The 67463-nt window shown below is 34.0% G+C and overlaps 3 protein-coding genes across 4 annotated transcripts; 2 read left to right on the plus strand and 1 right to left on the minus strand.

Moving 5' to 3' along the window:
• Nucleotides 1-2901: 2901 nt before the first annotated feature.
• On the minus strand, nucleotides 2902-37986 carry LOC129953854 (nucleosome-remodeling factor subunit NURF301). Of its 2 annotated transcripts, XM_056067360.1 has the most exons (15): nucleotides 37252-37981; nucleotides 36758-37143; nucleotides 25712-29638; nucleotides 22642-23016; nucleotides 22239-22571; nucleotides 21987-22171; nucleotides 20390-21812; nucleotides 20126-20271; nucleotides 10028-10250; nucleotides 9389-9825; nucleotides 4642-4808; nucleotides 4437-4568; nucleotides 3996-4359; nucleotides 3827-3911; nucleotides 2902-3760 (listed from the first exon to the last, which is right to left on the minus strand). In XM_056067360.1, exons 2-15 carry the CDS (start codon nucleotides 37035-37037, stop codon nucleotides 3546-3548), a joined length of 8292 nt encoding a protein of 2763 aa, XP_055923335.1. In that variant the 5' UTR covers nucleotides 37038-37143; nucleotides 37252-37981; the 3' UTR covers nucleotides 2902-3545. The 2 variants fall into 2 exon arrangements, with proteins under 2 accessions (XP_055923335.1, XP_055923336.1); XM_056067361.1 differs by lacking the exons at nucleotides 2902-3760; nucleotides 3827-3911; nucleotides 3996-4359; ... (1 more) ...; nucleotides 4642-4808; nucleotides 9389-9825 and adding an exon at nucleotides 16655-16693 and having other exon boundaries at nucleotides 37252-37986.
• A 4227-nt stretch (nucleotides 37987-42213) lies between these two features.
• On the plus strand, nucleotides 42214-44648 carry LOC129940693 (dnaJ homolog subfamily C member 2). The gene is made up of 4 exons (XM_056049113.1): nucleotides 42214-42371; nucleotides 42432-42706; nucleotides 42830-42975; nucleotides 43044-44648. The coding sequence occupies exons 2-4, from the start codon at nucleotides 42462-42464 to the stop codon at nucleotides 44594-44596; spliced, it is 1944 nt and encodes a 647-aa protein (XP_055905088.1). The 5' UTR covers nucleotides 42214-42371; nucleotides 42432-42461; the 3' UTR covers nucleotides 44597-44648.
• A 7886-nt stretch (nucleotides 44649-52534) lies between these two features.
• On the plus strand, nucleotides 52535-64137 carry LOC129940046 (probable cytochrome P450 305a1). Its single transcript, XM_056048269.1, has 2 exons — nucleotides 52535-52813; nucleotides 62469-64137. The coding sequence occupies exons 1-2, from the start codon at nucleotides 52717-52719 to the stop codon at nucleotides 63884-63886; spliced, it is 1515 nt and encodes a 504-aa protein (XP_055904244.1). The 5' UTR covers nucleotides 52535-52716; the 3' UTR covers nucleotides 63887-64137.
• Nucleotides 64138-67463: the final 3326 nt, after the last annotated feature.

Here is a 67463-nt window from a genome sequence, read left to right on the forward strand (position 1 = left end):
CAACGAGCACCTAGCGAAAATTCGGTCCATGTAACATGACATACGCATCAATGCTAAATTCGGCAACATTAGCCCGATATGCGCGCACGCCCCCACAGAAGAGAAAGACGACAACACCAAAGATATGTTCTTCGAGCACCTAGACTAAACATATAAGCAGTGTCCTACCTACGATATTAAAATAGTCCTGGGCGATTTTAATGCCAAGCTAGGAAGGGAAGAAATCTTTGGTGGAATAATCGGGAAGAACAGCCTGCACGACAACACTTCCGACAACGGATTCAGGCTCATAGATTTTGATGCGGGGCGAAACGTCATGGTAGCCAGTACGCGTTTTCCACACCTCAACATCCACAAAGGAACTTGGACTTCTCCAGATCAATCTACCGTCAACCAGATTGACCACATTGCGATCGACTCCAGACACACTTCCAGCATCATGGATGTACGAACTCTCCGAGGAGCTTACATCGACTCGGACCACTACCTCGTTGTAGCAAAGGTAGCACTTCGGATTTCCAGACCCAAGGCAAAACAGGGAGGTGCTGGGAGAAGATACAACGTCGAACGGCTACAATCGCCAGAGATCGCCAAATCCTTTTCCGACCGAGTTACAAGTAACATCTCTCGAAGTTCTTTGCCGCCAACACAATGTATCGAAAACCAGTGGCAACATTGCCAAGATGCAATCAGAGAAGCCGCCTCTGGTGTGCTGGGTTTCAAACAGCCACCAACAAGGAACCCCTGGTTTGATGAGGAATGTCGGCAGGCAAATGCAGCCAAACAATAGGCACGCAAAGCGGCGCTGCATAAAAGGAGAGAGCATAAGAGGCGAGAGGAACGCCGACTTCTCAAAAGGAAAAAGAGAAGCGTGCGGTCGAAGATGTTGAGAGGTTTAAAAGCAGGAATGAAGTTCGAAGGTTTTATGAATAGGTGAAACGAAATTCATTGTTAGTAGTTACATAAACCTAGAACCGAAGGCTGCAAAGACGAAAGTGGAAACATCATAGTGGAACCGCAGTCAATGCTGAGGATATGGAAGGACCACTTCTGCAGACTGTATAACGGCGACGACGAACTGAATTCCGCTGTCAGGTAGGATGATCCATTCAACATAGACGACGAAAGCCAACAATCCCGTCCTCCCGACTTAGACGAAGTAAAGATTGCCATATCTATGTTGAAGTCTAATAAAGCCGCTGGAGCAGATGGCTTGAATGCCGAGCTCTTTAAAGCAGCTGGGGATAAGCCGGTTAGGAGCATGCACCAACTTATCTGTAAGATATGGTCGGAAGAAAGCATGCCCGATGAATGGAACCTCAGTATTGTTTGCCCGATCCTGAAAAAGGAGACCCTGTAAATAGCACCAACTATAGAGGAATCAGTCTACTTAACATCGCCTACAAAATCTTCTCTGCCGTAATATGTGAACGTCTAAAGCCCATCGTCAACAACCTGATAGGTCCTTATCAATGTGGTTTTAGACCAGTTGATCAAATATTCACATTACGACAGATCCTGGAAAAAACCCAAGAACACCAAATCGACACCCACCATCTTTTCATCGATTTCAAGGCCGCATATACAGGGACGAGCTGTATAAAGCCATGTCTAGTTTTGACATCCCTGCCAAACTCGTCCGTTTGTGCAGGATGACCATGGAGAATTCACGCTGCTCCATAAAGGTTGGAAACAACTTAACAGAACCTTTCGATGTCAAAAAAGGTTTTAGACAAGGTGCTACGCTGTCATATGATTTTTTTTAAAATCGTGCTTGAAAGAATAGTGCAGAGCTCAAACGTCAACACTAGAGGCACTTTCAAAAGTCTGTCTAATTACTAGCATATGCTGAAGACATTGACATAATCGGAAGAACTCAGCGTGATGTATATGGGGCATTTGTGAGTATTGAGGCCGAGGCGGCAAAAATGGGTTTAACGGTTAATGAGGGCAAGACAAAGTAAATGCTGTCGTCAAGAAAGGACATACAACACCGACGTCTTTGTCAAAACGTCACCATCGACAGACGTAACTTTGAGGTAGTCAAGGACTTCGTCTACCTAGGCTCCGCTGTAAACGCAGAAAACAACACCAGCGCTGAGATCAAACGCAGAATAACTCTTGCTAACCGCTGGTTCTTTGGACTAAGAAAGCAATTGAGTGGTAAAGTCCTCTCTCGAGGGACCAAAGTGTTGCTATATAAGACCCTTATCATCCCCGTCCTGCTATACGGTGCAGAAGCATGGACCGTGACAAAAGCGAATAAAAGCACCTTGGGTCGCTTCGAGAGAAAAGTTCTTCGTGTGATCTACGGTCCCGTATGCATCGAAGGCGAGTGGAGGAGAAGATGGAACGACGAGCCGTACGGGCTGTACAGCGACGTAGACTTAGCCAGAAGGGTAAAAGTCCAACGACTAAGATGGCTGGGTCACGTAGAGCGCATGGAAACCAATGCTCCGGCCCGGAAAGTCTTCGATTCCAAACCCACAGGACAGCGCAGTAGAGAAAGACTGCTGATCAGGTGGCGCGCACAAGTGGAAAGTGACCTCACCCAACTTGAAGCGCGAAACTGGAGACATCTAGCTAGAGACCGAGCTAGATGGAGACGTTTGTTGGGTGAGGCCCTAGTTCACACAGGACTGTAGCGCCACCTTAAGTAAGTAAGTAACATGACATGGCCTTGGTTACTGTTTTAATCAAAATGGTTTGAGGAAGGTACCATTAGAACACAGTTAAATATTTTTGCCTGCACACGATCCACATTACACAATGGATTAGAAGGACAGTTCTTAGAACTCCTTAAAATTCCCACCATGCAACTATCTCTGAAACCTAAACCTTCGTACTTTTACAAGGTGACTGCTTTGCCATAACTATTATAATAAGAATTAAAATAAAACGTTTAATTTTTTTAAGGATAATAAGCATACCTTTTATGTATTTAATTTATTGTTATAATATTTTGTTAAATTTTTTACATTTTTTTATACTTCTAAATTGCGTTATTAATGATAAACAATTAATATCTCTGTACAGTGTACAACCGTGAAAACCGAAACACTAAATGTTTTGTTTTATTTTTGTTTTAATTATTATAAATTATTTAAAAACCATAAATTTATAATGTATTTATCAAATTTCAATAAATTCAAGATCATTAGTAAAAAACAAACATTATTTTATATAATTATGCTTTTTATATCATAATTTTGTTTTAAATATTACTTTTTATTATTTCAAATATTTACAAACGTTTATTATTAAAGTTAAATTTCTTATTTTTGTACGTTTATTTTTAATAATAATTCTGTTTTTTATTTTTGTTTTCTTTTTTTCTCTGTCTAAACGTATATTCATAAAAATATACTAAGCTTAAAACTTATTTTTTTTCTTTACTACACATTTCACTTATATAATTAAAAATACTTAAAAATGATTAGCAAAATTTACACGTTAACGAATTTATCATCGATTATTTTTCTTTATATACTATATATATATAAGTTTATAAATACAAATATATTATAATAATAATAATATTAAAATTATTTCACATTGCATGAAGCACTTGCCACGGTTTCTCGAAAGTTTTTTATTTTTTGAACAAAATATCCTTCAACGCTTTCCGCACATTTATAAAATGCAGATTCTTTAGGATTATAATAGCGGCAGTTATCAAATATTTTTGTCATATCTCCAATAAACTCGGACAATTTTGTGTATATCTGAGCATTTATTTTCTTTTCAATCTTTTTTAAATCTGCAAATAAAATAATTTGTATAAACAAAACGACTTCAAAGGGAGATAGTTATATGAAAATATTACCCATTGGCTCTTTTATAACTTTATAATAGTCCGGTGCTTCTTCCGGATCAACCGGTTCCATAAAAGGCCACGCATTTTTGTGATTCTATAACAAAAATAGAAAACCAAACATTTTCAAAATTAAGAGATGCTTTAAAGACTAACAATTAAGTGTTTCGTAAATTCATACCTGCATTTGTTTCATAAGTTTTTTTAATTCCTCAAATTCATTACTGGTAAGGCTTTTCATGTTTGCCATATTGATGTCATTGTTACGTTGACAATCGGGGCATATATACTCATCGATAAATTCAGCTTCGCTTTGGACAATTCCAACACAACGGCCATGGAACCAGTCCTGGCATTTATCGCAGCATATATAAAACTGCGATTCGTCGTACGGCTGTTTACATGAACAATATAATTCTTGAGTATCTCTAGCACGACGACACTCTTCACAAATAAATTCAGACAACTTTTTCGAAGCCTCTTCGGTAATATCAACGCATTCACCATGAAACCAATTGCTACATAAATCACAACCAACGTAAAATCTAGTAATTAAAAAAAATATATATATTTTAGAACAAAACAATCAAAATAGATGGCGTTGAGTGTGATTGATACTTACTTAGTATCATCATAAGGAGTTTTGCATATACAATACAACTTTTCACGTTTTTTCGACAACCCGGGGAATTTTGAGCCTTTCTTCGGTTTGGTTGATGTTTGAATTTCTTGATGGGTGTTGCGAGGCGATTGTCTATAAAATAAAAACAAAATCAATTTCAATTTCAATAGAGATGAAAACGTTTTGAAAAATAAAAATGACATACTCATCTGATTCGGATTTGACATTATTAAAGCTTCTATGTTCATATTCTTGAAGGTCTGGCATCGCAGCTGCAATTTCTTTCTGAATTTCAATGTGTAATACTCTCTCTAGAATTGCCCTCTTCTTTAATATATCTTTTTTCAATAATTCTTTATGTCGATTCAATCGCTGAAAATAAAATAACATAGTTTATTTATATAATAAGTTTTTTATTTAATACGTTTTTTATTTATACACTGAGTTACAAAAAAAGTGGCGCAGTGATACTTTTTGATGTGTTGTTATTATTTTGATAATATACCGCTATGTTTTTGAAGAGATTATTTTTTTTGTTTAACTGTATATTTGTGTGTATGTTTGCATATTGTTTTTCAATTTCCCTCATCACATTAATGCATTAAGTGCATTATATTAAGGAAAGCCGCAACTTTATCCTTTTTTATAATAGACGCGAGTTATAAATTTTAGTTTCCGTGATTCCGTAAATCTTGTAATTTATGGGTTTATTAACCGTTTTTGAGTCATTTTTGTGAAAAAATGCAAATAACGGCAGAAGAAGTGTCCAGGGCGCTGGCTTTGGTGGTTATGATCGGAAAACCGGAGACGACGGTAAGAAGAGCCATTCAAAGGTACAGGGAAACCAACTCCTGCAACCGGTGGAAAGGCTCAGGTCCCCCAGAGCAAAATATGCAAAGGATGATCGATATTTGGTGCTTCAAACCATTCGAGATCGTCACCAAATAGCGGTTGAGCTCTCTCACAGACTTCGATCCGTTAGAGTAGAGGTGTGAGTGCTCAAACTGTGAGGAGGCGATTAGTGGAGAGTGGCCTAAGAGCAAGAAGACCTGCTCGTGAACCAAGACTCACGTTACAGCACAAGCGACGTCGGTTGAAATTTGCTCAACTTCACCGAGATTGGTCCGAGGCCGACTGGAGTAGCATTCTTTTCACTGATGAGTCCAGGAAGGTTCTATCATAGTGTGGGTGGAAATTTCCATCAACGGAAAAACCGAGCTGTGCATCGTGGAAGGATTGGTAAACTCCAGTTACTACATCAACAACATTCTGGAAGAATCTGTGGTTCCTTCGCACCATTTATTGGAGACAATTTCTTGCTAATGCAGGATAATGCTAGACCACAGGTTGCTAGGTGCGTTACCGACTACTTACAAGAAGTGGAAATCGATGTAATGGCTTGGCCTGCGACGAGCCCAGATATGAATCCCATCGAAAACGTTTGGGATCTACTGGGAAAAATGATAAGGAGGCGACCCGCTTTTCCAGAAACACTCAATGGGCTGAGATCTGCCCTAGTGGAGGAATAGGAACATTTGAATGATACAATCGTAACAAACCTTATCCAAGGGATGCCCAGGCGAATAAAAGCTTTATTAGATGTTCGTAGAGGCAATACGCACTATTGAAAATGTGAAGTTATGAAGTGTTTACGTATTTTCCTTAATTTATGGTTTATTTCTAAGTTCTTACTATTTTTTCGTTTTTTTTTTACATGAATGACTTACTTTTATGATAATAAACAAAACTTTACCAGAAAAACATTAATTTGTTTAAGTTACTTCAAAATGTTGCAAAATTTCAAGGTGCGCCACTTTTTTTGTAACTCAGTGTACATTAACTTGGCCCGAACGCCTAAGAGAGGGTAAGTAAGTATAAATAGAAATCTTTCGTAAAAGAAGAACGAGTCTATGGTCATTAGTGACTGTTGAAAGCTTTGGCGGAGAATGAATATCAGCAACTTAATTGCGTAAGTGCAAATCAAAGAAAAATTTGGTGGTAGCACACACAAGTTGTTGTTGTTTCATTCTAAATTTTCAAGCAGCTGCCTTAAACTGCGAGTATAAAATTTCATACAAAAACTTCCTTAGAATTGTAAAAATTAAAAAATCTTGACCCGTGTCAACTCTTTCGCCTCATCTCCCTCCTCATACGAATCCAATCGAAATCGTTGGCTTATGAAAAAGAGAGGAGATAATAAGAGGAACGTGAATAAAACAACAACAATTACTTGTGTGTGCTTAGAAAAATGCTAATCGGTTCAGTATAGTTCGATAGAACGAAAAAACCTGTAATTGGCTTACAACTTTCATGTGGGTGCGGTGGCGTAGTGCACTAGCTCCTCACACGCTAGATCGCTTGTTCAAGCCCAGTTCAGGCAAAAGTTCTTCAAAAATTAAATTCAACATAAAAAGCGATTAAGCACCACTAAAAGGAGTCTGATGATCGGGTTGGTCCCCGTGAAATAGCTATAACTCCAGCCTATGAACTTGGTGGTAGCACACACAAGTTGTTGTTGTTTCATTCTAAATTTTCAATCGAAAAATGTATTGTATAGCTTCAATTCCTAAAAAGTAAGATTTATGATGGTAAGAACAGTAAGTTTTTAGCAACCAAAAATATGAATCGTTCAATTTTGACAACGAAAGCCAAAAATCCCTTCGCCGACTTTGATGAAGTAAAGATTGCTATACCTATGATTAAGTCTTAAGTCAGTCTCCGTAACCTCGCATACAAAATCTTCTCCGCCGTTATATGTGAACATCTTAAATAGATTGTCAACAACCTGAGAGGTCCTGTAAGGACTGTACAGCGACGTAAACTTAGCCAGAAAGATAAACCTCTAACGCCTGAGATGACTGGGCGCATTGAAACCAATGCTCCCGCCCGGAAATTCTTCGAATCCACGCCCTGAGAAAATCGCAGCAGAGGAAGGTAGCGGAACAGTTGGTGTGCACCAGTGGAAAGTTACCTCACCGAACTTGGAGTGCGCAACTGGAGTCACCTAGCTAAGGACCAAGCTAGATGGAAGATTTTTTGGGTCAGGCTCTAGTTTACACAGGATGAGTTGGCCTTGTTAATAAAATAATCAAAATGAACTCGAAAACTTAACTGCGTTTCGAAAATAATCTAGGGCACGATTAAAAGGCAACGTCTTGGAGAGGAGACTATGAATTCAAAAGGTAAGATTTAATAGCTAGGCAACATTGAGTTCTAAGAAATGTTTGAGACACCTTAAATGAAATAATTATTTTTGAGTAAGATAGAATAGGTTTGACCTTTATTATTTGTATGTCATCACCGTAGATAGAATATAGATTAATCATTTATGACATAAATAACGTCATTGATGGTTAAGAGAAAAAACATCAATCAAAGCTAAAGTTAAGATCAGGAATTGAAAACCTAAAGACAATTCTGTATTGGCGGTTTCTAGGTATGATCTGAGTCATGAAATAAAATAGTGTGGAAGATCAAGAGCGTTAAGTTAAAGACAAATAACTTGGTTTCTAGTTTTTTATCAAAAAATTATCCGGACCAGTCGAGAAATCATCTTTTAGTAGGCTTAACTTGTATATCATCCTTTATTTCGATTAAGGTGATGGAGGTACATTAAGTAATCGAACAAATCATGTTCAGGTTCTTTAAGATGTTTACTATACAATTGACTGAAGAATGACACAACAGGTTTTTAATAACTTGATAATCCAGCGCATGTTATACTCAATAGTAAAGAAATTTGTGACCTTGTTAAGGTTGGAAGAGAACGTCTTAGGTTTTTTTTGGTCCCGTCTGTACAGATGGAGGCTTGACAAGAAGATATAACCACGAATATTGTACGAGCTGTATAGCGACAGTGATCTTGTGAAAGGAGTTAAAGTCCAATGAATTAGATGGTTGGGTCATGTAAGTCTTCGAATGAATCCAACTAGAGACTTAGCTGACTGGAGACGAATGTTGATTGAGGTCAAGAACCGGCCCGTACTTTAGCGCCGCCATCTGGGACTGGAAATCGAGTTGATTTTCAAAAGTTGGAAAACTTGATCCCCTATGGAAGTTGGGATGGCCTTTACAATACCTCCACGTGGTGACCCCAGATTGATACGTTAATGGACTGCTGTATCTAAGAACCTGGTTATTGTCTCCATACGACAGATAATTGTATCTGAATAAAGCTGATGGTTTATGTAGTTAGTTTGTTAAGTATATTTGAGGTAACTCCTGAGCTTTGATGGTCACAAGGACTCTCGTACATTGTACATAGCAATCCAGTTAATTAAAATCCTTTCGCAACAAATGAATGTAATTGCTAACTGGCAATGTTAAAGTGATAATATTAAAAAGATTATATCGAAAATGTAGAATAAAGATTAAAAGGGTGTATATGGGTGCAGTTAGGCCCAGATACTTCATCGATATCTCTTCTTTAGAGTTTTCGTCGCTTAATTAATGCACAATTTAAAGACACTTCTCAAATACTATATTTCGATATCACGGGATGTGTTTCACCCGGTAAGTTGACAAGGAAGTAGGCCCAGAGTCTTCTTACGACACGCATTGGAATGTCCCTTCGGGAGCATGCCAAGTAATGAAAGTAGCAAATCAGTATATAGATACAAAAAACCCTCTACCAATGGGTCTGGTAGTGCATGGCCAACGAAGTAGGTAGCGAGATGGAAGTATATAACAACTTTATTTATTCAAAAATAAGAACCGGCTTTCTCCTATCATTATGAATAAGTTGTAATAATATGGAAACCTTGCGAACCAGCTCGTTCAGAGTGGTGGGTTTTCCGCCGTCGAATTTAACCCAAATCAAGTTGGTGTCGACGTTAATACTTGCCTATTCTGTTAGCATCATCTTAAGTAAGTTAGCTAACAAATTGATAGAAATGTCTGCGATCCGATATACATACATTTAAATACAAAAATTCATAAAAAGTTAAACTTACATTAAGCTGTGCAGCAGTTCTCTTTTTCTCATTGTCATGTTTGGCTTTGTTTTCATTCGAAGCACCAACTAAAGATGTATTATTATTGCCATTTTCAGATTTTCCGGCAGCAAATGCACCAAAAGACAAACATAAATTCTTCGATTTTGATGGTGTTGTTTCATCGTCGTCCTTTATTTTGCTACTGTTTCTTTTTCTACTACTAGGTGCATGGACCACTTGTTGCGTCGGCGTCGTCGTCGTCGTTGGAGTAAAAATATTTACATTTGAAATAATATTTGCAGGGGTTGATGCATTTGTTGTTGTCGTTGTTGCTGTGGTTGTGTTATTTGACGGTTGATCTGATTTCATTTGGCGTTCCTGGTATCGTTGCAAGTTTATTAGTTTTTCTTCTATTTCTGGATTGAGATTTTCTTGTTTGAGAGCATTTTTTATTGCTTAAATGATAAATATACAAACAAAAATATATTTATTATTAAAATGGACGTGTCAAATAACCAAAAAAAAAAGAAACAAAATTGATAATTGTATGTTGCAAAAATGCATGATAATAATTGATTTTGCGAGTGTCAAAGTTAAATTTAAAGTAAGAATCACATTTTAAAAATAAAGAAACGTTTTCGAAATATGAAAACTCACTTTGTTGTATATAATCGGGAGTTATAACAAAAGATTGATTATTATCCAGGTTTAAGGTTGACACAATTTTCGCAACATCTTTTTGTATTTTTCCTGGAGTATTATGTTTGTTTTGTTTTGACTCGATTTGATTTGGATATATTTCGGGTTTGATTTCATTACTCTGCTTTTTAATTTGAACCAAGCCTTCACTTGAATTCCTTTCAATGGAATCAATACGGTCCTAAAAACAAAAATTACAAACGTATTGAGTTTTTTTTTTGATGAGTTACTTTTTGTTTCAAAAATTTTAATTAAAAATACAAAAAAAAAATAATTATCATAATTTTATGTTTACCTAAACAACTTTTCTCATCATAAGATGCCGATAATACCAAAATCAGAAATATTTTATTATAACTATGGTTAGATACACAAGTTTGAACTTTAGTAAGAGGAATTAGGTTTTCAACACAAACAATTATGCATAAATACATTGATACTTGTGGACATATTGTTCTTATTTTTATTACAAAATCAGTTAATATAAAATTATTTCAAAGAAGCTTTTCTACATTTTCTATTAATTAAGGTTACTCTTTATCTAAGATACACATTTTACTCACCTTAAAGTTTTGTTTTAACTTTTCACGCTGTTCACGAGAATGTTATGTATGTTTTTATTGTATGATCTTAATGTTATTTAATAATCTGTGAAACTTAAATTAAAAGATATAATTTTTGTACAATGCTTAGAACGAACTTTGCAAATATTTTTATACAGCGTTCACAATCATAACCTAAAAACGTGTCAATTTAATGCAAACATTTCATTTTTTAAGAGCACAGTTTCGAATACATTTTATTTCGTTATCGATTTTTTTTTGCGAAAATGTAATGTTACTTGTCCAAAAGTTATTGTTAATATTTTAAATGATAAAATGAAAAGGATGAGAATTTATTGTACATTTAACTTATTTTATCATTGGTATTAAACAAGCGTTATTCTATACAAATAATATGCATAGGGCCAGATGCGATTTAGAAGAAAATTATTATGACCGTAATTAAGGTGCCATTTATAGTTTTAAAAGATGTCATATATTATTCACTTATATTATATTTAAATTATTGTTAAATAGCCCGAGTTGTGTTATTTGAAAGTAGTGTGACACAAGGCGGAAATAGTTTCTATTGGGACAAAATATTTAAGTTACAAATCTCAGAACATGGTTTTAATCCTTTTAACAATTTTGTCAGGTTACTTTAGTAAAAATTAATAAAATGTCGTCTCTGACTTTTAGTATTTTACTAGTTATCAATGGTCTTAAATAATTTAATAGCTTGTTAATTTTTAAAAAAATTTAAAGAATTGCTAACTAGTAAGATGCTAAGCCGTTAAAAATACTTTTTTTTTAAATTTTACACCTATTCCCTATCCCAGTTATTATCATATCTAAGTTTACATTAATACATATTGATTTGGATATATTTATATAGACTTATTCCCACTTTTTCATACAAAAATCAATGCGATGACTTAAGGGGGTCATTTTTGTTTCATAAATTGCTAGTTTAATATGTCTAGAATTCGGTAGTAAAGGGATTTTTCAAAATTCGAAATCCATGGAAAAATATGGGGTAAAGTATCTTACATACATCGGCATACATGTATGAAATTACGAGCTATTTATCAGTAATCATCTTAAATGAAGGTTTTGAAGGTAATTTCAAATTTATATTGGTTATGGGATGCCCTATAGGCCGCTAAGCCAATACTTATGTTGAGAAACGTGATGAAAAGCGAATATCACGTTCTGAGCGAGTAAGTGAGGCCGTTAAACAAGCCAGAATTGATTCAAGAGCTGAACAATCTACTTTAAAAGAGTTTCAAGAAGATGAGGAAGGAATACTCTATAGACGAGGCATCGCCCATTGAAAAGTAAGTTGAAATTTTCATAGTTAGGACTTGAAACTTTAAACGAGTTTTTCTCAAAACTGTGTTTTTCAAACATACCTCCATCTTATCTCAAAAACGGATTGACCGAATGACTGGAAACTTGATGGGTTGGATTCATCACATGTAAACGCATGGAAGGAACTATCGACAAGCAAAAATTCCAAAAAAATTTCTTTTTTTATGGCAAAAAACAAAAAACGCAAAATTTGGTATATTTATTTGATGGTAGTTCATTCCATGCATTTAGGCTCACAGATAAAAACGCCGTTTACTTTTTTTGTTTTAGATAAGCCAATCAGCCGGAATCGTTGAGGAAGCGCGAGCCCATTGTTTCGAGGTGAAGTTGTTCACACCGGTGTTAACTCATGTTCTTTACAATATTTTTAATTCAAATTTTATATTTATACTGTCGAACTATGTTAATAAATGAAAATAAACTTAATAAAGTTGTATCTATTTACTGGTCGTAAAAAAAAATCCTAAAAATTCCTTGAAATACAGGCCGTCACATGGGATGACCCCCTTAAAAGTCCGATCATAAAATGCTGCATGTATCTCCTTAATGTGTACAATACGATGATTGAAAATAATCAGCCCTATCATGAATGAAATTGTAATCGAAAATTTTTACGATTCCCGAAAAACTGTATCATGAAATCCGTTCGTAATGCAAAATTGTATGAGATTTTCCACTACGAACGGATTTCATGATACAGTTTTTCGGGATTACGATGGAATTCATGATAGGGCTGAATATGAAAAAGTACATTTTCTTTAATAGCTTTCCATAGTGATACTGTAGTGCTTCGTCAAGGACGAATCCGTTTGTATGCCTTATTCTACATATTTTGTTTTACTGATTGTTAAAGCGAAGAAAATGTTCCGCTCTAACATTGGAACGTAAACAATGCTTCACTTTTTGTTTCAAAAGTCACTGGTGCCGGAAAATAAACTTGGATTTTTTTTTAACGAGGAATAATAACTTCGATGTATATTCTCGATACAATCAAATTTTTGAAGGCTTTTTGCCACAAACTGTATAATGAACTAAACTTTAAGAATTTCATACAACTTTATAATACCCTTTGACAATATGCTATTTCAATTAATATACAAGGAGTTTTCGAATAGAGCACCATAACAGCTAACGTCTACTATCAATTGGGACGCGATTTTTATACATAAACATTATTTCAAAGCAAACAATGAAAGTTAAACCAGGGGTTTCACTTCGTAAGACGATTATCGCCAGTCGATTGCGTTTTGACAATAGTAAGAAGAAAATCATCAAAGTGATATTTTCAAAACGATAGCGTTTTTGTGATAGCTTAATAGGTATCGTCTGTCATTAATTTCCAAATGTTAACTAAGCAAATTGAAGTAAATTGCTTTAATTTCAATTTGTTACAAATTGAAAATGAAAACTAAAAAAAGGACAATTAATACGGCTACAAAAAAAATTAAGAAATGCATCAGATCCTTAATCTCTTTCAACCAATATGCAAGCATTTTTTGTATATATTATTCATAATATGTGCATTAGTAATCTTTCTCACTTATTTTTTTAAAATAATGTCAACAATTTTACATTTGTTTAACGTTTTTGAGTTTTACAAGAAGCCTTTTTAATGATAATGGAAACAATAAACACACTAGACGGTTATCGTCCTGTATATACATACATACATAAACCTCCAATATTATGATCTGCAGTAACTATTGGGACTTTGGGTGGCGAAGAGTTTTGCACAAAGCAAATTATCTCAAATACGGTCCCTGGCCATATTATTAGACTAACTGTAGAATTTGTATAATTATTAGATTATACGCAATATTTTTAGAGTACAAGAATGGATGTATGGTTACATTTTTATGCAAGATAGAGCTACATGCCACACAGCCCGGTCCATACAAACTTATTTGAGGGAAGAAAACATCCCTCTGTTGGGCCCTGATATGAATCCAATTGAAAACGTGTGGGAGCTGATGAGGAGGGAAGTAGCTAAAGACTAAATAATTTGAGTGCATTACAATATTCGAAAACCTGATTAAAATACCTGGAAATTAAGATTTAACATAAAATCTGAAGTGCGTCTAATAATATGGCCAGGGACTGTAATTTCGGAAACAAAAAAATTGAAAGCGAAGTTATATCCCTTTTGGATAAAATGGAGTCTTTCTAGGGAAAGCCTGAAATAAAGCAATTGGCTTATCAAAAATATTCAACACGAGAAGGTAAATAGAACGAATATTAAGAAAAATCGTACATTAAAAATAGTTATTTTTGTCCATGGATGGAATTGGATTTATACCCATTGGCCAAGAAAGGATGCTCATCCATAAATTTTATATAAACTTGCAACTTATTATGTGTTATTGACCTATGTTCTTATATTTGTCGACAGCTGCAAAAAGTAAAGACACAAAATAGTTGGTATGTTTGATGACAAGAAATTTTTTGCAAATATTCACAATTTCCAATAGAAAAAATAACAAGTTTGGGAAACTTGGTTACATTTTCATGTTATCGAACAAGCATTATCTTTCATTTTGGCTTTCAGTTACTGTATTAGAGTAGTGAACAATCTTGTACTGAAAACGATTGCCGAGACGATATTGATAAAGTTATTTGAAGCAAATTATAGACCGATAACGTTGATGATAATCGTTTTGACGATAATCCTTTTAAAAATTACGGAATGTCACCCCAGGTGTTTTTCCAGACGTGTGGTTTTCAATAAGGCAATACTTTTTTCGAAATTGCTCTTTTTGACAGGTGTCACTTGAGTTATGCTCGTTTAAGTATAGCCAATTCAAATTGAAAAGCCAACGTTTGCATATCATGTAATATTTTTGTGAGCGATGCGTTGTGTGATATAATACCGCTGGACAGGAAGTCGCTTATCTCGCTGACGATTAACACCATGGAAAAGAATATATCAGGCGTTATTGCTACAAAAATTAGCCGAAAATTGGACCGTGGTGGCACTTGGCCGAAATCATTTTTTAACCATAATGGAAACATTAAATTATATGCGTTTTATTTCTTTTTCAAAATCACACGTCTGAAAAAACACACAAGGAAATATTTAAGTTTGATTTTAAGTCTATTTTAAATAAAAAGGAAAGACTTTTTTGTATTTACGATGTTTCTAACGAATAAACACAAACACAGTATCGGACAAAGCATTTATAACTATTTAGAAACGAAAGTACCTAAGCATATTCTTGAAAAAATTAAAATTTTATTCAGAAACAATCGTCATACATTATTATTATTATTAGGACAAGCAGAAATGGATCCGAATCCTTTTCAGTGATGATTTAAAATTTAATACAATGGGAAGTGATGTAATATATATTATTACGTAAGAAGGCTACGTGGACCAGTGGTCACGATGTTAATGTAATTGTGTGGGTTTGCTTTCTGCTGCTGGTTTAGGCCCATTGCATCGCATAAATAAAATGTGCCAACATATATTTTAGAGGACGTTATGTTGCAATATGAAGAACAGGAAATGCCATTTCGTTGGGCCTACCAGCAGGACAACCACGCAAAGCACACTTCGATACTAGTTAAAACTTTATGATTAGCCACCACAGTCACCAGACTTTAACTCAATTGAGAATCTTAGGAAATTAATAGAAATTTATACGATTTTTTCAAAAGTGTACAAACGTCTTGATACAAAATTTCATTAATTATCATTCAAAATTTAGTAGAACCCAGGACAAGAAGTTGCAAGGCAGTTGTCAAATAAAACAAAGGATTTGCTACTAAACATTGATTATTTTACAAGTTTAAAAAATAATATTTTAATTTAAAGTTCCAATTGTTTTGTCGACTTGATACAATTAAACGTAAGGTTAAGATTATTTAATTTATATGAACTCTGAATAAAAAGCTTTAATAATAAATGACGATTATTGTTTCTGAATAAAATTTTAATTTTTTTAAGAAAGTGCTAACTCTCATTTCTTGACGCAAAAGTTTTGTCCGATGAAGCAAATAAAATCAGTAGGATGGAATTACTCAAAACATCACTTTAATAATATGTCTCGAACTCATCAGAAACTCTATTTTATAGCATTTGTCAATATTCTTTAAGTTTACATTTTCAAAGTGGTTTACCGGTTTTAGGGCATTAGATCTATTTAAAAACAATTTAATATTGTTTTATTTATAGGTTCATTTATTGGTTTAGTTTAAAAAAAAATGAAGAAAGGTTTCACCCAGGCGTTTTCACTTCACCTTTTCATTAAATTAATAACGCAAAAAGAAAAACATCAGCAAAATATCGAATGCCATTTAAATAAAAAATCAATTGTTTTTGTTTTTTTAGTTCAGTACTTTCTAGTTTTATTTTTTATTTTATATTATTTTATTTGTTTTATTTTTACAAAAATCTCAAAGGAAATGTGGTTGTCCGAAATAAAAACAATTAAATCATTTATTTGTCCCCTCTTAAAAAATATTCCCACAATTTAAAACTTTATATCTTGAATTAATTATTTTTTTTTTTAAATCTATAGTTATTATAAAATAAACGGACCATATTTTATTTTGTTTTGTTTTTTTTACTTAAAATTAGTTTTTACACCCCGAAAAAATAATAATGGATTAAAAAAAGAAAACAAAGTAATAAATATGAAACTAATATTAAATGATGTTCTTAAACACAACGTACCTTTGTATAATATCAGTGGTTGAAATTATTCCAGGAAACCTTTGAAGAAATTTTATGAAGAGATAAGATTTATTAAAATTTCTCAAGCAGTTTATAGAAAAAAAAATAATAGCTAAAAAAATTATTCAACAAAGTTAAAAGTTCAAATAAATTTTCTTTTTTTTTTACTTTTTGATAATTAGATGATGATTAGGATGGAAAAGCCTTTGTGTTACAGTAATGTATTTTTATAATTTATATTTTATTTTTTTTATTGGTTTGTTTAAAATAAAATTAATTATGTGAGATTCATTGAATAATTTTTTTTAGTTATCAACAACAAATTTACGTATACTGCTCTCATTGAAATCTCTGTAAATGGAATCTCTTCACAAAACAACATTCAAAAAGGTTTCCTTTGGCTAAAATGTCTTATTTTAATTTTTCGGTCGGTTTGTAAGTTCAAATTGTGGGTATATATATTTGCAACAGGCAAAGAGTTAGTTAATTTTTGAGCGCTTTTTGTCAACACAAAGGCCAATTGCAAATAATCATCAAACTAATATACAATTAATAAAGTTTTTAACTTCTTTTCTTTTTAATTTTTATTTAAGAATTAAAATAATAAAAACAAAAATGAAAAAAAAATAAGAATTTGGCCAGAAGCACTTATTCAATTATAAATTATATATATTTTAAATACGTATACAATATTATAATTGTTTTTATTTTTATTTTAACCTACGTATAACTAAAATCTCATAGAAGTGAATTTCTATTGGGGTTTTAAAAATACTTAAGGTAGTTTGTAGTCTCAAATTGAAAAATCGCTCAAGAAAACGCCGAGGAATGTTGAGGAATCCGGCTTTTGCACTATTCACCACTTTAACTTTATGGGGAGAGGAAAAAAAACTACAACTGAACAAAAATAAACACCGTAAGTGTGTTGAGTCTGACCAAAATATCTAAAAGATTGGGGCTAAAGAAAACGATAGGTCGAAGGATTCAACATACTGCCTATCCAATTTTCCAAGTTGTTTCGTTTTATTTTAGATTGGCATTGCCTCAAAGAAAAATGCTAATGGTAAGTTACAGAACCTGCATTTTAAATCCACCGTTTAACACATTTGCGCACTTTAGAAATAAATGAACTACATCAAATTTACAAAGAAAAAAACTTTTGAATGAGCTAAAATTTTGGCTGGATTTTTCCCTAAAACCATCATTGTACCTATATTCTTCATTTTGTCTGTCTATTAATGTGTGAAAAACATCTAGAGGTTAAAATTTTCCAAAAGATGATGAGCCTTGCCACACCTCAAATTGTATAGACGTGTGTCGTCAAATGACCGATCACATAGACCTCCAGATGCAACTACTTTTTATGGGATTATTTAAAAAGATTGCGCAGACAACTTCGAAATTTGAATGATAGCGCTTTGCATGTCATTATTTACTGCTGACCGCAAAAATCCCTTCCCTATTGAACCAGTGCTGAAGACAGTAAACGACATCAAAAAAAGGTCAAAGAAAGTTAAGCTACCACGGGCTTAAATGTTTTGTAAAAGGCATTTTATTTTATTCTTTATTATAAGTTTCCAGTATTCTTTTTTTATGAAGTGGAGAAGAAAGGATATCTTCTTTTTTTAACGTCATCTCAAAAACATTCAACACACTTAAATGAAAACGTTGAGGGAGTTTTAATTCAAAATGGAACCATTTTTAAAGATGATTTGCATCTGCTTTTGTATAAAGTGCAATTAACTCAAAGAATAGCGCCCATATTCGCGCGAATGGTTCGATACATAATCTGTTTTTTGGAAGCAAATTTCAATGGCTAACGGCTCATTCTACTATCTCTGCCGGCATTAAAAAGTACAATTGAATGAGGATAACTGTTTTGTCTGGCTTTTGACTTGATATCATTATCGGCTCACTGTCGATTTAAATCTGGAAGTTAACTGGTTGCAAGTTTATTTAAGGAACGAAGTTGTAAAAAAGCATTGACCGATCGCTCTACTTTCAACTTAATCCGACTTCTACTTGCGGAAATACATTCTTGGGTCAAACAGGTTTGTCGAGAAAAGAACACCACAACACAATTTTGAAAGTGCCCTAGTTTATAGTTTATTACCCTGCTGAGCCCAGGATCAAGGAGGAAGGGGTTTTGTATCACTCATTCTGCTTTACACACTTATGTAGTCAAAATCATTGAGGCAAGCATTCGTGCTGAAATCATGGCCAGAATGTTTGAAAAACAGCTTTGATTAAAAGATTGATTTTGTCTTAATTAAACACATTAAAACATTTAAACCTATGTATACCGGTTGATTACATTTTAATAGTTTGAATTTTATGCAAACATATATTTATGTTTTTGTCTAATTTTGCCCATACGCTTCAGGTAAGAACACAAGACTAGGAAAACAATTCTACATCAGTTTCTGCACTGCGAATCTTGTGTATACCATGGAAACGTGAAACCATTTTGCTTAAACTTTTGTAAACTTCTTCTGCATCTCGTTATTTTTAAATTGACGAGAAATGAAAGAATTTGAAATTTCACAGTTGAAAGCTCAAAAATTCTGACCATGGCCGTTATTGCGTATTGGGAAACAAGTTGCAAGAAACATCAATTGTGTTATTTTTTAAGAGAGATTCACTAAAATGGAAACATTTGTAGGAAGAACATCAATAGCAAACAAAAAGATAAAACGAAACAAGATATGGTTTATCACAACTGAATTGTAAAAATAAAGTCTTCCTTCTTAAAGCCCTACACCTTGACGGAACAATAACAAGTCGAGTAAGTTGCGTTTTCTGGTAATATATTATATTCATTATATTAAATTAATTATTAAGTTTAATTTCTCAAATGTTAATATGTTATTAAAATTGTTCATCAAAGTTTCTTACATTATAAAGAAAAATTAGTAAATCTTGAAATTGTAAAAATAAAGTTTGTTAATGGAAAAAATGGGTTACTGACAAGAAATGAAGTTTAGTTTTTAGTAATGAGTAAGTTAATGATCGAATTAAAGTGAAATATGTAGTTTTGTTGAATATGAATAAAAGCTAGAATTATCTTCTTTCATTTTTTTAAGGGATAGTTAATTTTCACAAGAGACTCAAGGACAAAAAAGAACATAAACAGGACACACATTATTTTAATATTTGATCATTAATGGAATAAAAAGACACAATCAAATCAACACTGTTGGATATGGATAAGAATTCAGCATAATCGTCGACTCTTTTCAAGTTTTTCTTAAGAGCTAAAAATGATACCTCAATTCATATTTCAGACATTTTCTTTTGAGCGAGAAGGGCACATAAAATAATAGGAAAAAAAAACATATACGATTATTTTTTTTTGTTTAAACCTAAATTTTCTTTGTACATACAGAAAAAAAAAATATATTTACTAAAATGTTTAAAACTTTTTAAGCTTAAAAATGTTAATATGGTTGTTTTTGATCAATTAATACTTACATGCTGGACTTGTTGGTTTTGTTGCACAGATACTAATGGCGAGGGCTGGGAATGTGAATTTTGTTGAATTACACTACTGGATGGTTGAACAGCTAAATAGATTTTCGTTGGCCCTAATACACCCTGTTTACCACTGGATTCTTGAGCTGTAAATTAATTTATTCATTGATACATATGTGTACATTTTTCTAGTAATAATTTTAATGTGAATTCTTCTTTTATTATGTACATATATGAGCAAAAATACTTTACGCAAAAACTTACCTTTTAATAACTGTTGTTTAACTTGCTGTTGAACCAAGGCAAGTTGTTGTTGCGTAAAATCATTTCCAACTAATCCCTGCAAAACTATTCTAGGTCCATGTTCGGTTTGTATAACTTGGGCCGTGACACATTTAATTACAGTTCCGGGCGGTTGTCCTTGCAGAAGGCTCTGCTCGATTGTTGTTGAAGTGGGTTGCTGCTGTTGTTGTTGTTGTGGTTCTTCTTGCGGCGAATACATATTATTATGCCCTTGATCACTTGTTGCCATTTTATTATCTTTGGTTATGTGATCGCTCATTGTTGTAGGAGATTTAATTTGCTGAACAACAGTGGTGTTGGATTTAATTGTATTTGTCTGCTGTTGTTGCTGCTGCTGCTGCTGTTGTTGTTGTGGTGCTGTTTCTTTTGGATTTTCATTGAAATTCGTACTTGTCACAATGTGGGCATTTCCGTCGCTTTGAGTTTTGATATGTGCGACAATTTGTGCTTGATTATTTCCCAAAGGCTTTATTATGACTTGCTGGCCATTTACATTTGCAACTTGAAGTTTACCCTGGGCTAGTTGCTGGGCCAAGGCTGAATTTTGTACCACGAGTTGCTGTTGTGTTGGCTGTTGATTGCATTCAACACTCTGTTGTTGTTGTTGCTGCTGCTGTTGTTGTTGTTGTTGTTGTTGCTGCTGTTGTTGTTGTAATTGTTGTTGCTGTTGCTGCTGTTGTAGCTGTTGTTGCTGCTGCTGTAATTGTTGTTGTTGTTGCTGCTGCTGTTGCTGTTGTAGTTGTTGTTGTTGCTGCTGCTGTTGTTGTTGCTGTTGAATTTGTTGACTTATAGTTTGGTTCTGCACCTTCAACTTAGGCACAACTTGGGTTCTTGTTTCAACTTGCGGAGATTGTGCATGGATAACCATTTGCTGTTGTTGAATTTGTTGCTGCTGCTGCTGTTGTTGGGGCTGTGCTGGTTGTATTATTTGCTGCTGTAAAACCTGCACCGGCGAGGACTGAGGAACTGATCTCTGGGTAACAATAGTTTGTCCCGGACTAAGTATAATTCTTTGGCCACCAACCATAATCTGTTGCTGAACATTACTTGTATTGACAATTTGCTGAATGACTTTTTGCGCAGGCGGCGAATTTATTACCACTTGATGGGGAGCGGCTTGTGCAACAGTTTGGATGTTTTGTGTAGGAGCAGGTTGTATATTATGTTGAGTGGGCGAAGATATTAAAACCTTCTGTCCCTGGGCATTTTGACCAACCAAGAGTTTTTGACCTGGTTGCACAATCAATTGCTGCAGGTTTGTGGGCTTTTTATTGGTTTGCACAATTTGTCCGCCAGTTGTTAAAACTTTGTGCACAGTTTGTGAAACAGGAACCTGAGAACCATTTTTAACGGCCTGTGATGTAGATGCAATAGTATTTGTTACCTTTTAAAAAACGGAAAGAAACAAAAACATTAGGGAATTACATAATAATTAACTTTAAGTTCTATCACGAAATGGGAACGTAGTAAAAAAAAATGTCACACTTGTTTGGGGTTTTGTAAAATTTTCCGCTTACGTTGGAATTCGTGGTGAGGAGAAAATGTTTTAATTAATTACCTTTTGTTGAATTTCCCGATTAACTATTTGCTTCACCACATTCGTTTGCTGAACAACAGGCTGCTTCACTACTTGTTTCACAGCTAATTGTTTAACTGTTGTCGTAGGAAGAACCGAATTGTGAGTTGTTTTGTTATTTACTACCGCCGAACTTTTAACTATAGTTGAAGTTTTATTGGCATTCACTGAAAAACATTTTTCAATTTAATATTTGTTTTCGTAAATTGTTTACTTTTATATTTTATTATTTACCTGGTGTCGTTGTTAGGACATGTAATTTGCCGTCAGGCATTTGAATTAGTTGTTGTCCTGGACTCAAACCTCGCACACTAACCTTTCCGTCGGGACCACGAATAATTTGAACTTTATGCTGCGTAGGCTGCGGTGTGGGCTGAGGTGTTTCTGTAGTTGTTGTAGTAGTTGTTGTTGCTGTTTCCGTGACGGTATTGTTAATAACTTTGTTGTTTGGTGTAGACTTTGCCGTCTGTGTTGATGGAGTGACTACAGTCTGGTGTATGACTCTTGTAGTTCCATCAGGATTTCTCACAATCACTCTTCGGTTAGTTTGACCAGGACTTGCCTTAGCTAAGAAGAAGAAATATCCCTTTTTAATATAGGAATTCCCATGATTCATGAAAAAATTAAAAATTCTTACCAATAGCTTGTTTAGCTTCTGTGGATTTTTTCTGCTGATGCACCGCACGCTGTAACTTAAGTTGTTGTTCCATTTTATCTTTCATTTCTTCATTGGAGAATTTGGACGATGGGGTTTTTGAAGTACTTGTGTTGTTTGTTGAGGGAGAGCTACTCGATGTGCTACTGCTGGAGGATGCATTTTCTAATTGTTTTAAATGAGCACTTCTACTTATCATCGAAGTACGTATTTTTTCTTGTTTCTCGCCAAATAGTTTAATCTCCCAAAGTTCAAGTTTGTCTTCATCGACCCATTCTTCTGATACTTGAGGCTCAGTTTGCTGAGGTGATTCGGCACGTTTTCTCTTACGTAAACCAGATCTTATCGATGTTACCTCTGTGTGAATTTATAAGTTTGTCGAAAAAAAACAAATGTTTGCATTAAAATATGTCTGCTATAAAAATGTTGCTTGCAAAGCGCACTTATGTTTTAACTTTGTAATGCAAATAAATTGAGTTTAATATTTGGTGTGACATAAAATACGTATATGGCCAAAATAATTGAAACAAAATTTAAGTTAGGTAATTCTGTCTTTAGCACTTGGGCTAGGAAAAAGCATCTACTTTAAAATTGGCTTCATTTTCGTTTCAATTTTTAATAGAGGCAACATTTTCTTTGGAAAGTAAAATGCCACATTTCAATGACAATTTTTTTAAGATATCGTTTTGTTAGAAGGTTTATTTCTACTCTCTTTAATCATGCGCTCAATGGGTCCAGATATTGAAAATACAACTAAAAAACATACATTTTATTCCTTTTAAATCAACGCTTTGTTATTACGGTATACTTGGAGTCATTATTCTGTTGAAAACTAATACTTACATATAAGTTATGTCAACTATTACAATTTTTTCCAATTTATTTCTTACATGGCAAAAATTGAACTGATGTATTACGTTGTGACCTGCAAGTTGGAACATTGGTTTCACGAGCTTAGATTGAATTCTCCACACATTGAGCGGTCAACAAACCTCTTTTTAAATATTATAAATAACACATTTTTCATCTTTTATGTAGAATATTTGAATAAAATGAACTCGCAAAATTGTTTGGGAAGAATATTATAAAAATGAGACCTCATTTGCGAGTTTTTCAAAAAAGATCACTCAAGAAAGACTGAAAATTAGTTGTTTTGGGATTAACAATGGTTGAGTATTTTAATATATGTATGTATGTATATTCTCATTGAGTCAACAGGGAAGTATATAATCCCAATCCCAACTAAATGATAGTTTTTCTACTCTTCGTTTGTGATCCTGGTAAAGTTTAGTTTCCAAGATCATGATCGAAGTAGTTGGCATAATTGTAAGTAAAACAGAGGACTGTATATTACCAAATACGATCGAGGAAAAAGTCCTGCATTGACGGATACTTACAGTTATCCTCAAAGGTTTATCGTAGTTCTTGTGTATACCGGGGTGGAATCGGCTAAGGTGATTGTTGATAAGTGACAATCAAAATGATCGAAGTTGATCTACATAAGGTGATAGTGAAATTGATACCTAAAAAGCAGTCACAAAAAAATGTGATAGTCGTTTTCAAACAAATATGTATATTCCGATTAGAGCTACCAGACGCTTACACAAACGCCTGGAAAATTTTCTTAGTTCACTTTGTTTCTTGAAAAAACACATTCCTGTTACCGACAAAGCTTGCGACATTCGAAAAAGCAATAAAAGTTAGAATTTTATTCAAAATCGCCTAATTTGAAACTTTTATTTAGATATTTTATAAGAATCAATTTAAAATTTCACCAAAGCAACAACGGATTTTGACAATTTGAATCTGAAATTATTCAATCGAATTGAATTGAGTTCAATCATCTTACTCAGACGGAATTTTGGAAGAATTTAGGTTCAGATTTTTTGATTTTCTAGCATTTAGAACCTTTTTTTTAATGCTTATAATTATATTATATAAATTTAGACATTATAAATCACGGTAGTAGATCAACTACATTAGCTTCTCTGACTTTTACTTCCATAAGCTGAAGAACCGTAATTTTTAATATAATAAATAAAAAAAAAACTTTTTGTAGGGTGTCACAAACTAACTTCCACTTGAAGAAGACATTTTGAAAATGAATGGCCTTTTGAAACTGTGAAAGTGAGAAGAAAATGTTTCTAATTGCTAAGGAAGAATATCTCACTCTAACTGGAGATTGGGGGTAAAACTGACTTCCATGTAGATGTAGGGATGCTATATACATACAAACTTGTCTACAATCTGGAAGGAAGAAGCGCTTACTTGCACCTCCATGTGGTGGCCGCGGACACAAGTTAGAGAAATCAGTGCAGTTCGATGATGAATGATAATGATCAATTCATAGTTATTGAAAAATGCACTACTTAGAATTGCTCTGAGTAAATTCACTTCATCAAAGACTAAATTAACATACCACTGTAGATGTGGTACCACGGGATATGTTGAAACCCCCTTGTTAATTCCAGGAACATATGTGGGATCGCCTCCTTGTGAGAGTATCGTGGTGACTAAGCCAATACCAAAGGTTAACAAAGAAGTGAATTTGTTATGTCTTGGTAGCTTAGAAAGAGGAACTCACTTGAAGCATTTCGCCAAATAAGAGAGAGTAAACTTTGAGTAAATCCTTTTGGCTATTTTCAAAAACTAAGTAATAAAACAATGCTTGGGGCAGTAAGTGTAAGAACTTGCCATCAAATTAAGGCTCATTGCCAGGTGTTGATGTTGTAAGCAATTATTCTCTACCCGGAGATCACTCTCAGAACTTATTGTCAAAATTTGACTTTTTTAGACTTCAACATTCTTGTTATTCTGATCAGCTAAATTGAATATCTCTAAAAAGAGTTTAACTCAAAAGTAAGAAATTCTCCTATTATTTTGGCCATAGTTTTAATTTTGTTTGTTTATCTATTCTATAATTATAAACTGATTGATCGAAAATAAAAGATAGCATTCTGCATACTTGAATATAATTTCATAAAATTTGTCTTCTAAAGAAATGCGCTAAACATATAAAAATAAATTTCACCTTAGATCTATTTAAACATACCTCGAATAGTTTTTGGCAATTCCAGCGGAATAACTACCTTCCTTCTTAAATACTGTGTCTTCTCGTTGCATCTTCCGTAATGCTTCAACTTTAACAATTCTTGAGTGACAATTTCTGTGTCGGTTGTTATTTGATGTTTGCCATCCAGTGATGGTGGTTTAGCTATCATATCGTCCCAACGCAGGCAACAATATAATATTCTAAGTTGCAAGGCAATCGCTGCTATAGTCGGACAATTCGTAGTCCTATATAACCAGCAGGTTTTAAACAGCGGTCTCGAACATGGATACGGCCATACGGTTGTGTTATTTTTTGCTATGTGATGATAGCCGTTTATTTGTAATTTACCACCAGCTCTGGCCAATTTAATAAGTTCGTATTTCGGAAGAACCATTAGACTCTTTTTCAAGTTCTTTGTGTAGAAACTGGATGTTATAGGGTATTTTGAAATAGCGGTCGAAGTAGGTGGTGGATCAGGGGATGAAGAGGTGGCGGAGCTGCTAGGGGTAGTGGTGGTATTGGATGTGGCGTTTTTCTTATCATTATACTTCTTCAGCTCACGAACCAAATAGATTTTCCCCCTTGTTTGTGTTGCTGAGTAAACACGCTCTGCACCGTTAGGTCCTAATTCGGGTTCTATTTTTACATTATCTTCACGTTTAATTACTCGCGGGGGATGCAATGGGAAACGTCTGTTTTGTCTAACTGACGCTGGAGCATTCGTTTCCATGGGCTGGTGGAAGCTCAAGTCTTTTGCATTTCCATTTTTACTCCGAAGCTTTGACTTTCGCTTTTTAGCCGAGGACATTACTTCATTTTCGAGTAGATTCGAAACGGTATCTGTACTTTCGATTTCAACATTACTACAAACATCCAAATTATCCACATAATTATCTGCCCCAGGTGCCGCCAAAGTATCGTTGACGACGTTCTTCGGCGAATCAAATTCTTGATTGTTTGGCTTGGTTGCAGCAATATCCTCCGCACATTCATCCTTGATATCGGCTTCCTCCTTTACATGCATACTTGTGTAATTTGACGTGAGGAGATGCTCTTCGAAATCTAGAGCATTATCGAAAGCCACTTGGAAGTCTTGTTTCAAATCAATTGGGCATTCCTCAAAGGACTTATCATCCCCATCATCCTGTCCAGCATTTGGTTCCTTTTTGCCCTCAGTCAGTTTCTGTTCCAGAATCGAGGGCTTCTTCACTGCTCCCAAAATAGCGGCTACTGTTTCTTTTGAACCATTACCAGCAGTGTGAGCCTTTCTCAATAGCAGCAGCAATTCCTTCTTCGCTCGTGCCTTTTGCAAGCACAACGGCGAGTAGCAAGTGTTTGCTGTTATCTGGGAAACTGCATTCGAATTTGTATTGCAATCTTTCGTATAACAACGATATTGCTTGGCAAACTTATTCAACTGGCTAAATTGAAGGCGCACCGATTGGATTTTCTTCGCCAGCGTATTGACTAACTCTAGATTGACACTATTCGATTGAGAAGTATGCTTTTGTTCGACTAAACGAAGTATTTGCCTCTCTAAAATTGATTCTTTGCTACTGGTTGCTGGTGTAATCTCGGGTTTCGATGGCATTGGGAGGTCTTCGACTTTGTTTATATTAGACATCTTTTGCTCCTCGGCTTCCTTTAAAAGTAGCCGTTTTGACAACAAATCATCCACTTTGCTCTTCCTTCCGATCTTTGGGTAGAGTAGTCTGCCCGTAGCAGTGAGTGATTTTGAAACATCGATGACATCAATACTCTCGTTGCCAGTGAACTCTACAATTTTGATGTGCTTAAAGTCCTCAATGTAACCATAATCCAGACCCTTTTGCGCTGATCGCTCGCATTGTTTCAAGAAATTATAGGTTCTCGGGTCAACGGTGATGATTTTGTGCTCGTCTTTGTGCACAATGTGAATGTTCACTTTACTGGCACAGTTTTTCTCACAGGAACGACGATTACGTTGGGCCTGTCTGAAATATGACATCCATATCCAGCCCCATTGGCCGTGGATGCGGTATTCCTCGCCTTTCTGTTTCCAAACTTGGTGTTTCAGGCCAAGCGAATACTTAACATAGTTGTATGCCAGTCGATTCCGTTCCTCTTCGTCGTCCCGCTCTCGTTTCTCCCGTTTCTCAATCTTCTTGCGTTCCTCTCGCTCCGCCGACGTGGTTCGATGGAATTTAATATGACCCAATTGTTCATGCCACACATTGGCAAAGATGACTGATTTAAAACAAGCTTGAAGCAACAAAAGAACATACGAAAAATCTGTTGGTTTTGTCGAATTTGTAACCGATGTCATCCAAATCTTTCGTATGGTACTCCAGTTGGTAATCATAAATGACGAAGCTATATTCTGTTCGAAGCTCATCAAGGTCTGTCTCAGGGTGTTTAGAACATTTGTGGCAGTTCCATTCGAATTTCCTAGCCATTTGAATTCCGATGCCGTTGTCAGGGAGAATTTATGAGAAAGATGTCTCCGTTTGTCGCGCTCCTCATTTCGCTGAGGTTTGTTCAAAGCAATCGGATTGACAGCGTACTGATTGACATAGGTCTTGTAGCCATTTTCCATGCCCAACTTGAAATACAGCGTTCCGGTATTTATTTGATTTTGTTTTTGTCTGGTCACTCTCAGATCTGAGTTGGTGGCCGGTTCATCTTCTTTTGATTCGGTATTCTCATTTTCCGATGCACTTTTGTTTAGAATCTGATTGATTTTTTCATTCTCAAAATCTATGTAGGACTTTTTGTTTAGTTTATTTTCATTTGTAAGCTTCTCGGTTATCTTCATTTGTCTGGTTATTTCGTCTTTTCTGTCATTTATCTCTTTGCAAAGACCTGATTCTAGATCATTTGGATCCAACATTGATAGAAGCAACTCTAGCTGCGGTGTGGTGGTGTAGTACCAAATTTCGCTGCCACTTTGATTTTCAACAAAGATACGACGTGCCACAAACCAGTATTTTCGGCCATGCCTATCGAGGCCTAATGTGTCATGTCGAATTAACACACCTTGTTTTTCTTGCGGTAAGATGCAGTCAACAGTTCCAGATACCTTGTGTGATTGACAGAGATTACACTGCCAATCTTCTGTGGGCACGTCAACTAAAGGCGGATCGACGCATTCAAGATGGAAGACAGCCGGGCATGTCTCACAGCACAGCAGATCTCCCAAACGGTGGCAAACTCGGCAATGATCATCATAGTGGATGGGTCCTTCCTGAAGCATAACATCACGTACCGCGGTGGTGTATAGCAATTGGTCAGTGAGGAATTGCAACACTTTCAACCTATCTTCCACCCCCGAGTGTGGATATTCTCTTGATTCTAGAATATCATGCACACTTCGATCGAAAATCGGATCACTTTCCACGTAGCTTCGTAGAACCTCTGGCCATGTTATGTTGTCAATCAAAAATAAACTTATATTGACACTGTCTTTTTGATCTAGTGGTCCAAAGTGGGTACTTTGGATGTCTTCTTCGCGAAGAATAGCCTTCAATAGCATTATGTGAATTTCTACGAATAAAGAACTTTGTTCTTCACACATTAATGCTGCACAAAAATCTTCAATACGAAATGGCGAGATACGAATAATATGACGAAATCGACGTAACACCTCAAAGATTTGAACAGCTCGAAGTGATAAAGCGTTGGAAATAAGTAAATCATCAGAAGATTTAGGAAGATCCAATGTTTCGACTTCGCGATCTTGCAACCAAATTGGATCGGGACTGGGCGGACGAGGTGGTCGACCTAAACCACTCTGGCCAAAACTACATTCGGAGAATTCACTTTCGCTTACATTGTCACCGCCTACGCTTTCTTCTTCCGATGGTGACATGATTAATGGGTCATCATCAACGTCACTTTTATCTGTGGAATCTCCAAAGTCCGAACCATAATGATATTCGGATTCATAGCCTACAAAATAAAATTAAGTTTACAAAATTAATTTTGAAACATTTTTTACAAGTTTATTTTTAATAGTTAATTGCAGTTTATTATAGTTTAGGTCTAAGATTTCCTCTCAATTTTGCATCAAAAATTCTATACTTCGTCTATTAACACTATTAATGAATCCCAATGGAAATAATATTTTGCACATCTACTGTTTAAAACACTAATCGTTGCAAACTAAACAAACTTTCTTGGAGTAATCCATTGCTTCATACTGTACTTCAACACTCGCATGGATCAAAAGGCACCCGTTTTATAAGAATCAACAGTCAGAAAAAATTACCACTTTTAGTTCTCGTAGATAAGTTTGGTAGAAGTTGAAGTGTAAGATTTGTCATTATAGTGAGAACTCTCATCAAAAGCCAAAATGGTTAATGTGTATGTACACAGCTGGTCAAAAAAATAGGTGTTATAATTAATTTTTGTATTAATTAATTTTGTATTCCTTTATCATGTTAAATACTAATTTTTCGGTAGATATTTTTAAAGCTCTTATATAAATTAAATAAAAAACACTTTAAGGCTTTAAAAACTACAGATGGAGGTTCGTCTTCCTAAATTAGCAATATTATCGTTTTTAAAAATAATTTCTGTATCTTATCACAATTTTTATTTTATCTACTTTAATAACCTGAGTATCCTTGATTATTATCCAAAACTTTTTAAAGTCGTCATGGCATTGACTCTATTTACTTTCGCCATGTTTGCTGGGGTATGGAATATCATTCTCATTCTTGACGAAATAAAAGGATTAGATTTAGCTAGAAATAGTTTGAGGCGGTCGGTGGTAATTGATGTTTTTTTTTCGCCGGCCTCTATTTTTGCGTATTCCTCTGGGCTTGAGACTATTTGTTATTTAATTTTGAGATCTGCCTAGGACCTCGCAATAAATTTGTAGGTCTTGCCCTCATCTCTAAGTCGACGAACTAATTTCCTTTCATCTGGGGAGCAGTGGACTTTACGACCCATATTCAAACAGTATTAAATGAAAAACTATTGTTTGAAGCTAATAAAATGATTTCAAACAACCCCTCAAAAATTTATAACATAAAATAAAGAATATTATAAGAAGATTGGATTTTATTTGGAGCACACCTATTTATGGCCAACTTCTAGAACACACAGAACCTTATTCCAATACAAATAACTTATCTGCTAAGCATTACATTACTTAAATGCAAAAATCCTCATAAAGAGAATAACTGTTCTTGCTTAAAAAAAAATTGGTTGCATTGCTTGCATTCAAAATAACCGCTAATGTCAAAAGTGGATATCAAAAATTTTCTCACACTTAGCTTTTCAAACTTTAGGCAAATAAACTCTACTCATAAAGAGTTACTTATAACTTTTAGTTTGTTGATAGCAAACATGTTCCTAAACTAAGGTTGATTGAAAAAATCTTCTACAATTGTACATATTTCAAATGAACACAATAAGCACTAGAAATTCCAATAAATAATTTTATTGTCAATTTTGAATTTGTTCCTATATTTGGCGTTCATCAAAAACATATTTTTAATGATTTGTTTTTTATGTTTTTGGCATTTAAAATAACCAAATGCCAGGACTTTTAATCAATGGCGTTTTTTAAACGTGCAGTTTGCAACAGAAATAAAACGCATGTAATTTGATGTTATGAGTTATGACTAAGACTTTAGCTTTAAAATAAAGATAAGGATTTAAAATTATGTTTTAAGAATGATTTCGGACAATAAATTCCACTCGATATCCCCAATTTTTGACCACTTTTTGCAGCTTTAACCTCCGCATATTCTCTTTCAAGGCATAAATCGGCTGGAGTTTATCTGGGTACACAAACGACTTCACATAAACTCACAAAAAATAGTCGGTGAAAAATCCCACGATATTACATGCCACGCCACATGCACACAACGCCAGATAATGCGTTCACCAAAATGTTTTTGCAATAAATTGATACGTCAGATTGATCAAGTGTCAGCTATCAAAATGACCAACTAGGAAAAAAGTACATATTAAAAGATTGAAAACCACACGTCTTAAACGACACCCGTTACTAAGCGATTATAATTACTTATTTTTGCACTTCAATATTCTAAAAAGTATGCTGACAAAAATTTATATGATTTGATGTTGTTTTTTTATTTAAAAATTTAAAAATGAACTTCCAAGCAAATAAGCCAATAGTCTCTGCAGCTAGGCTTGTTAAATTTTATATTAGCTTGTAATTTTAATTGCTTGTTAATAAATATTAATAATAATAATATTTTTAAGCTTTTTAAAATAAATCTACTTTTTTCAACAAATAAGAGCAAACCGATAGTTATACACAATTAAAACCGTACAGAGAAGGTTTTAAAACAAATTTAAACAAAACATTTTTAGATGGACAAGCAAATTACCAAGTGTGAGAGGATGACTTTTAGATCTCATCACTTTTCAAGGGTAAGCGTTTTTATAAGACTTATGGACACCATTTCGTCCCCTCAGACGACATAGTAAGTAAGTTAGTAGTATAAAATTTAAGTTAAAATTGTTAAAATAACTAGCTTGCTCAACATTCTTAAATAAATTGATTCTAAAAAAAAATAGTTTTGGCTGCAAGAGTTTTAAGTATTTGTTGTAAAATTAAATTTTGACTTATGATACTTTGCTTCTGAAGACAATTAGTGCTTTGATGGGATTAAATAACCTCATAAAGATTACGTTTAATAGTGTGCAAAATATAAAACAAAATGCATTTAAACACTATGAAAAGAAGTATACTGAGACCTGTCAAGTTCTGTGAGATTCTTTTTCTTTTTTATTAACGATTTGCTATTTTTGTTTGCCTTGTTCACGAAAATGAAAATTCAAAAATTTAATTCTTCGCTTAACATTTTACAGCAAAAGCAGAGATTCTTAAGAATCCAGTGCATAAAATTGATATCTCTGAACAATCCTATTTGCTAATTAAAAATAAAAGTATTTCCTATACATAAATATTAAACAAATGAAAAGTTAGTCAAAACCATCACAAAATATAACCTCAAAAATATATACAGCCATTGACAGCTAATTAGAAACGATTTCGTGTTCAAAATATTTATAAACTCAAAAATATATACAGCCATTGACAGGTAATTAGAAACGATTTCGTGTTCAAATAAAAACACAGATTTTCTCATTCAATTCTTGAAATATTGACTTATATTTATTATGATCATAAAATTTGGAATATTTTTTGGCAAATAGAACTGTATTTTTCAAATTATCACATGTACATATTGTTTTAAAAATATTTTTATATTTAAACCTCTGATTTGGCTGAGTCAACTAATTAGAAACTTAGAAAAAAGTCAAACAAAAAATTCGGTTGGGTTTTGTGATTTAAAAGGTTAATATTTTGTCGGAAATCTTCTCTGTTTCAAAACTGCTGCATATCGACCTTGCATTGACTCGATTAGGTCTTGGCATCTTTCAACTGGAATCGTATACCAGGCTACTTTTACTCTTTCGAATAAAGTATCCAAATTTTGAATTTTTTGAGTGCTTACGGCATTTTTGACTTCATCCCATAGACGCTCGATAGGATTTAAATCCGGACTTGACGACGGTCAGTCAAGTACTCGTATAGAATTTTGATCAAACAAATGTTTGGTGAGTTTTGTAGTATGCTTCGGATCATTGGCTTGTTAAATAGATCAAATGACCGGCATATCTAGGATCTGTTTTTGACATGCGGACAATTTTTCTATCTGTGTGAACTGATGTTTTCGGTGGTCTCTTTCGGGGAGCACCATTGTCAGTGGTTTTATAATTACGGAAATGGGCAACGGCACCGAACACCATTTTTTTTGGAACAGTTAAGCTTAGTTGCTTAGGTGAATATCAATATTTCTTTAGAGCACCACGGGCATATTAAAAGCCTGTTATAATCTGGGCATTAAAGAAACTACTTTTTTGACTTCAGTAGAACCAAAATTCTAGCATTTCTCTTAAAGCTTTTTTTCTTAGTATAGGGGCACTATAAATGTCATTTCTGCGGGGGTTCCATTGCAAATTCTTCCTTCCATGCTCAATGACATTTATGTCCAAGCTTTTTGGTGGTGTGTACGGCAGATCTTGGAAAAAACCCAAGAGCTTTAAATCGATACCCACCCTCTTTTTATCGATTTTAAAGCCGCGTCTATAGGGAAGAGCTTTACAGAGAAATGTCTAGTTTTGGCATTCCTGTCAAACTTGACCGTTTGTGCAGAATGACGATGGAGTATAAACGCTGCTCTAACAAGGTCGGAAAAGATCTCACCGATGCATTTGATGTCAAAAAGATTTGAGACAAGGCGATGCACCGTCATGCGACTTCTTTAACATCGTTTTGGAAAGAATTGTGCAAAACTCAACCAACAACACTAGAGGCACAATCTTCCAAAGGTCCATCCAATTACTCGGACACACTGATGATTGTAGATAATTGGAGCGTTTATGAGCATTGCGACGGAAGCGAAGAAGATGGGTTTAGTGGTGAATGTGGGCAAGACCAATTATATGTTGTCATCAAAAAAAGGACATTGAACAACGATGTCTTGGACAAAACGTCACTAAGGACAGATATGACTTCGAGGTAGTTAAGGACTTTGTCTACCTAGGCACCGCTATTAAAACAGACAACAACAGCAGCGCTGAAATCAAACGAAGAATAACTCTTGCAATTCGCTGCTTCTTTGGACTTAGAAGGCAATTAAAAGGTAAAGTCCTCTCTCGAGCATCTAAAATCACCATCTATAAGACTCTCATCATCCCGGTTCTCATTAATGGCGCTGAGGCCTGGGCCCTGTCAAAGAAAGATGAAAGCATCTTAGAATGCGAGCGAAAAATTCTTCGGGTGATTTTTGGTCCCGTATGCATAGATTTAGAATGGAGAAGATATAACGACGAACTGTACGGGCTGTACAGCGACACTGGCCTAGTTAACAGAATTAAAGTCCTACGGCTTAGATGGCTAGGTCATGTAGAGTTAATGGACATCAACGCTCCAACCCGGAGATGGGTGAAGACCTCAACCAACTTGGCAACTAGAGACAGCTAGCTAGGGACCAAGCTGGCTGGAGACGCATGTTGGTTGAGGCCCAGGACTGAACCGAAACTTTAAGTAAGTTTTTGGTGGCGTATAGACTTGTCGTGAAATGTGATATCTGAGCCAATCTTTGGTGCGAAACTGAAGACAGCTGGCTGGAGACGCATGTTGGTTGAGGCCCAGGCCCGCCCAGGGCTGAAGCGAAACCTTAAGTAAGTAAGTAAGTTTTTGGTGGTGTGTAATATGAACCCTTTGGTGTGGATCCTTATCTTGCAGAAAAATACATCTCGGACCAAGATGTTAAGTATTAACTGATGTTTTAAAATTCTGTTCCAAAAACAGATTTGCACTAATAACTATATAAAACACCTTTAACAAGACAATTAGATAAAACTTATTTTGTTGTGTGCATTTGTCGACTCTTTAAATAAAGATATAAAGAACAAAATAGTGGGTTGCATTTTCAGAAATCTCCTTTCATTGTACCTTTCATACCTTTTCTATTTCTCAATTAGTACAAAGATACAACAGGAAAAAGGCATTAATCAAATTTCGATCTACTGAAAATATGAGATCAATTGTTTTTAAATTTTAAAAATTTTGCATAAGTAATGTTTTTTTTTTGTTTTGTTTAAATTTTAGTTGATAGCAAAGTGTTACGCTACCACTTATATTTTGTTCTGTTGATTTAAATAGTTGCAAACATAATTTTGTATAATTTTAAACTAGGTATATACTGGGCAATAAGTTTACCAGTTTTTAAAACTGAAAAAACACGATTTTCCCTAAATAGATTAATTTGTTTGTGCCTGGCTATTGAATGGCTGGTTGAAGACCTTGACCATAAACTAACTTGTGTTACTACTTCTTTATTCAGAATTCGGGAGTCTTGGGTCCAGACGTTTATAGTTTCATCACAACCCGACACTAAATCAAAAACAAACAAATTCTATATGTTTTGTGGTTGTAATTTTGTTTGTTTGTTTTAAATTAAAAAAAAATCTATTGTTGTAGACACTCTTTTTTTGTGTGATCCCAGCGTTGTATTTTAAAGTCTTTAAGTTGCTAGAACTTCTATATGAATGCAAATTTTCATCAGTCGTTTCTTTAGAAAGCCTAAGTATTTTACAGCTGTCGGTGTCTCATTTAAACAAACACAAACGTTTGAATGAGCCATTTTCATGCTGACCACGTATTAGCTCAACACACAAATTCTTTCAGTATTTCGAAATACCTACTTACTTAAAAATAAACCAAAAACAAGCTATTGGTTTTTCGAATATGTTTATCGATTCATTTAAAAATTAAGTTAAAATCGATTTCACGGTTTGTCGTATAGAATTTAATTAAACAGACTTGAAGAACAAAATAGGTAGTTGCTCCCAGTAGCAATATGCACATTTTAATTGAAAAAGTCAAATATCTTAAATTTCTGCTTTCTGATAGTTTAGTTTTTATTTAAAGTTTTTGCCAAGTTAAGGAATTTAGTAATCATAAATAATTTACCTTCAGCGTCGCATTGATCCTAAAATTAAATTTGCAAGTCTGTTATATAGCTCCTCTTCCGGAGTATTGCTCTACTAAGAAACATTGCCTTACAATTTAATTTATTTCAATTTTTATTATCCTACCTACTATGAACTTTTAATTCAGACTAAAAATCATAGAAACAAAATTATGTATGGAGCTCTTATTTATATTCCCATTGTGTGCAAATATTCTCCAAGCAAATGGATTGGATACAAATCTTTACTCCTTTAGTTTAACAATAAAACCTTTTATCTTAACTTAACATGAATAAGTTTCTAACAATGAAACATTTATGTTCGATCATCCCTTAGAAGCAAAAAAGTAGCTAAATTATAATTGTACAATCATATTATGCAGTGCGTTATCTTTAAAAATGTTTTATTTCTTTTCGATTTAATGCTGCAATAGAATTTAGAGGAATATCTTAATCAAAGAAATAAATCAATTAAAATTCTATACCACTCATAAAAAGAAGATGTAAACAACAAAAATGTGCAATCAATGCAACCATGATTTACCTTTTCTGGAGAAAGATGTTGATTGTGAAGCCTGACTATACCCAGAGCGTCTTCCACGTCCTCGTGTTGTCTTCACCTTTTGGGAACGATTCAAGCTCCTGCGACTCGTATCACTCTCCGGAGGCGATGATGCCCTCGACGCCGACGGAGTGCTAAACTGAGATTCTGGCTTCTTCGTTAAATACTTGGGTTTCTTTAGCAATTGATAGCTAAATTTATTACTGCGGTCGTTTGGCGTTTTTGGAGGCCTACCCCTCTTGCGTGTCCCTCTGCCAGTCATTATGAAAATACTTTTTACTTATGTTTACTCAAAAAACTTCCCAAATTGTATACAAAAATCAAATTTAAAACTCTGTTGACATCATTCGGTAGGAGGATTGCATTTGCTAGAAGAAGAATAACAATTTTCAATATTTTTATTCTTTCATCATCTCTCAATCTCAATCTTCAAATAAAATTTTGCATATTAAATTCTCTAATGGCTAGCTACGTACTTGCAGCAATCGAATGCGGATCGGATCGGGTGTTATCTTGCAGATGAATAATTTTGTTTATTGTTTATACCGACCGAAATTACATATCACTTTTCTTTTGTTTTGATTTTTAAATTATGTTGCTTATTCTTTAAACTTTCAATGTAAAATTTCAACACGAAAAAATGACCGCCGTTCTGTCGTCTACGAGTCAAATACAAGCTTCACTGCAATTGGCTAAAAATGATTCCGCCATTTTTTTTCTTTAATTGCTTTGTGGGAATTTTTTCTCTTTGAAATTAAAGTTCAAGCACAATGCGCCACAGTTTTAATGGATTTTTTAATAATTTTTTAAATTATTTAAACTATAATTTTGCGATTAAATTTAATTAAAAAGACTTTAAAACTTGGCATAATAGAATAAATTCTAAAATATGGTTCGACCAATCAAAGGACTCGTTCTATTTTAATTTTAACTCATGCGCCACCTATATTTGGATTTGTGTAGTATCATTTGTTCCACTCGCACTCCACACCACTAGCACACGAAATAAGAAATGCAAAAACACTTGGCAACATTTTTGTTTACAAAATTCACCGCCAATTATGGATAAATTAATTACTTTTTATAAATTTTAGTTAAAAAATGTTTTATTGGCACTTTTAAGTCAAGTTAGAATTTATTTAAAAATTAATTAAGGTATTTTCTTGATAAAACTTCTTAACCGGGTAAATGACCAACGTGATATCGATAATTTTCTCTGAAACTCTGTGCTGTAGCTGGCTCTTGGTAGCGTGGGGGTGACCGTGGTAGATGAAATGAATGGATGCGGTTGCTGGACGCGGTTGAATTTTACATAAGTTGGGATTGGGTCGAAATTGAGTTGAAATGGTTTCCATGAAATTGTTAAACTTAATTTTTACGTCAAAATCAACATGTTAGGAAAAATAAAAATGTTGATATGGACAGAAATATTTTACAATTTTCTACAAATTAGATTAATTAAGAACTTATGGAGAGAGGATCTTCCACTTGCATATATTTCACATAACCAAAAAACTCACCTCACCCATGTAAAACAAATAAATAGACAAAGAAAAAGTTTCGGAAAAATAAAAGTGAAATTTCTTGATCTTGTCTCCAAACTATATTATAGTAGAAGTAAATCAGTGGCTTAAGATTTGTAAATAGGTGTTTACTGTCAGACACCTGCTTAGTAGAATTTGTTAAATAGTTTACTAGTAACGTTGCATAAATTCGTTTTTAAATATAACTCATTTTCTAATGTAAAAAACAATTACAGAATCGGAAAATCTGTTTTAATTAGTTATCAAATCAGCTGTTTGCCGCAGAAGAAAAGAAAATAATGGAATAAAATTAAAGTTAGAAATTGTAAATCATCAGGATAATTTCAATTTTTTAAAGATGCTTCTTTAACAGCTTGTCTAACACCCAATTTGTATCATCGTGCCTTACTAATAATAAATCCTAAACACACGTGTATACTAACAGCTAAAAAAAATATGTCTTTAAATAATTATTCTCTAAAAGATTATCTACTACATTTGCTATCAAAAATTAGCATCACTAATTTTAAGTGATATATGCATAGGTAGCCTAAATTTTCTTGCGTCTCGACCAGTACTCATCCTGTCTGAAAAAAATTCAAATTCAATTTGAGGCGAATTTTCTCAATATCGGTGAATACATTTGAGTGGTGGGAAAAAACAAAATGGCGGATTGGGCAACATAGTCAACTTATGGAATTTGTGTGACTTGTCAAAAGTGACAGTTCCACAATTTCAATTTTGCAAAACAAAACATTGTATGGTATATGATTGTAAAAGAATATTTTTTTTAAATTACTTTGTTTTGTTTTAATATATAACAGAATTTAATTTTTTTTTCAAAAGAATATTTTAGTAACTTTTAATTTAGCTATGTAAATTCAAATGACCAGCGCCAATATGATATTTTAGCCAACAACGAACTAAAAATGGATTACATTTACTTTATTTCATATCGATACTTTAGTAAACGAAGCAAAAAATACCTGTGTTTTGTTGGAAAATCTATCAAAATAGAATTTTACACGAATATCAAAAACAATATCCGTAGTATGAATGCTACTGATAAAAGTTAAAGTAGAATCTTACTACGTATGGGTTTTTGACATTTATACGAGTCTCGAATGGATTTTATGAGATTTCCTTCTCAAATGTCGGTACGATTGATATTGCATTCGTATCTCGATGGCAATATTCGTTGAGTAGTTGTGCATTTGGAATCATGTGTTTTCCATTGGCGAACAGAAATTAATCTGCTACTGTTAATATTATTTAGTTTTGTTAATGAAAATGGACTAACTGGAATTATTTTGCAAGAAAAGATTATTAAGTTTTGCTATGTTTGCACTAAAGGTTTATCGCGGTTTAGATTAAATAAATCTTTTTGGTATTTCCACCGAACAAGAAGATTTAAAAATTATTAAGTTTGACAGCACTTCCTAAAATGCCAATGGTGTTTTGAAGTTTTCGATGTGTGAAGTGCAAATGAGATAGTTTGATTCGTGTTAAACAATGAAAAACTAAAAAACTGAATGGTTCAGCAACATATACGAATACGCTGTCTACTCCATGTGCATTTTATTTAATTTAATTTAAACAAAACTATATTTTTTGTACACAAACATGCAAATAAACAGACCATAATGCATTATCTGTAAAACTAACTTCTCCACACAGACTTTTCTTCACATATTTTGAATTGACTCCGATCCCCGACAGGAACCGAGTCGAATCAAGCTCATTTCAACTCGATTGAGGTGTATATAGATCAATACCACATGTTAATGTAGTAGTCTACGAACAAACCCCCTTCTTGAAGTTTTTATTTTATGTCAAAGCTGCAATTGTTAAATGAACTATTTTTATTTCCAGATGTTTTCTTATCATTTCTTCTTGAAAACTGTCCATTTTATTAGTTTTAGTTAGTTTTTTTGCTAAGTTAATTTTAACTTTTGATTTTCACAAAGATTTCTTCTATTTGTGAGTTTTTTTTGTATTGTTATTCTGACAGATCTTGTTTCAGTTGTACCAATTTTTAAATACAAAAATCTGGCTCCTACCGATAGAATGCCAAAAAACACGGGTAATGTTGCTGAAACCTGATAATGCAGAACGATACTTAATACCGTTTTCACTTAAAAAAGTAAGTTAAATTAAAGTGCCAAAGGCATTCAAAATCAAAATGACATTTTGTCACTATAAATTTATTTTTTATTTATGCAACGTTACAAAAGTCTTATAAATATTATTTCCATTATATTTCGTAAGACCACTTTAAAGCGGCACAAAGCAAGATTTATTAATAAATTATTAAGTTTTAGGACTCGTCCAGACAGTTCTGAAAGTTGTCTAACCTGAAAGTTGTCTTCTTTTGCTGGATTTTAACTGTTATGATATCTCGCATGTGCATAAAAAAAAGAGATGTAAAATATTAAAATCACGAAGTTTTGAAATATAATAAGGGCCATGCAGTGCTGATGTCAAGAGGAGATTATTCTTCATAGAGTCACACATTAAATTATTTGGCTTCCGCCACAAATGTGGATATATGTTATTCCACCATTTGTTTCGTTTCTTTTTCTCATAAGTAAATAACATTAAAGCACTATTCACATGAGCACGACCAACGATCAACGAATGAACGAATATTTGTCGATTTTGACATTTCTTTCACTTGAGAGTTTTTAATTTGTCGCAAAAGCACCAAAACAAGAATGTTTTTTTTTTTAAGGTTAAGGTTTTTTTAAGGCACGATTATTTTTTCTTTACGAGTGTGGATAATGTGGAACGCGAATAAAGTTTGACAGTTTTTATCAACTACAATTTTTTTTCGCGACGAATAAATGATATGATATGATATTGAAAAGAATGCATCTTAAGTGAAATAGAAACTATATTGATATTGTTTTGTGTGGAAATATGTCTTCAAACGTATATAAACTCGCATTTTGTAATTCATTCGTCGTTCGTTGGTCGCACTCATGTGAATACAGCTTAAGTAATGATAATTATGGCTGAATCACAAACACGTTTCACCTGACGTTTACGAGTTCAGCCATAGGAATTCAATGAATGCTATCACAATGGAGCTTCGACCTAACGTTTCGTTTGACAATCGTAAGGATATGAACGTAATGTGACTCCAAACGGAAGCTCTAGTTCAATTATTGGAACAAAATATTTGCTCTTTGAAGGGATGAAATAATAGAAATATCATTAAAAGCATACCCACCGTAACACAGACGAAACCAAAGCTTAAGCGGTTTTGTGATTCAGCCATTAGTGACTTTGTGTATTAACTTCAGAGCAAACGTCAGATTTCATAAAAGCGTGCAAATGGAAGAAATGAACACATGCATTTTTAAACTGAACATGAATTAGATTTGCTTTCAAATTCAATTAAAAACTAATATTTTGAAATGTTTTCAGTTGTTCGTGAAAGGTAATCTCTATGCGGTGGGGGCCTTAAACAGATTACGAACAACCATTTTTTACTCGGAAACATTTGTTTTTCTCTCAATTTAGAACTTTTTAATTAAAATAACAATATGAGTAGTGTATAACTTTAAAATAATTTTAATTCCTATAAATTGAATATTGTTTGATTTTTCTAGTGTACAAATTTTGACACTAGCGTGGTACGTACAAATGCTTTTAAAAGTAAGCAAGTAACCTTCAGAGTAGTTGTTTGTTTCAATTTTTAGTTTATCACTCTTTCAGTTTAACAAAAATTAAAAGTTCAATTTTTTAATTATTTACTCACCACTAGTAAATTGCCAATTATTGTAATACCACCGCGGTTGTTAGTAGTTTGAATGGTGAATATAAAATATACCAAACCAATTACACTGTGGTAGATGCCTATTTATTGGAAAGTTCCAGAAAAGCGTGCTGAGGGTATTCCCACCAAATTATGGAAACCCTGCTTTGAGACTTGAATTTTCGCGCTAAATGTCAATTGCAATTTTCACATTTGTTTTTGACGTGTGAATGAAGGAGGAAAAGATAAATTATAAAATCCTCATCGTTCAAAAACTTAATATTGCTGTGTATTTAAATAGGAATCATTAAAGGTATTTTTTCCTCTTCTTCGTCTTTGTAAAATTCACAATAATTCTTAATACAAATTTTAGTAAGAAAACAAAAACGAAACCAACACAAAAATGCAACTCTCGTCAGAATCACACATTTTGTCATTCAATCTCATTTCCAAAGAAGTTCAACGCGTGGGACTTCGTTTTCAAAAATTTGCAGGCCGACACGATGCTCCGCGTAGAATAAAAAGTGAAAATCTAAAAAAGTGGGACTCCAATGATCTGGATATCGATATAAATTATTTGAGGTCATTGGATCCAAAGGAATGGAAGGATCAAGATCATTACGCAGTTTTGGGGTTAGGAAGCCTGAGGTAAAGTAGTGTTTTAGTTCTTTCGTTTTGTTCTTCTCGCTTCTTTAAGGTAACTCGAGCATGCTAATATTTTGTTTTTTTTTTCTTTTTCCTCCCCCGCTGATGCCGCCGTCTCGCTCTTAGGTACAATGCTACAGATGATGATATTAGGCGGGCTTATAGAAAAATGGTTCTTCAGCATCATCCCGATAAAAGAAAAGCCAAAGGCGAGGAGGTCAATGCGGACACGGATTATTTTACATGTATTACCAAGGCTTATGAAATATTAGGTAAGTTCTCTTCAAAATTTTCATCCCGTTTTAGTGTGCTTAAACTAAAAAGGTATTAATTCAAAAAGGTACTCAAAAGACCAGACGCGCATATGATTCTGTTGACCCCAAGTTCGATGATAACCTACCCAGTCAATCGGCAATTGAAAATAATTACTACGATGTCTTTAATAAATACTTTGGACTCAATGCGAGATGGAGCGAAAGAAAGAACGTGCCGGTGTTCGGAAATGAAGATGCTAAGCGGGAAGATGTTGACCACTTCTATAGTTTCTGGTATGACTTTGAATCTTGGCGGGAATTCAGCTATCTGGACGAGGAGGACAAAGAGAAGGGCCAGGATCGTGACGAGAGACGTTGGATCGAGAAGCAGAACAAAGTCGCACGAATCAAGAGAAAAAAGGAAGAAATGTCCAGAATCCGGGCTTTGGTCGATTTGGCCTATAACAATGATAAGCGGATAACTAAATTTAAGAACGAAGAAAAGCAAAGGAAGCTGGCCTTGAAAAGAGCCAAGATGGATGCTGCCCAAGCCCAGAAGGAGGAAATGGAGCGAGTTGTAAAGGAGGCCCAGTTAGCGAAAGAGAAGGCCGACAAAGCCGAACAGAAGAGGATCGAGAAGATTCGCGTAGAGAGGGAACAATACAAGAAGGCTATGAAGAAGGAACGCAAAATGCTCAGAGATCGAGCCAGGGAGAACAACTACTACTCGGCTACTGACAAGGACGTCCTCCGCAATATGGAAGGAGTTGAGAGGGTTTGTGAGACCCTCACTTTGGCAGAACTTCAAGATTTAAATAGGAAAATTGAGGAGAACAGCAGTCAGATCTTCTTCGATGTGCTAAAGGAAATCGACAACAGGTTGAGTAAAGAACGCGAAGAGAGTAGCCAGGCCAAGATAGAGAATAGGTCGTCTTTGAAGAGTTTGGCCAAGATCGATCCATGGACAAATGATAGCATTCAGATTTTAATAAAGGCCGTGAATCTATTTCCAGCCGGAACTGCCCAACGATGGGACGTTATAGCCACATTTATGAATCAACATGCAAATAGCGAAGTAAATTTTACTTCTAGGGATGTCCTGAGCAAAGCCAAATCCTTGCAACAAGGCGATTTCTCGAAGAGCACTTTGAAGACCGAGGCAAACGATGCTGCTTTCCAGAGTTTCCAAAAGTCAAAAAAGGAGATTCAAGTCGTTCCGGATAATGTCTTGGCGGAGGAGTATGATACTGCTACTGCTAACTCTAACACCAATAATATCAATAATAACAAGAAAAAGTCACCACCACCATCAGCACCAGCTCCGGCACCAACACCTGCGGCTACAACACCAGCTGCTGCAGAAAATATTGCTCCCACTCTGACTCCCACAGCTCCGGCAGCACAACAAGCATCTAACAAGACACCAACTGTGCAGAATTCATCGGCAAAGACATGGACTAAGGAAGAACAGGCTCTGTTGGAGCAAGCTATTAAGTCATTTCCTATTTCTACACCGGAACGCTGGGAGAGAATTGCCGAGTGCATCCCCAATCGCAGCAAGAAGGATTGTTTGAAGCGCGTCAAGGAGTTGGTTGATTTAGTTAATTCCAAAAAGGATGCTAAGCAGGCAACGAAGTAGGTACCTAGATGTTTTATTTTGAAATAAAAAAAAAATACCAACAAAATTGTAATTGACAAAGTATTATTGTTTTTATTGTTGTTTTTCTTAAAAGGAAAGGGAAATAGCATCGACTGTCAACATTCTTTGTTATTTTCGTTTCTATGAACGAACCCATCTAGAAATTTGTATCATTTCAAATATTGGTGTTCTTTGGTTCTCTTTCTGTCATTGTCATTGAGCTAGGGCAACACATTTTAGGCTGTCACGAAAATAACGAACATGTGCGCCCTCTTGATAAGCGAAAACATTTTAGCAAAGGCTAAAATTAAATGTATTTGTAGTGCATAGAAGACAAGAAATATTCCAATGTGAAACATTTCCATTTTATTTTGTATTCACCACAATATTTGACGGTGAATTTACTCAAAAACTTACGATATGTTCACATCAGTATTTTTTTTTACTGTGTTTCAAACGTAAATTATACAGGGTCTGGCAAAAAAGCATCCCGTATTTTAAGATGTTTATATTTAAAGCTATTTATAGATAAAATGGTAATATTTAAAACGAAGTAATTATTTTATTTAATTTAATGACATAGTATTTAATTTAAAAAATACAATAAAATTGTTCTGTTAAATTGTTTATTTAAAAATGGATGATTATTTAAAATATGGTAGATCTTTTTGGCGGACCTTGTATATGCGTATGATAAACGAATTGACAGGAACCAATATTTACTCACAACTAATTTTGAAGGTTTATAAAAAGTTAGTAGGAAAGTTTCATAAAAGTCAAATTATTGAACTTCAAATTGACAGTTTATACGTTTAATAAATTATTTCATTTGTCTCACCTTAGGTTATTAATTCTGCTTGTCATGTGCATTCAATTTAAAAATTGTACTTACTTTACCCATTTGTTATAAAAAAAGGAATTTCATTGGTGCATTTGAATTTGAATTTCTTGGGCAATATGATTTACACGATTGAAAATACTTTTTGATAAAGTTAGTGTTGTTTCTTGTTCGTGGAATAGGATGTAGCTGTCAAATTTTCATTAACATTTGCTTTCCCTTATACACTTCAAAAGAAGAAAATTAGCTTCCTTTAGGGGCAAGTTACTGCGTTATTATTAGTTTAAATCATTGAAACTAATCATTCGAATTTTTTGACAGGCCGTTTATAGCGATCATTAAAAATGTCTCATTGAACAAAATTTCCTGGTTGAAATCTACCGATAGATTTTACTGAAACATGTCATTGGAACTTGGAACATGAATCAGTTTAACGATTCGTTTCACTTTTGAAGATAAAAGTATCAGCTGTTCAGGAATATAAATTTCCGTCTGGAAAATACATTTTTAGCGAAAAATAACTTCGAAAACAAACTTTTTCTCAAAAATCAATTCTTCATCAGAATATAATTTTTATTTCTAATCAACACGAAAGACAGTCGAATATTGGTTCAAATATTTGTCCGGAATGACTTCAATAATAGCTATAACGGATGTTGTGTTGATGCAAGAAGGGTATAATTCCTCGAAAAATTTGGATTTGCAAATTTCATTACGGTCTATTCCATCAGTCCAAAATTTGATCATTTGAAGTTGTGGTGGCTTAAATATTAGTTTCAAATGCTTAAACAGCTGTTGAGGCCACTTTTGAAAACAAAACTTAAGGGGCCAGCTATACTTATAACCATCAGTAAGTAAAATTTATCAGTTAAAATTGAAAAGTGGTGAATCTGTAATGTTTTACTGGTGAGCGTTTACATCAATCAGTTAATTTACGTCATTAAATTGTAGCCTTCAGTACAATTAATAAGAAAAAATTGGAAGTAATCTAAAATATTAAACTAGTGAGCGATTATAGCAAACAGTAACTTTAAATAAAATTGGAGGTATTAGGTTACCACGAGCTTTAGGAGCCAGTTATAGCTATCATTGAAATCAATCTCGAAATTGTTGAAAGAACATTTGAAATGCAAATTGCTTGCTGCTCGATCGGAAATCACTTTAATAACATTTACCTTAGGCGCCAGATGTAGCTACCATTGAAATCGATCCGGAAAAATGTTTGAATCGATATTTGATGGTGTTTCCCTTTGATTAGAAATGCATATTATACAGTGATCACACTAAGAATTTTTTTGAGAAAAAAAGTGTAACTACGTTCCAATTTCCCGCAATTCCAATGACAGATTTCTGTCAGTAAAAATGTTTCGTTGGCTTTCAATCAGGACATTTTTCAATGACAGATATTTTTAATGAAAGCTATAAACGACCTGCCAAAAAAATTTACAATGTTTGTTTCCAATGCTGAAAAACAATAACAGCTGTAACTGGCACCTTAACATATGACTGTTTCCTTTCCAAAAGTTATGAGTTTCAATTCCACACACAGAAAAAATATTTCCGGAGGATTTTTAATGATCGCTATTAAAGACGTGTCAAAAAAATTCCAATTATATGTAAATTAAAAAGGCAATAGACTGATTTATTTTAAAATTATAAAAACCCATAAGAAACAAAAGCTAAAATATAGTTGGACCATAGATAGGCGCCATTTACTCATATCAATTGATATTAATAAAAACTCGAAGATAATTCGAAAATTGGTAGTTTATTTTTAGGAAGTAGGTATAACTTAGAGACACGATCAGAAATTAATTTTAATTTAAATCAAATTGTGTGCAATATAAAAAACAACCATTCATGGCAGTGACAGTGCTGAAACAGTGTAAAATTATCATCTAGGATGAATGCACTATGGCACACAAATATTCGACTGAGGCGTTGAACAAGACATTGAAAAATAACAACGTCAGATTATTTGGCGGCACTCTGTTACTTCTTTCAGGTGATTTCAGACAAACACTTCCCGTTATTCCGCGTTCAACGTAGGCTGATGAGATAAACACGTGCTTAAAATCATCGCCACTGTGACGTAATGTTGAAAAAGTGCAACTGAAAGTAAATACGCCTGTTCAAATTCATCCGCTGAAACATTCTCAAAACAACTGTTATTTTAATATTTTGTCACCGTTTACAGTGAAACCCAAGTGGGTGAGATCCGCTCCCACTGAATTCTTTTTTAAGGGTATAACATGGTGCCATTATTCTTTTCCCACCATGGTCTCGCCATATACATTAGGAATGATGTTGCTTATTAGTTTTTGCCACAATATGGTCTCTGCACAAATTCTTTTTTAATTTTATGTGGTTTAAAATTTCCGTAAATAAGCAAATCATCCATGATTGCTTCCTTTATCGAAGCCCCAATCTAGACAGAGTGTCAACATCTCGTGAGTTTGATGCTTTGTCTGATTCCATCCAAAGAATTGTTTCGTGCTATCCTAGCACTGAAATCGTTGTTACGGGCAATTTCAATGAACACAATTCTTCATGGCTTCAACATTCGGGCCAGACAACACCAGAAGAAGTGTGTGCTGAGATCTTCGCTGATTTAAACCACCTAACTCAGCTGGTGAACGAGCCCACTCGAATATCGGACGTGGTAGGACGAGCAGAAAACACTCTTGACTTGTTTCTTACCTCTGACCCTTGTAAGTATACTATTAGTATTTTTTCTCTTCTAGGCATATCTGACCATTATGTCATATCAGCAAATTTCTCGTGTAAAAACTCTCCAGTTAAAGAAAGAGCTCCTAAGAGAACCGTTTGGCAATACGAGAAAGCCAACTGGGACGGTCTTAATAATTATTTTAGGATCTTTAAATGGTCAATATGCTTCCTAGATAGTGACGTTGATGCCAGCGCTGATATGATCACAAGTTTGATTCTCCTGGGAATGAGAACTTTTACCCCGAATAGGGTTAAAAGTATCAGGCCTAAGGAAAACGCATGGTTCGATGCGAGCTTGAAAGAGGTTATTAGGGTCAAGAAAGTAAGTTTCCGTTGTTTTAAAGCCAATCCAACCAAGAAAACCGGAATAAGTTTGAGCAAGCCAGGAAGGTCTGCAACGCTAATATTCGACGGACCAAATTTTTAAATGACCAACAATTACGGCAAAACATACTGTAATGTCCCAAAGGCAGTACAAATTGTTGGTCATTTGTAAAAAATATGAGGAATTTTTCCTCTTCCTCGGTTCCTACGCTCGTTGTCAATGACACTCCATTTGTTAGCTCATTAGAGAAACAGATCTCTTTGCTAGGCAGTACGCCAGTGAGTGTTTTGACACCGCCTGTACTTGAGCGAGTTAGTAATTCTATGGGGGACATCTTTTTTCGCACTCGTACTGTAGCGAGAGTCCAAAAAAAAAATCATAAATCCGCTGGTCCGGATGGTATCAACGCTGTTGTTCTGAAGAGGTGTTCTTCAACGCTGGCAAAACCACTGCGTAAGATTTTTCATCTGTCCTTCTCCTCAGGTCTCGTTCCGAGCAGATGGAAAACCGCATTTGTCCAGGCTATTCCTAAAAAGGCGAATCTTCCTCACCGTCTAATTACTGACCGATTGCTTCTTAATGACCGACAATACGGCTTTCGTAGAAATAGGTCCATTGGTGATCTCATGGTTCATTTCACCGAACAGTGGAACAAATCTTTACATAGCTTTGGAGAAACTAGGATTATTGCACTTGATATTTCAAAAACATTTGATAGGGTTTGGCATCAGGCTCTCATATCGAAAATGCGTGTTTTCGGTTTTCATGAATCCCTCCTTCATTGGATTAGTAATTACATTTCGAATCATTCAATACAAGTTGTATTGGATGGATTCAAATCTAAAAATCACAAAACAAATGCTGGTGTGCCCCAGGGCTCTGTTTTATCTCCAACACTCTTTCTCATTTTTATTAATGATCTCCTGTCTGCAACATCTAATCCAATACATAGTTTCGCTGACGATAGTACTCTTAGCTTTTCATATTCGTTTTCAGACTCACATCCCTCTTCTTCGGATGTGGAACTGTAACGACAAAATTTGATGAGCTCATTAAATCCCGACCTAAACACCATTATTCAAAGGTTAATAAGAAATAGCGTGGAATTTAATGCTTCAAAAACCCAATGTTGTCTTGTATAGTTAAAGTGAGATACAAACCCATGCCATTATCCATGGATGGCGCTTGCATCGAGGAGACTGAACATCTCGATATTCTCGGTATGTGTATCACCAAACACCTTTTGTGGAACGATCACATATGAGATATGAGTGCAAGAAGTTGTTCTCCCCCTCTGATCTGGCTGTTATCTACAAGACTTATATACGTCCAAAGCTTGAGTTAAACTCCCATATTTGGGCTGGTGCTTCTGCAACTTACTTAAGCCTCTTGAGTACTTTTTACATTCATCGCGAACTCTCACGAATGACACAAATGAGAATTGTCAAACAACAGAAATTATTTTGTATTTAAAGTGAGGGTTATAGAATGAGATCAAAACAAAATTTATTAAAAAAAAGAATTTTGCTATTTTTAACAATGAAAAAAATAAAAAAAAGACTTCATGTGCACCCACTTAAAAGAACACGAAAGAATATGTTTCACTTATAGCAAAATTGGAAGGATATACAACAAAATCTTACCAATATTTTAGGATGTCGAAGGAAAAATTTGATATCATATTTAAAAAAAGACTTAGTTCCGGAACCTTTAAGCTTCAGAAAAGATATAGTCTGTTCAAAGGAAAAGTTTGTTATATCGCTACGGTAAGATACATGTATTTCTCTTGATCAATCTGGATGAATCTATAACACAGAAAATCAATGTCAGCCAAGATTCGATCCCTGCTTTAATTACATCCACTTCGGGATATGACGTAAGAGCAAAATTCGCTGACTGGTGCCTACAGGAAGGAGACGTAAGCTTTCAGCACAATATGATTTGAAAATGAAAACACCAGCTTTCAATACTTTTATGTAAAAAACATTATTAAATTATATTTATTCAAACAAAACAAAAAATACCAGTATTTAATTTCATTAGGTGAAGGTATATAGGAACTCGTTCAGTCTTTCTTTTAACATAGGTATAAACAAAAAAAAAAAAAGGATCAGCACAGGGATCTCAAACATTAAAATTAATCATCTTCGAATTCAATGTCATGAAACAATTGAAGTGTCCGCATTTCCAATTTTGATTGTTTTTTTCGGCTCCAGGAATTTGCACGTTGTGCTAGAGCCAAGAAAAACTTTTCCAGTGATGCTGAGTCAGGTTCATTAAGATCCGTCAGTGCTGCCAAAAAGCTATCGGTATCTGAATCGGAATTCTTCTTTTCCTAGGTTGTGTTGCCTGGATTGACTCGGAAGTGCCTCCGACCCACTGGGTACATTTTTGTCCCTTTTGTAGTACTTTCCAAAAGTATCCCGCAAGTTCTTCCAACGTTCCTCGCATATTTTCACTGAAAACTAAATTTAATACTGGATGCAATTATTAACACATTTTGTTTATATTACTATCTGTATTTAAAATAAATGCAATATTTTGCCACACATTCTCCTTTTGATATCTATCTGTATGTACCGCTCAGCCTTGCTATAAATTGATAGATTTTGTTGTCCGAGTCTTGGATCTGCAAAGTTGCCGGAGAAATTTAATATAAAAAGACACTTTTTAGTTCGACTTAAATTTATTATTTTACGGCAAATCTGGTGGGATGCTTGTGGACTCGATGACAACTGAATACTCTACCATGAAATTTATTGAAGAAGATAAAACAAAACGAAATGTCAAACTCTGATCAATTTTGTGAACGCTGCCCATCCAATCCACAAGTCTTATAGGTCGATTACATTTAAGCATTTAACAATAGATCATTTAATTTATTTAATAACAGATTTGCTTCAACCTCCATTATCAATCTTTCGTCAAATTCCTAGAATTATTAAATTTATTTTAATATTTATAATCAACATGTATTTCAATTTATATTTACTTCTTTTCCATATTTTCTTCAGCCATGACCAACCACAAAGAAAACAAAAACAAGAGTAATTTGAGGTTAAACTCGCGCGAATAATTCATTCGTTGCAGTGTGGATGGTATGTGGAACGCGAATAGAGTTTGACAATTCGTAACGAAAAATTGCAATTCGCTACGAATAATTTTATTTATCAAATTTATCGGATTTTAACAATTTAAATGCTAATATTATTATCTTAACATTTAAATAAATAAGGTTTCTATCATTTTTTCTGGATATTATGCAGAATTTTGGTCTACGAAGGTTTTAAATCCCATTTGTTCGTTCATTCGACGTTTTTGGTCGCTCTCATGTGAATAGGGCTTTGATTGCTGATATTACCTCCCCTCCCCTTAACAGTTCAACCGTAATATTCCCGCTTCCAGGAATGCTCATCAGTATACCCTCGAGTCCAACTTCTACGTGAATGTGGTATGCCTTACCACACTCTGTTTTTCCAGCCTTTGCAATATTCAGAAATTCAAAACCAATGTGCACCGACTCTTCCTTTCAACCCCTCTCTTCCTTTCCTATAGCTCACACTGTGTCTTTATATAATAAGGGTAGTATTATCCCCTTGAGTATGTGCTTATTGTAAAAAAAAAAATTCAACCAGTTATGTACATATATACCACATCCTTGCAAACTTACAATAAGTTACTTATATGTAGCAAAATATTCTCTAGAAATTATTTATATGACAAAACAACGTTTGTGGGGTCAGCTAGTATTTATATAATTTTTGTATTTCTCTTAAAAGAAGAAGTGCAAATACAATTCGATTGTTTCATAAGAGGAGTTCTTATTTCTTGGAATTGTTTAAACTCAGCAACATAATTAATCAAAATAATGTTCAATTTTGTTTTTGTTTTGCTTAAAGTCAAGCACATGAAGTCCCTCTTATCACATTCTCAGAGCTTGCTTGCTTCTCTTCAGTATCAGTATCAGTAGAAACATTCTAATTTCTCATCTAGGTAACTGAGTGGAGTCCAGTCTTGACAAAAGTCTCGCGTTTAATGAGCATGAAAATATCGTTGGGCAGTCAGTAACAATTTGACCGTTCATTAAAGAAGTTCTAAAGTATACTACTAACCATAAGCTTGGTTTGTTTATTCACATAAATATCAATTCCGATAGTTTTTTTTTAATGTTTATAAATCAGTTCTTATAACAAAAACAAAAAGAAAGAAGGAACTAACTCCCACGGAATGGATTTGATATTAACTGTTCTCATAATCACACTTATTGTAATTATCATACAATTGGTATTTAAATCAATAAAACGACCGGATAACTATCCACCTGGTGAGCATATGATAAAAGTTTTAATTCGAATTTAAACATTCAGTTCACGTACATAGTTCGACTCCTACACATAATTTGCATGATTATGAGTGATCATAGACTTTATAGAGAAATATGTAAAAGGTATTGCTACATGTGTTCTTACTCCAGCAAAATTGATATCAAAACTATAATTCTTCCATAAACATTATAATTATTATTAAGCCGCTTATGGATTAATGTTGCTTTATTTATCTATATTCAGTGTGGCTAAGCGAATTTATTAAATAATACTACATTTATGTAGCTATGTGCGAAGAACACGCGTATCAAACTATAATATACTTAGTTTATTTTATTTTTTGTTATATTTCACAAGATAAAGAAATCAATTTAATCTTAAAATGCATACTAATTTTATTAAATAAGAAACAATCAGTTCATTCGTGATAGTTTATTTTTGTTGTGCTTAGTTGGACTCAATTGGATTATTCAATGGTAACTGATTTGTTGCTTTAGAGGAATCTACGAATGGAGCGAGTATACACACCCACTGAAGTGCTTGCCTCAGCTGTTTAGCATTGTAGCACACAGGGGCGGCTGTATGGTGGGTGCAAACTATTGGTGTTAAAGGAGCCCCACTGCCCCAGAATAGTGATTTTCTTTTATAAATTCTTAAGGGGGTATTCTGGTCTAGAGACATGAATTTTAAGTAATTTTTGAAGTGCTGTAGAAAAAAGCAAGCAACAATTTTACCATCAATTTTCTTATACATTATTTATTCACATTAGGAGCATACAAAAAAAAATAAAAAAGTAAAAAAAAAATCAAAATTCCGTTAATTATCAGCTGATGGAGTGGTGCGTCTCAAAAATTTGATGCGTGACCATACCCACGATTTTAACTCTCCTAGAAATCTGGAATCAAAAACCAAAAAAGTTTATTAATCTACAATAATGTCGCAATGTCTGGAACTACGGAAAAGTTACACACATTTTTTTTTTTACAAAATGGCGACTGCCTAAAAAAAAAAAAAAAATTACCACCCTTTTGAAAATTCATCGATTTATTAAAAATAGTAAAAATGAAAATTTGGGGATGGCCGTAGTTCCGGACGTAGACAAGTCCCTAAAGAAGACTCTCTTAAAATTTCAAGTAAATCGGTTCGACAGAACCTGAGAAATCGTAAGTATCAGATTCAAAAAGACAGTGCTGAGAAAAACGCGTTTAAAGTAACCCATTATGTCTTTTGTTCTATTAGTTGCAGCCCAACCGATTTCGATGGCTGCTCAGCAAAATACTTATTTCTCCGAAAATAATTTGAATTTGGGAAAATCCTCTCGTAGACATATTCTTAAATAGTTAAACTATGAAAATATGAAACAAAAAAAAAATCGATTTTTTTTTATTTCTAGACCAGAATACCCCCTTAATACAATTTTTAATCATGGCAGGAAATATAGAAAATGATGGTCAGGTTCAGACGACATAAGGCAAGTTTCTAGTTAGTTAGTTAGTTTCTAGTCTAGTCTTTAGTTAAATCTAGTAAGCTGCTGATGCGAAACGAAAATTCCCTTACAAAAATGACAAGACGAAATCATAAACGAAAATTTTCGCTGTGCTTTTCGTTTTTCAGAACGCTGCTGGAACGATGAAATGTGTCATTTTAGTGGATAGCTGTACTAGATTTCTTAGACAATTTTCCACTCTTTTCGTTCTCAATTTAATTGCCCGGCATATTAATTCCTTGCGAAGTTTTGACGTTTAGTTTATTTTATTGAAAAAAAAAATAGTTATTCGTGACTTTCGGTATTTTGACTTTAATTTATATTTGATTTAAAATTTATAATAAAATGGATTTGTCTAATGTGTTTCAACAATACATTTCTGAATCGGAATTTCAGGATTTTGAGATGTTATTGGTGATGTGCAAGAAGTGATGAAGACGAGCAGTGAACTTCAACTTCCAAAAAATAAACCGAAGAATCAAAAAAATTTAAAAAAGAAACTGGTTTCGTTGGTCGAAGCCAGTGAAGCTATTTGGAAGTTGGAGCATAGGCTTTCCAAAAATAATTCAGCCGTTGGGAGCCTCTGGAGTAATATAGCTGCAGAAATGAAAAAACTATGTACTAACTGCTCAACAAAATGTAAATAAATAGAATTCTTTTCCACTTTTGTTTACCAGCAGCTGACTGTCAGAACTTGTCAATTGTTTTTGACAGCTGACAGAACTCTCCACAAATATTTTTCGCTGTGGTTTTCGCTTTCATTTTGCTCTGCACTTGGAGACCGCCGAAAAAATTAGTTTTACTTCAGCTGCGTACTAGGCTTTAGTTAAGAAAGTTAGCCAAGAAAAATCTCCCTAACTATAACGTCAAGTATATGACAAAATAACAATTAATCATGTTTCTTCATTCAACTAAAAGTATTGCTCTATGATTCACGTATTTTCTGCACGATTCCATTTAATGTTTTGTTTTGGGGTTTATTGTCAAATTGAAAAAGAAATAAGTAATATTCCCTTAAATACAAATCGTGAAGGGCTTGCAATTTGCCTGAGGAGTGTTTTTTAGACAATAATATTTTTAGTAGTTTTTTTTGTACGATGAACTGAAGGTAGAAGTCAGTAAAGTACAGTTCTGAAATTAATGACACATGGAAAACTAACTATGTACCTGTTTAGTAAAAATTTACGTTTAAATAATGCGGTAGAATGCAATTATAGAAGTCCCTCATGTCGTCTGAAACTATTGTTTTTTTTTTCAGATAAGATGAAGAGACGTCAGAATTTAGTAGCCTAAAAATAGTCCATTATAAATGTCTTATATTAAACCTTAGACCAAGTACACACTTGGTGCGAGATTTTAGTCATATCAAAATAATATCTATGTTTGTCTGATAAATGTGTCTGGAGGAAGGTTTTTTGAAACCTTTACGCAAGTTACCCTCACTGAAATATTGTTTTGTTTACTTTAAATCTAAATTGAAATTCTGACAAACTGAAAACAAAAATAAATTGACAGGAGTCAAGACACACAAACAAAAAGAGTTCATATTTCATAAAATAAGCTTAATATAAGTTATAATTGTCCACCAAATGTTAACATTAACACACTTAGGAGCCAGTTATAGTAATCATTTACATATATCCTTTACTGAAAGCAATCATTGAATTTTTTTAAAAGTGGTTACAACGATCGAAAACTTCTTAATTGAGAAACATCCTCCTAATAAAAAAAAATTGAAATCTCTGATTTTAATTGTATAAAATTGATAGACAATTCAGTGCAACGATTCGGTTTATTTTTTAACATAATAAAATCTTCTGTTTAGGAAAGTTAATGGGTGCATTCATAAAGCTAGTGACTACGTTGTTAAAATTCAATTTCAGATTAATCTGGAACTTTCAAAATCAAATACATTATGTCAATGCTACAGAGTAATAAAGTTCAGCTGTCAGTCAAATAAAAAAAACTTAATCAGCTGTCATTTTGACGTAAGTGGACTTTACTGGATAGTCAGGGAGTTTTTCCTTGTCTAACTTTCCAGTTAACTTTCCAATAAAGGACATATTTTTTTGCTGATGGCCAATCAGATGCTAGAGATTTGCTATATTTTCAAGTCCCTTATGTCGTCTGAACCACATTGGTCGAATTCACAAAGCTAGTGGATACGTAGTCAAGGGATTCTGATTTGCTAAATCTAACAACAAAAGTAGTTGATATTTCCCCTCCGACGTAGTGTAAAAATTGTGGCTACGAAATTAGTGCACACTGGTTTTGACATTTCACTATCAGCTGCTTGGTAAGGACACAAGAAAATGAAATGAATTTTTCGGTATTTATAAACAAATATAAATCAATCATATTATAATTCTATTTGGTTTTATTGAAATTATAAAGAAAAAAATCTATTTAAAGTTCTGAAAACACAAATTTTCTTATTTTATATATTTGTATTTGTCATTAATATGACAGTTTCGGATTGACTAGTTTTGTAGTGGAATTTTGCATTCACAAAGCTAGTTGAATTTTGACTACGAAGCCACTAGCTTTGTGAATGCGTCCATTGTAAAACCAAAAATCAGCTGTTTTGAAAAAGAAATATTTGACTGTAAACAGTCGAAATGTTTTTTCTGAACACTGTTTTATTTTAATAAATATGATTTAAACTATAACCAGCATAAGTGTACATATATGCGTTTCGCAACGGTGTAATGGTTGGGCTCATCAGAAGGTGACTATTACACCTTGCCTTGACGCAGAATAAATCGGGATTCCATATAATCCGAGCTACATATACGAGTAGAGCAACTGCGAATTATTTAGTTGCTACAAGTCTTCAAAAAAGATAAATTGTAGCTATTTTATTGCCTTGCTATGGGAATTTTTGGAAAATAAATATTTGACTGTAAACAGTCGAAATGTTTTTCCTCATCAAAAAGATTTGGGTTAAATAAATACCTCGTGTGCGCTTTAATCTCTTTTAAATTGTAAATGCGAAATTATAAAAATAGTAATGTTTCATAGATTAATTTCCTTGCGTTTCCTTTTGTCTTATTCACATCAGAAAAGCGTTTTGTAAGGTTTACAATTCCACTTTATCGTCGAGATCGGTAGATACAAATGTCCACACTAATTTTTGCCGTTCGTTTTTAATTGGATAAATTTATTTGGTTTATAAGTTTAAACAACCGTTTTCACAGCAGCATTAATACTATTAACGTTTTTATTTTTGTTCAATACTACAGTTCTGTAGGTACATCACAGCATCTGTTAATATCATGACAATTTTCAAAAGATCTAATTTTTGTTCACCTGTCACTTCAAAGGCAAACCATTCTTAATTTCTGTCACTTTCAATGTGAAAAACTTGTGCTAAATACTGCCTTAGATTTGTATTCTGTGACATAATGTTAAAGTTGAACCCTCCTCTACAATTAATTTTGTATCCGTACCTGACAACGCATAAATGAATGATAAGCAATAAAATATTTAAAAAGTCATTTGTATTGATGTAATGATAGCAGTTACGTTTCTGGGGCTAGTTTTATCGTTCATGCGGTTCTCTTAAAGCATTAGAGGTTGTTTAATTATTTTATGACATTTAATTAGAACACAAATTAATTAGAGCTTATGATCCAACCATGGTTCTATATAAAAATTATTTTGAAAACAATCATCATGCTTCTTTGTTTGAAAAATACTGTTTAATTTGAAAAACCAATGTATAGGGTTTTTCAATAACAGGTTAAATTTGTATATTTTTAAAAAAACTTATGTTTTTGAGAGAAATATTTCAGCCAAATGGCTGTTTAAACTTTAGCATTGACATGTCATTAATCTTTCATGTGCTCAAAGCAAAAAGTTATAAGATCTTCAATTTCTGATTGATGACCAGTTATGATTACCTTTTTGACAAATAACACGCTCACAAAACTGTTCTTGAACAACTGTGATTAATAAGTTGATTGTCTGGCACTTAGAGCCACTTTATTGGTCAATTTCAACAATTTGAACACGTCGGTGAAGTATGCATCATTTAATTTGTATGTTGTTTTCCATGGGTAAAATAATTTAATTTATTCTTGATTCAGATCTGTCAAAACACAAATTTCCTCTGTTTTTGTCTTCCATGGGGCAAATTAAATTAATTTCTTTTTCCGTTTAAGATCAAATCTGCTCGTCCGGATTTTTCGGTAGATTTACCTTTCTTTGCAACAATGCTAATACAATTTTTGAAAAAATGTTATATGTACACGAAAACCCCCTTAATAACGGGTAATGTTTGTACTCCTCAAACGTCAAAAGATGACAGCTTCAAATGTGTTAGCTGCCGTTAAGGCACAATATGTATCTTGAATCAATGATTAAACAAACTTATCGTTAGTCTGAATTATGCTTAAATAGAAAAAAAGGGTTTCATGAAATAGAAACTAAAATCGAATTCTCAAATCCCTTGCAATGTCAAATATCTTGAATTAAGGATTTTAAGTTTTTATTAAATAATATCAATTCAAATCCAATTAAAAATTTAAATGCCTATAAATATGACGTTAATAACTTCATAACAGTTTTTAATTATTTTTGCTTTTAATAATTATTTTACAATAACTTATTATTTATAAATAAAAACAAATACAAATCTAACACGCAAATAATACACGAGCTAATTATATCAAGTTCAAACATTCTCTAAAATCGACGATCCTCCTTTTTTTTAAAACCAATAATGAGGCATGCCTACTCTAAATTCGGATAAAAAAAATTAAAACTATTAAAGAGTATTTTAGGTCATAATCACGAGGATGCGCTATGAAGTATAATTAAATAGATAAATAATCAACAAAAACATGTATATAACCACTATCGCAATGACCAAAACAAGGTGAAATATTTTTAAACAAAAAATTATTAAAAGTAAACAAATCAATTTAATTTAATAAATAAATTAGGTTTAAAACACTACGTAGAGAATAAGGGCCTAGTAACTTACAACTCTTAACCATTCTTGCGTGCGAGACATGTCAGGGATGGAGGGGACCTACAGTTTTATGAGACAGTATTCGGTGAACAAATTTTAGATGGCAGAAGCATGGATTGAATCCAAGACCTCTAGCATGACTGTCCTGCTCACTAACCATCACGCCATGGGTTCTACCAAATACAATTAATTTATGAAATTTTATTTAACACGTGTTCGAACTTTCTCAAAGTCCTCTTATTGGAGTTTGTTGTAAAGTTGGAAAAGGGGCAGTCAACCATATTATTTACTAGCACTTGAAATGTTCTCTTAAAAAACTACAGATATAATATATCTTTTACTCTCAGCTTCTAATGTGGATAAAGAGCTATTTAGTAGTCAAAAAACAGGTGGTAAAATTGATAAAGCCTTATCTAAGGAAATTATAAATTTGTCGGGTGGACGACTTCTTTTATATCATTTTTATTAAAGACTTACCATCAAATCAGTTTCATAAATTCACTAAACGAAGCAAAAAAAGTTTTAAATTGATTTAAATAATTTAATTAAATGGTGAAATACCAATGGGCTATATTTTAATAATAAGAAATGTAGCGTTATGACATTTTCTAGAAATCACAGTCCATTATATTCTAATTATAAACTTGAAAACGACATTTTACAAAGACGTGATAGCCATAAGGATCTAGGCATAATCTTCGATTCTTAAATGAATTTCTCCTATCACAAAGACCATGCGATCTCAAAAGCAAACTCTATGCTAGGGCTTGTTTTTCGAAATTCAAAAGATTAAAGACCTCTATACAGTACTGTGACTGTGCAACTAGAATCTCCATTTTTCATTAAAAAAAATGTTTAGAAAATCAAACAGGCAAATTCTTTCTCTAGATTTCTAAACTTTTTTGATATTACGTTATAATTGCTGGAAACAAAATTAACACACTTCACTTGAACAAAAAATAAATCACTAAATACTTTACTTAGACCTCACATCTAAATTTCAAACCATTTGCTTACTTCAAGGGAAGGAAATGTTAATATTTAATTGCGTACCCTTTATTTTTTATAACGGCTGACGCCTTAAACGTTATTTTGGATCTTCTACCAATCGACCTTTTTATTAAATACATAGTTTCCTGCAGCGCTATTAGGCTGAAGGAATCAAATAACTGGTTGTCAAAACCTTACGGTCACAGCAACACTACGAAATTAATTCCCTCAGATATTATCTCGGTAGACACTGACTACTGCACTCCTACTTTAAACCTTAGTAAGGGTTTTAAGGTTATTTACCCCTCGAGAGAAGATTGGGAGGATGATATCGTGTCGATAGGTTTCGACACAACCATCTTTACTGACGGCTCAAAGATGGAGTGCGGAGTTGGTTCTGGGATCTTTTCTGAGTCCCTAAATGTAGCCAAATCCTTTAGGCTTCCTGACTTTGTTAGTGTTTTTCAGGCTGAACTGCTGGCAAAAAGGGAGGCATGTAAGATACTTAAACAAAACCCAAACCAAAACCAAAATGTGGCTATCTTTACAGACAGTCAGGCAGCTGTCAAAGCCATTAACTCGGCCATATCCTCATCTAAATTGGTCCAGCAATGTCGCGATGAGCTTGCGAACCTGAATATTAACCTCGGTGTCACCCTGATCTAGGTTCCGGGCCATAGTGGTATCGTGAGAAATGAACGGGCTGACGAGCTAGCCAGGTAAGGATCGGCCCTTCATAGCTCACTTGCGGAAATGGTTAACATTCCTCTTGGTGCTATGAAGGGTAAAATCTGTTCTATCTACCAAACTGAATCAAACCGGAGGTGGAACAATTTACCCAACTGCATTATATCTAGGAAGATATGGCCCACCTATAACAAAACCCGTACAAACGATCTTCTATGCAGGCCAAGGCAAGACATAGCCAGGATTGTTGCGGTTTGTACCGGACATAGGCCTATAGGAGTTCATGCAGAGAAGTTGGGTATCTCTTACAACACCTTTTGCCGTAGTTGTATTGACCAAAGAGAAAGTGAAACGATAATCCATTTCCTCTGCAAATGTCCTGCTTTGGCAAACACTATAAGGAAATATTTTAGAAAAGCATTCTTTCAAGAACTCGATGAGCTATCTGAGACAAAGATTAGAGACCTAATCTTTTTTCTCAATGAGACAAAATGGCTCTAACATAATCGCTATAAAGCTTCTCTATCAATCTATCCCTTTCAATCAAAGGTCAAACGAGTTTTTGGTATCAAAACGGCGCACTACAGCGCTAATTGGATCTCAGGCTAGGTTGCCTTCAGATCGCCATTTCTACCTACCTACCTAAGAGACTCTCGGAAATTGAGTTCGAAAAAACTACGTCAAAAAAAGACCGACATTTTTACATATCAGATAATATCTCATTTTCTGGATTTTTAAAGTTTTGCAGCGTTTTTCGCATTAATAGAAGGAAAACAAGAAAAGTGTGTTTTGTTTTTGGAAAAAAGCAACGTTTCAAAACAATTCCCTACATTTCCGCGCGAAATGCATCAAAAACCATCTAAGATAATAAATGGCATACTTAGACAACTGTTCGAATCTTGGAATGCTTTCATATAAGTCATCCAAATTAAATAGTTAGACCATAATTTGCTGGACAACAGTGTTCTAAATAATTTAATAACTAAAGTTGTTATTTTAGCAATTATTAAATTTTGTTACCATCCTTTACAAAAGTTTAAAAACTCATCTAAGTTTGTGACCCCCCCAGATGAAAAGTCTGTATCCGCCCTTGAATTCATCATAAAATTTGAACCTGAAATTTAAATTTAAATACATTTATTTTCGCCCAGTGTATGGATAGATTTTCCAACAAAACACGGGTAATATTAGACCTACCTTTTGCTTTCAAATAAGCTTATTTATTATCATTTATTTGATTCTTGAACAAGGTGAAGCTTAGCTTATCTGCTTGAATCATTGGATTAAATCCGCTGAACCACTGTTGAAATATAATGGGCTACTCTTTACCTGGCCTTATACCACACAACAAGAATTTTTGTATTATTCCTACGGTTCATTAAAAACTAAACACAAATCGTCCTATTAAAAACGAACACTCAGGCGAATTTGGAATAAAATCTATTTATTTATTTAAAATATAACTATTTATTGACAAATATTTTTAACTATGTTCTTCTTTACTTTTCCATTGTAGGTCCTCCCTTCCTACCATGGATTGGAAACACTATGCAGCTAAGAACCGAAGCTCGTCGAGTGGGCGGTCAACATATTGTATTCGAAAATTGGGCCAAACAATACAAATCTAATGTAATTGGTCTTAAATTAGCTGGAGAATACGTGATTGTTGTAAATTCTTACCCTTTGGTAAAACAAATCCATTTGAACGAAGTTTACGAAGGCAGACCAGATACGTTCTTTTTGCGTTTACGAACCATGGGAACACGAAAAGGAATAACCTGTACCGATGGAGCCCTATGGTATGAGCATCGTAATTTTACAATGAAACAAATGAGACAAATCGGATACGGTCGAACTCCAATGGAAGCGCACATAATCGAGGAAGCTGATGACTTAATACGTTACATCGATCAACTAGACGAATGTCACATTTACCCAGGTTCGTTTTTGGCAACTAGTGTCATTAATGTTCTATGGTTTCTAACAACCGGACAGCTTTTGAAAAGAAATGAAGAGCGTCTCAATACCTTGCTATCACTACTTGGCAGAAGATCGAAAGCTTTTGATATATGCGGAGGTGTTTTGACACAGTTCCCTTGGCTGCGACACATAGCCCCAGATAAGACTGGCTATAATTTGATACTCGAATTGAACAGAGAGTTAAATAACTTCATCATGGAAAGCATAAATGAGCATAAGCTGATATTTGAAAAGTCAAATGGCACAGAAGAAAGCGATTTGATATACGCTTATCTCAAAGAAATGCAATCAGGCGAAAAAGATGAAAATGGTTCATCAAATGAGACTTTCGATGTAAGCCAGCTTACGATGACAATTCTAGACTTTTTCATTGCTGGCTCACAAACGACAAGCAACACACTTGATCTGGTACTTATGATGCTGGCCCTCAGACCTGACATCGAAGAGAAATTATTTAAGGAAGTTCATGAGAATCTCAATGAGAAAGAGTTTCCACTCTTGAGTGTTAGGACAAGATTTCCTTATGCCAATGCGGTGCTTATGGAAGTTCAGAGATATTTCCACATCCTTCCAATAACAGGACCACGAAGAGCCTTATGGGAAACTAAGCTAGATGGTTTTACAGTACCTAAGAACACTACAGTTCTAATCAGTCTTCGAAGTGTTCTTATGGATGAGGCACATTGGAAAGATCCGCAAACTTTTCGACCGGAAAGATTCCTAGACGAAGATGGTGGCATAATTAATGATGAGTATTTTATACCATTTGGTCAGGGAAGACGTCGTTGTCCTGGCGATTTATTGGCCCGGTCGTGTTTGTTTTCGTTTTTGGTGAAAATCGTACAGAATTTTAAGATTGAAAGCGATGAGCAGAGTAAATTGTGTACAACTCTTGTGCCAGGTATAATGCTTTCTCCAAAACCTTATACAATTATGTTCCGACGTAGAAAATAAGGGTTAATACATTTTGGTGGTTATAATGCAGCACATACTGGATTTGGGAATTGCACAATTTGTTTTGTTCACCAATTTTGTATAAGAAAAAATAGAGTAACATTTAGTTGTTTATTTATAAAATAACCAAATGTTGCTTATTTCAGCAATACACGAAAATGATGACGGTAGAAGGTTAAAATTATATAAGACTATAAATTATAAACGCTTAAAATTTAATTATTTAAATAAAAAAATAAAGCAGACACTTATTTTAATTTGTTTTCATTTTCATGATTCTATATGTTCTATTTTGTAAAAAGGTAAGTTACAATCATTTTACAACTTTTCTTTGGTATAATAAGCACACACTTAAGGGGATATTACTACCCTTATTATGTAAAGACATAGTGTGAGCTCTAGGAAAGGAAGAGAGGGATTGAAAGGAGGTGTCGGTGCACATTGGTTATGAATTCCTAAGTATTGCAATGAGTGGGAAAGACAGAGTGTGGTAAGGCATTCCAAATTCACGCAGTTCGGCTAAAGAACGATTCTCTGTGCTTGACAGTGCTGAAGTTGGACTTGAGGGTATACTGATGAGCATTTCTAGAAGCGCGAGCATAACGGTTGAACTATTTAAAGGAAGGTATCCTGTTGGCTTTTTCACTAGATAACGGTAAAAAAGAGTGGAACTTTACGACGATTTTCAAGCGACGTAAATAATCCCATAATGGTATTATCACCAAACAATCTAAATGCTCTTCGTTCAATACTGTCCAAGAGGCTCAAATAAGTTGCAGGAGAACCATACCAGAGATTGGGGTTATACTTAAGCTTTGAACTTATATAAGTTTTATAGATCAGAGGGGAAGAAAAACTTCTTGCATCGCTTTAGAAAACCCAAACATCTTGCGGCATTTTTGGCGACCTCGCGTTTGTAATCGTTCCACGAGAGGTGTTTGGTGGTACACATACCGAGAATATTGAGGTGTTCAGTTTTCTTGATTTTCGAAGTAGATATTGAAAACCACGCCGTTTCTTATTCCCTATTGTACAATTCTGTTTAGGGCGGAATTTAATAAGCTTATCATAACGAATATAAAAAGCTACGAGTACTATTGTCAGCGAAACAATGTATTAGATTAGAAGTTGCAGACAGGAGATCATTCATACAAATGGGAAAGAGTGTTGGAGATAGAACAGAGCCCTGGGGTACACCAGCATGTATTTTGTGGTTTTTAGCCTTGAACCCATCCAAAACAACTTGTATTGAAAGATCCGAATGGTAATTCCTAATCTAATGATTGAAGGATTCATTAAAACCATAAGAACCCATTTTTGATAAAAGAGACTGATGCCAAACCCTATCAAATGCTTTATTGCTGCAAAAGCCGTCGGTCATTAAGAAGCTTCTCGATCTTCGAGATATTTCCTGAGCTGATAATTAATAAGCTTTTCCATGACCTTCGAAAAAAGGGACGTATGTAATGCATCAGACGTCGGTAATTTGAGGGTGAGGAAGATTTGACTTTGGATGTATTCATAAACGCAGAAAACGTGCCCTAGTACAATCGCATTTGTTTTCTGATGCATTTATGAACGCACTCCCAATGCAGAATGTCTGCAGTAAAGAAAAAGTTCTGATTTATTCCGATTTGTATGTAAACAGAGTTCATAAACGTCAGAGAATAATGGCTGCCAAATAAATTTTATTGAACTGGATTTTTGATTGTCTTGCCGAAAAAGAAAAAAAAATTATAATTACATCTGCAGCCAAACAAATTTAGCTGCTCAATCTGCCCGACGCTGACGGCAGTCTGACGTTTATGAACGGTAGGTACCACAGTTCGGCTAGGTTAAGCATTATTCACATGAGCACGACCAACGACCAACGACCAACGAATGAACGAATATTCGTCGATTTTGACATTTCTTTCACATGAGAATTTTTAATTCGTCGCGAATAAAGTTTGACTTTGACCACCGAAACCAAAACAAGAATGATTTTTTAAGGTTAAGTACGCGTGATTATTTTATTCGTTGGGAGTGTGGATAATGTGGAACGCGAATTAGGTTTGACGGTTCGTATTTACTTACATTTTTTTCGCGACGAATAAATTTGTTTTCTTAAATTTATTAATATATCATATTGAAAAGTAATAGTATGCATCATAAATCAAATAGAAACTATATTGTTATCGTTTTGTTAAGGATTTGTGTGGAAATATGTCTTCAAACGTATATAAACTCACATTTTGTAAGCCATTCGTCGTTCGTTGGTCGCGCTCATGTGAATACTGCTTTAGTTCGATCGAAAATCTGACTTTATGAATGCAGATAACGCAGTTCTTAGTTAGTTAGGCTAAAGTTTATAAATACACCCTTTTTTAGGGATGGGCTGATGCTGTTTTGCATCCGCTCGGAAAGACTCCTTAGGTGAAGGGCAGATGGAAAAGCTTACGCAATTGTTTTGCCAGCGTTGAAGAACACCTCTTCAGAAGAATAGCGGGGATATCATCCGGACCAGCGGATTTAGGTATGTATTTAGACCTTTTAGGACTCTCGCTACAGTACGAGTGCGATAAAAAGATTGGCCCCATATAAACAATAATACGCTCAACAATGGCGGCTCCAGGATTTATTTTTAGAGTAGGCACAATATATATATATACTATATGGTTTATATGTGTATGTTTACTGCATAAATAATCACATTTTAGAATTTTTTAAAATTTATTCAATACGAAGAAAAATTATAACAGCTTATTAGAGTGAATATTAAAGATGTTAAAAAGTTTAAAAACAAAATCTATCTCAGATACTTAAGATCCTTAAGCTATCATCCATTTATGTAAGTAAATTCACTTACACATCATTTGCCTTAAAAACAGTATATTTAATATTTAGGTAAGGTATTGAAATAAGTATAAAGAACAAAAGTTGAGAAACAATATTGAAATGAAATAAATTTCATAGCTAACTTATGAAATACAATAATTGACTATAGGTAATGAAGCAGTTAATCTGTCATTTGTCTTATATTTCAAAATTACGTTCAATGACGAATTGGAATATCACTAGGTGCCAAAAAGAGTAGTAGTTAAGAAATAAAATAATAAAACCGTAAATAAAACTTTTATTTTGGACTTACACTTAGTAAACTTTTCTTCTGCCTTTTTGGGAAGCAAATTCATCAACGACAGGCTCGGGGTTCTTGAAAAGTTCATAGCTTCATTTTCTATGGATTGCACTTCCAAACTACTTAGTCTCTTCCCAGTCATTGTGGCTCTTTAGTTGGATTTATTTCTTCTCATTATGGAAAATGTTCTTTCCGCGGTTGCCATTAAAATCGTCATGATAAGTTTTAATTCTTTTAATGGTGGGAAATCGTCTTAGTCTTTTAACACATCTAAACCATCTTTAGCGTTGCCAAACATTGATTTTCCCAAACCACACTGCACTTTTAAGGTTTATAAGAAGTCTGTGTAGTTTCCTTAAAGCTTAGCAAAACTACACAACACTTGTGGATTTAAAAAATCTGGTGATTTAGGGTCGCAAGCTGATATGCAAGTAATTGGTAGGTCATTGTCATTAAATC

The sequence above is a fragment of the Eupeodes corollae genome, chromosome 1, assembly GCF_945859685.1.
Source record: "Eupeodes corollae chromosome 1, idEupCoro1.1, whole genome shotgun sequence".
Classification (NCBI taxonomy): domain Eukaryota; kingdom Metazoa; phylum Arthropoda; class Insecta; order Diptera; family Syrphidae; genus Eupeodes; species Eupeodes corollae.

Coding starts and splice junctions, on each gene's coding strand:
- LOC129940693 (XM_056049113.1), top strand. CDS start 42,462: ATGCAACTCTCGTCAGAATCACACATTTTGTCATTCAATCTCATTTCC. Junction 42,707..42,829: donor TTGGGGTTAGGAAGCCTGAG/GTAAAGTAGTGT, acceptor TCTCGCTCTTAG/GTACAATGCTACAGATGATG. Junction 42,976..43,043: donor CAAGGCTTATGAAATATTAG/GTAAGTTCTCTT, acceptor TAATTCAAAAAG/GTACTCAAAAGACCAGACGC.
- LOC129953854 (XM_056067360.1), bottom strand. CDS start 37,037: ATGACTGGCAGAGGGACACGCAAGAGGGGTAGGCCTCCAAAAACGCCA. Junction 20,272..20,389: donor TAAACAACAGTTATTAAAAG/GTAAGTTTTTGC, acceptor ATTAATTTACAG/CTCAAGAATCCAGTGGTAAA. Junction 10,251..20,125: donor AAAACCAACAAGTCCAGCAT/GTAAGTATTAAT, acceptor TTTTGTTTTTAG/GACCGTATTGATTCCATTGA.
- LOC129940046 (XM_056048269.1), top strand. CDS start 52,717: ATGGATTTGATATTAACTGTTCTCATAATCACACTTATTGTAATTATC. Junction 52,814..62,468: donor ACCGGATAACTATCCACCTG/GTGAGCATATGA, acceptor TTTCCATTGTAG/GTCCTCCCTTCCTACCATGG.